Source organism: Aquarana catesbeiana, unplaced genomic scaffold (genome assembly GCF_042186555.1).
Source record: "Aquarana catesbeiana isolate 2022-GZ unplaced genomic scaffold, ASM4218655v1 unanchor238, whole genome shotgun sequence".
Lineage (NCBI taxonomy): Eukaryota > Metazoa > Chordata > Amphibia > Anura > Ranidae > Aquarana > Aquarana catesbeiana.
In genome coordinates, this window is record NW_027362666.1 from 219,878 (window position 1) to 291,966 (window position 72,089).

General features: G+C 43.1%; 3 protein-coding genes across 3 annotated transcripts; all 3 read left to right on the forward strand.

Moving 5' to 3' along the window:
• The first annotated feature begins 6,937 nt into the window (after window positions 1-6,937).
• Window positions 6,938-18,113, forward strand: LOC141122081 (gastrula zinc finger protein XlCGF66.1-like). Its single transcript, XM_073611886.1, has 7 exons — window positions 6,938-7,046; window positions 8,726-8,854; window positions 9,055-9,189; window positions 9,278-9,401; window positions 9,518-9,615; window positions 9,739-9,880; window positions 14,943-18,113. Exons 2-7 carry the CDS (start codon window positions 8,759-8,761, stop codon window positions 15,785-15,787), a joined length of 1,440 nt encoding a protein of 479 aa, XP_073467987.1. The 5' UTR covers window positions 6,938-7,046; window positions 8,726-8,758; the 3' UTR covers window positions 15,788-18,113.
• A 118-nt stretch (window positions 18,114-18,231) lies between these two features.
• On the forward strand, window positions 18,232-26,322 carry LOC141122080 (uncharacterized). The gene has a single exon (XM_073611884.1). It carries the CDS (start codon window positions 18,415-18,417, stop codon window positions 19,912-19,914), a length of 1,500 nt encoding a protein of 499 aa, XP_073467985.1. The 5' UTR covers window positions 18,232-18,414; the 3' UTR covers window positions 19,915-26,322.
• Window positions 26,323-40,131: 13,809 nt separating this feature from the next.
• On the forward strand, window positions 40,132-43,888 carry LOC141122082 (uncharacterized). The gene is made up of 3 exons (XM_073611887.1): window positions 40,132-40,440; window positions 42,954-43,113; window positions 43,202-43,888. Exons 1-3 carry the CDS (start codon window positions 40,236-40,238, stop codon window positions 43,869-43,871), a joined length of 1,035 nt encoding a protein of 344 aa, XP_073467988.1. The 5' UTR covers window positions 40,132-40,235; the 3' UTR covers window positions 43,872-43,888.
• The last annotated feature ends 28,201 nt before the right edge of the window (window positions 43,889-72,089 follow it).

Below are 72,089 nucleotides of genomic sequence, written 5' to 3' on the forward strand. Positions count from 1 at the left end.
AGTCATGGAGTTGTGCACAGAACTCCACGCCTGAGGTGTAAGAAGTGGCACTTGTCAGGCAGGCATCATTGAAGGCCATCTGCATGACTGGCCAAAAGACATATCCTGCTTTGATTTGGCATAGGCTGATCAAGTCTCTCCAGGCAGCTGAGTAAGTTTCTTGTATTTGCACTATCCTGTGGTAGAAGGGAATTGGCTGCTTCTCTGGGTCAGGCAGACTTGTCACTAAGGCCGCTGCTTGTGATAGAGTAAAAGCGACATACATCACTGGTGCCCCTTCTGGTAACCGAGACTGTTGTTGGGGCGGGGGCTGACAAGAGGCACTGTTCTTTACGGTTGCCAGCATGTGTTTGAGATCCTCTCGGAACTGAGAGTCTGGAGCCGGATTGGGGGTTAAATCAGTGGGTGGCCTTGCTGCCTGCTGTCGGGCTTCCCACTCAGATGCTTCTTCATCATTAACATATCCAGCCTGGGAATGTGATGCTCCCGTATTGGGGAAGACAGGTGTGTGGTATGAACCATCTTGGTCTAAAACAGGGAGGGCTGGGTACAGGCTGTTTAAGCTTACTGGGTGTACCAAGATGGCCGCCGGCAGGAAGTGCACTGGACTGGGTAGAAAGTGAAGGCATGGGTGCACTAAGATGGCCGCCGGGCTGAGTTGTCACAGTGGGTTGTGCTTGGGTGGTGAGAAAGGAGTGGTTGTTAGACGGAGGGCAGTGCTGTCCCTCCCCTCCTTTGTTTAAAGTTCCAACATATCATCAGCTCTGTGATAAACATACATAATACAATCGCCATCTTTCTTAACTTCCTTTATCCAATTTTCTTTATCACACAGGATTTTTCTCCCTGTTTCTTCTGCAACATAACTTTCGTCACTTCTTTCAACTTTGTTAACTATTTCAACATCTTCTTCTCTCCTTCTTTACAATATCACTTTCATTACAATATCACTTTCTGTTTCTCGGCTAACGGCTTGAGAGGGGAATACATACAACCAAGGAGTTAATATTTTTCTCAGCGTTCTTATCAGCAAATTCCTTCGGTGTGGGCACATAAGACTAATGTACAGTTAATCTCAGAACAAGAACAAACACATCAGGGGTAGTGAGGAGCTACGGCCCGCGACCCAACAAATCCTTCGGGTAGCCTCCTTCTCTGACTTTCACCAGTCCCCACCCCCTCTCATGTATATCAAACAATAAACCACAAATACAATCACGACAGGACATTACACCTGCCACTCTCTGAACCGTAAAGCCTCAGCAGGCTAAGATAAACGCAAGGGCAGACCACCCTGCAAAAATAAACCCGTTTATAGACGTTTTTCTACAGCTCTACACCAAGAGGCCGACAACTCTTCTTGGGGTGAGTCCTCTGTAACGCTTTCAGACTGCAAAGCCAGCAGCTGAGATAACCCTCAAAGGTTCCTTGAACCTAGAGTACACCTGTCTATAAACGACTGCTACAAGGAAACTATCTCATCCCAGAGGCCGACAGCTCGTCTGGAGATGAGACCACACATTCACTCATGTAGCACTTTTAGACTGCTGAGTTTCGTAGCCCAAAGAATGGCAGACAGTGAACAAATACAGTCAGCAGAAACCCATCGGCAGGTTCGTTAAAACAACCTCAGGCGAGGAAATACCTGCCTCTAAAACAGTCTCAGCATACCGACAGAATCCAGCCGTCAACCGAAAGATAAGAGAGTCGTACAGTGGTAAGAATATCAATCAACTCACCGGTACTGTTAGGGCTGCGCAAACCCCACTCTCATTAATCAGTTAACGCCCGAATGCTTGTCGCGGTATAACTTCGACCGTAGCCTGAGATCCCGGGTTTCGGCACCATCTGTTATGGCAATGATTAAGAGCTCCAATCGAGCTCAAGGTTATCTGCTGCTGTCTCTAATTTGAAAAGTGTTGATATGCATGCATATAAAAGTAAACACTCTGAGACACGCTCAGTTTCGTTACTGTTACACTTCTAATTTATTCAAGGCGGTGTTAATGTTTTATACACACAAATACGTCATTGCTATGTCAGTCTAATAGGTACATCTCATTGGTCAAGATAGAAAAGAAGATGGATAATTTTCATAACGAGGTTTGGCTCTCTTTGTTCTTATCTCCAGTTCCGCGTTCTTCTGTGTGTGGGAGGTAGGGGGTACACGCCATTTTGAGAAAATATAGGAACAGAGCAAATCTGTATACTTATATAATGAGTAAGGAGAAAAATATGTATGCACATAAGAAAATAGACATTTTCAGATTACTATTATTATTATCTACATCACATTCCTTCACATAAGAACAAAAGTCTATTAATCATGGAGAGATATAGAGAGCTCCACCATAGGATCAGATAGGGGAAATGACATGTGACATGTGGTTTTGTTGATGTCCCAATTTCCTCAGAGACTGCCCAGCTCACAGTAGTGTACACCACCCATAAATACCAGGCCAGGTAGTAAAGATGACACCCAGAGAGAGGGAGAATACCAAACAGTATTCCTGCCCCTTTTCCCTGAATAACGGGGTATTCCATTGTTTAATTCAGTCCCTCCCACTGGGAAAAGCCAGCCAAAGGCACATCAGTAGTGCTACGTCATTATGTTCATGAGTTGGAAGCCCCACAACACAAAAAAAATGATGATATACAAAATCATCATGACGCATCATGCGTAGGTGATGTCACGATGGGCAGAGTATGACACCACCTCACACACTACCCCAAGTGGCTAAAAGGGAGAGTTACCAGTCCATAAGGCAGACCAAACATGGGGGGGACCCAAAGTGACAAACAAACTGGAACATGGGAGCCAACAAATACCAGACACTAGCACCCAAAGAACGTACCTTACATTAAATATAAAGACATGCCAAAACCACCCAATATTAACACAAATACAGAAATACCATTCTCCATATTCTGGATAGTCAAATCCAAAAGTGTAATGGTCCTAGAATTGTAGGTATACGAGAATTTCAAACCAACCCATGATGTTGGTCAGGTACCCTGACAAGGCCTCATCCCCAAACACTGGGTTCTCCCATTCTTCAACATAAATGTGATCGTGGACCAGAGCACAATTTTTACCAATTGCAGTACCTTGTGCTTGGCAATAACATTTGTCACCAAACATGAATTTATTATTTTCCAACAAAAACTTAAGTAAACCAACTACAAAACTTGTATGTGCAGACAGGGTTCTAGGTCTGTAGTTGAGAGCTTATCTATAACCTATAAATCCTTCTTATGGGGGATGGAGGAATATAATTCCTCTACATCTAATGTAACCAATATGACATCATCAGGTACTGACAGATAATGTGAAACATTCAGGAAGTGCAACGAGTCCCTCACATAGGAGGGCAAAGCCACCACAAAAGGTTGTAGCAATTTAACAATATACTCATTGACTTTATCAGTGGGGGACCCCCTCCCTGAGATAAGAGGTCTCCCAAGGGGGGTTATCTACTAGCCTATAAGAAATTGGTAGCAGCATTTTTATGGCTTTAACCACTTGCTTACTGAGCACCCCCTTCCTGCCCAGGCCAATTTTCAGCTTTCAGCGATATCACTCTTTCAATGACAATTGTGCGGTCATGCAACACTGTACCCAAATGACATTTTATCATTTTTCCACACAAATAGAGCTTTTTTTTGTTGGTATTTAATCACAGTCCGAAAATTTGGAAAAAAAAACTGATGAAGCTGCACTGATGGGCACTGATAGGCTCAACTAATAGGCACTGATAAGGCAGCACTGATGGACACTGATAGTTGGCACTGATTGGCACTGATGAGTGGCAATGATGGGCACTGATGGGTGGCACTGAAGGGCACTGATAGGTGGCACTGATGGGTACTGATAGCTGGCACTGGTGGGCACTGGCAGGTGGCACTGGTCTCATTAGACCAAAGGAGGCCTGGGACCTTGCTACACACAATTTTATGGAAAATTAAGAATACATTTTTTGTTTTTACATCACCAGAGCAGTACAGCACCATCATATGACTGGTGTGGTGGTGACTAGGGATGCTGACTGGTGGCAGTATGTAAAAAGAATAATAATAATAATAACTTATTTTCAAATTGTATCTTTTTTTTTACATATTAACTCTTTACTACTCTGGGGAGGTGAACAGGATTTTATTTTTTATTTATTTATTGATGATCACTTTTATAAGCAATCATTTTTATGAATAACACAGGGTGTATTACAGTGATAGCAGTGATTGGTCACAGCTTTCACATAGTACACATGTGATAGGCTCTGTCTGTACCATGTGATCACTGAGTAATCACAGAGATCATCACAATAGTACACAATGAATGACTATGAATGATAGTCATTTGTTGTGTAGAACTGTCATGTGATCACTGTGATTGGTGACAGAGATCACACAGTAGTGGGACCAGCCCGGTACAATGATTTGTCTTCTGGTGGAGCTGCAGTGTGACCACTAGACTTGGAGGACTTCATATGATGTTCACCCAGGATGGGAGAGCTCCCACTTGGCCGTCATTCTGCTATAGGCCTGACAGGAAGCAGTTAATTACAGTCTAAATCCAGCTGGAGACCTGGGGACACTGTACACGTTATATATATAGTCTCGGTGGTCCCTATGGAAATGCATGTGTGGACATTTCTACCTATGATAAATGACAGGCTAAGTCCTCCTTGAGACTTTCCCCACACCTGGAGTGTGCTGAGTTCTTGGATAACGTCTACACAGTGTTTACGGATTGGCTTTATCACCCCAACGAGCTCCAGTTCATGGATGTAATGATTATGTTTGGATGATCTCACCAGTCAGGAGACTTTCCTGTCATCCTACATGATCCCTTCTGAGGATTCTTCTATCCTTCCAAACAAATGTATGAAATCCTCGATGAGTCCTCCTTCTATGTGATCTAGAAGATCTGGAATCACAATGTCTTTATGGATGAAGTGGATGACCCAGTTTATATATTATTTATTGTTTTTCACCCCAGGTTTATTTATTTTATTTATATAAACATTGAAGGAAGTGTTCTTACTTGTAGAGATCTCCACCACCATTCCTAGGTGAACATTACATAATTGCAATTTATGTTTAATATTATGGGTAGATATATATATATATATATATATATATATATATATATATATATATATATATATATATCTACTCATAATATTAAACATAAATTGCAATTATGTAATGTTCACATAGGAATGGTGGTGGATATCTCTCAAAAGTAAGAACACTTCCTTCAATGTTTATATAAATAAAATAATTAATCCCGGGGTGAAAAAAGCTGTAAAACAATAAATAATATATAAACTGGGTCATCCACTTCATCCATAAAGACATTGTGATTCCAGATCTTCTAGATCTAGATCTATATATATCTATATCTATATCGATATAGATCTAGATATATATCTATATATATCTAGATATATATCTATATATATGTAACGCTGGTAGATTTTTAATCTACCGCTGATAGGTAAATCTTGTGGGTTACTTGTTAGGTGAAGTTAGATTTGCCTCTGTTCTAGCTTGGCTGAGTTGCGTGTGGTTCCACACTGTGCCGGTGGGTGTCGTTGTCACCATGGGCTAGTGTTGGAAAGGCAACGTGTTGAAGCGTATGAATGCTCCTCTGTCCCGGAGACAAGCTCGGTGGAGGTGGTCCTCCGAGTTGCATCCTGGGAGAGGGTATTTATGGGACAGACGCCATGTTTTAGGGTTCGTTTTCAGCCACCTGCTGGCCCTCCTGGCCGACAGGTATGCATTAAGAGTACCACCTCGTGGTCCTCTTTTCCAGGGGCCCACGTCACTGCAGCGTGTGGGTGGGCCCAGAAGCTTGTCTGGGGCCTACCACAGCAGCAGAGGAACGGTCCTGAGCTGTCTATCCTGAGTGAAGAAGCTGAACAACTGAGAAGATCCCAGGGGAGGACCCGTCATGGAAGGATCATGCAGAGTGCTGGTCTGGAGAGGGGCCTGGTGACTCGGTTGTAGGTCGTATCCTGAAGTAATCTTACTGCATAGTACTGGCGGGTTTGGAGGACGTATCCTGAAGTAATCTTACTGCATAGTACTGCCGGGTTGGCTTAAAGGTTCAAGTACTGTGTCTGACATTCATTGCAAGTCAATACATCCTGTGGCAGAGGATCGTACGGGTTCATCCCAAACAAGTCTGTAGCAGAGACTTTTGTTCGTGCTACCTGCTGGCTGCTAGGTTAGTGAGAGAGGCCTATCCAGGCGGGCAAAGATTGAATCCCACAAGGGGAGCGCATTCAGCTACAAGTGTTCAATTCCAAAGAATGTTCTAAGGAATACTAAGGAAAGGTATTTGAGCTTCCCTGCAACTTTCCTTCTGCCTCTTTCCTGCTACTTCCTTTATTACTTGTTTATTAAAGCATTGGAAAACATACTCAAGTGTTTGGTGCTTATATCATCCAGAGGTAAACTCAACGGGACCCTAGACCCGGTGCTGGTGAAACAGAGGTATCGAGAGTGAAGGTAACAGCCCGCTTAAACCAGCAGCTCCAGCATATATATATATATATGCTTTTGTATATATTTTAGCATTTTCTTCAACAAAAGGATCAGTTTTGGGGGGTATCTGTTTTATTAACTATACATTTGTTCTGACCTTGTGTTCTGTGTCTTTAAGACTTTTCTATATGTAATAAAAATATTTTTGTTAAACATTTGGTTACAACAGAAATGTATCTATTTTTTCTTACTTTTTTGTGTTATATTTGAACTTCTGTGGTAGCTCTGTAAGATATTTTACAGGAGTGGTTACTATTAGACATTTCTTGGGGCTGCAGTTCCTCTGAACTCCACAAGGTGGTGATCTCACTCATATTTAGACAGGAAGTTTCTATGGAATGCAGACAGGAAGTGATGTCAGTTACAGACAGGAAGTAATCTGGACTATAGATAGGAAGTAATGTCAGTTACAGACAGGAAGTAATCTGGAATAAAGACAAGACATTCCATGTGGCAGGAAAGAGAAGACATCACTGGAAGTAACAGCAGAGGAGGTAATAAGATCTTATTTTCTATTTACACACACCGGGATCACCTCCACCGATCACTTCCAGCAGCCCCCAGTGAGGCTCTTTGTTCTCGGTGACCCCAAACATGGCACATTGCAGACACTGAGATTCCCAAGTGATGACAAAGGCTGAGATGAGGTGTATGAATGGGGGGAGGGGTCTGTACTGGGGTGCCAGTCAGAGGGGTTATGGGCAGGGGTGGCAGAGAGATGAGATGAGGAGGATGGATAGGAATGGGTGGGACAGATGAAGGGGCAATAATATGGGCAGTCCTGGAAGGGGGACATAGGTGAGGGGGGGAGTCCACCCAGTATGGAGAACTTGGAGCTTGTGTCTGGTGGAGGAGGAGCGGGGAGAGGAGTTGGCTGATGTTGGGGGGCGCTGTGCCCGTGTTGGGAGCAGATCAGACACAGCAAGGGGGCTCTGCAAAGGCTGAATGTGCTGCACACTCTGTTCTCAGCAATCCTAATTGGCGATCACCAGGGGAGCCTCCCCTGATCCTGGGACCCTTTACTCCGGCAGAAAGACCCTTTCCTGCTGTCTTGGTGCCCCCTCCTCCCCGCGTTGGCAGAATGCCAGGGTCGCAGGTGTGACCTTTGCGACCGTAATAGTTCTGCCACTAGTTCTGTGTAAACTAGATGAGCTGAGGGGTCTCTGAGGAGGTAGTGGGATTAAAGGACTCTGGGAGCCTCTGAGAGTTGACTTCATCTGAAGGTCTCTGGGACCCCTGAGGAGGAAGTGTAGATGAAGGACTTTGGGGGCCTCCTAGGAAGTAATAGGACTGAACAACTCTGAGAGGTTAGTGGGGCTGAAGGGCTGTGGGGGCTCTGATGGGGGTAGTCAGGCTGCAAGGCTCTGAGATAAGAGGGGGCTTCAGGGCTCATAGGGGCTCTTGGTCTCTGATGGTTTTCCCACCCACCCTACTTTTCTGACCTTCTTAAAGAACTCCTGCCAACAAATGAAGGACACCTTCACCTCACCATATCACTGGTCAAGAAAAATGTTCCAGAAAAGAATGTTCCACACAATAGACCAAGACTAAGAGAACAAACCCCTCCCCCTGTTGTCCTCCTCCTACCCACACTGAGTTGCTATTGAAAAGGACAGAACAGACTCCTCCCCCGCAATTCTGTACTCCACCAGCAGCATCCTCCTGCTATCCAATCCGATCCCTTCTCTTACTGCAGAGAGTGACAGTGACATCACTCCGATCAGTCAGCAGGCTGCCGGAGATTGGAGCCTTGCAGCCGGAGTTCTGGCAATTATCCTGATTAGCCGGCAACTCCGACCAAAAGTCAGCAAGTTCCCCTTCCTGGACATCATGATGACCCGACATTGTCCTCACATCACTGCCTCAGAGCAAACAAGTCAAAGGAAGGATCGTATTTATCATTCCTTGTCTGCAGATCTAAAACCAATCAAATCCAGTTCAGAAACTAAACAAACCCAACAGAGAAAAGAGAATTTCTGATCCGGCAGGACAGGAGGGTCCCAGGAGCCAAAAAAAAAAAATCAGACGCTAAACAGTCCAAACTAAATCTGTTCCCATGGGGGGGGAGAAGTTCTTATATGTATAGAAACCCTCCTATTACCCCCCTCACATCCACATCCTATTATTGTGTGACCAACACCATCCAAATAATTCTTACTTTCATTTCCCAAAGTTATCCGTCTACAAGGAGACCTGTATAGATCAAATGATGGGACCAATGAGGATGGAGGAGGACCGGAGTCACATGATTGAGAAGATACTAAACTTCACCCTGGAGATCATCTACCTGCTGACCGGAGAGGTGAGGAGGATTCTGGGAGGTCACATGACATCACTCTTATCTCTATTAATAAAACACAGACCTGACCGGAGAGGTGAGGAGGATTCTGGGAGGTCACATGACATCACTCTTATCTCTATTAATAAAACACAGACCTGACCGGAGAGGTGAGGAGGATTCTGGGATTCTAACATGATATTCCTATTGGTTCCTCAATACAGAGATTTCCTCTTGTGAAGTCAGGTGATCATATGACCATCACAGTGCCTCCATGTGACTCCCTGAAACCTGAGAGACACAACATGCAGAAGATTCTAGAAGTCACCAAGAAGATGATGGAGCTGCTGACAGGAGAGGTGAGGAGGATTCTGGGAATTCTGGGACATTATCCAGTAACAGACAAGGGATGTGTCTGGATGGTGACTGTATCATTGTGTGTGTCAGGTTCCTATAAGGTGTCAGGATGTCACTGTCTATTTCTCCATGGAGGAGTGGGAGTATTTAGAAGGACACAAGGATCTCTACAAGGACGTCATAATGGACAATCAGCCGCCCCTCACATCACCGGGTAAGAGGAGACTTTATTGTAAAGGAGAGAGCAGTACGGAGGGTCCACCTAGATCCCCCATCATCTGATAAACACATAGAAACAATGTATTCAGTCAGTGTGTGTGTTTCCTACAGATGGATCCAGTAATGGGAACCCACCAGAGAGATGTCCCCGTCCTCTGTATTCCCGGGATTCCACACAGGAAGATCACACCATCCCTCACTGTTACAAGGTTGGTGGGATGGAGCATCTAGAACATGGACTCCTAGAGATAATGTGTGGATTTTATATGTGATGTTACAATAATAAAACTTATATCTTACAGTTGATATTCTCTCTCATTTTCTTGATTTAGAGTGGAGATCCAATCGATATAGAATTTGAGGTTAAATCAGAAGAAGAAGAGAGGTATGTGAGGGATGATCAGCAGTCTATGGAGGAGGATGGAATAACGGGGACATTTATAGAGGAGGACACTCCTACAGAGATCAGCACAGGTGGGTCATTAACACTAAATACATTCCTCCACCCATACTGCTCACTGATTGGTCCAGAGTAGGGCGGGGACTGGGTGATATCAGCCTGTAATCACCTGGTCACTTTCCTGAGCTGTGTTCCCCGTCCTGTATTCCTGTATTTCTCTCGGATAATCTTCCTTCTCTGTGCTGCAGACACAATTTATGTATCTAGACTGGATTTATGGAGATTCTGGGGTTCAGCTGGCAGCAAAATGTTGATTTTCACCATAGATGTGCTTTGGGTCTTCTACCTCATGCCCAGGTATAACATGATCTCTGACAGAACAATTCTCCCAGGGTTACTTGCTCTGTTATTTGCTGGCTGTGCCGGGTGGAGGGATATGTCTGTATAGTCTTGTTAAGGATAAAATTAAAGTGGAGCTCCGCCGAAATTTAAAAAAAAAAAAGTCATCAGCTACAAATACTGCTGCTGCTGACTTTCAAAACATGGACACTTACCTGTCCAGGGCGCCCGCGATGTCGGCACCCGAGGCCGAACCGTCTCTCCATCCTCGGGTGCTGCCGCCTCCATCTTCGGTAAGGGAATCAGGAAGTGAAGCCGTGCAGCTTCACTTCCCGGTTCCCTACTGCGCATGCGCGAGTCGCGCAGCGCAATACGGATGGTCCCTGCTGTCTCTGGGACCCGTGTGGGAGCAGGAAGTGGCGTAAATAACCGCAGATTCTGCGGCTATCTATGCCGGAAGTGGGTACAGATACCTGTAATATACAGGTATCTGTACCCCCCTCCCCCCTGAAAGGTGCCAACTGTGTCACCGGAGGGGGGGAGGAATCTGATAAGTGGAAGTTCCACTTTTGGGTGGAACTCCACTTTAAGAGCTTCAATCGAGCTCAAAGGTTATCTGCTGCTGTCTCTAATTGGAAAGTGTGGCTATGCATGCATATAAAAGTAAACACTCTGAGACACGCTCAGCACCGTTACTTTTTATACTCTGATTTATTCAGAAGATGGAGAATCTTCATGTCGAGGTCTGGCTGTCCTTGGTTTTATCTTCAGTTCTGCGTTCTTCTGATGTGTGGGATGTAGGGGGTACCCGCCATCTTGAGAAAATATAGGAACAGAGCAAACCTGTATACTTATATAATGAATAAGGAGAAAAATATGTATACACATAGGAGAAAATAGACATTTTCAGATTATTATTATTATCTACTGTACATCACTTTCCTTCACAGTCTCAGACCCAAGTCACTGAGTGCAGTCTCAGGAGATGGGAGGCAGCGGTGTGGGATCTCTGCAACTTGTCTCATGTAAACATTTAATCTTCCACTGATTACTGAATACCAATATTATGAGTCCTGACCCTTATACTCTATAATTTATATTGTACATTATATACTCCTGACCCCTGCACTATATACTCTATGTTGTACATTACATACTCCTGACCCCTGCACTATATACTCTATGTTGTACATTACATACTCCTGACCCCTGCACTATATACTCTCTGTTGTACATTATATACTTTCGTGATGCAGCACAATGGAGATTGGGAACTTACTGGATTTCACTTCCAGATGTGACTAAAAAAACTCAGAATCTTTTAACAGAGTATTGGGAAATGAATGCAGGGTCATCTACTTAACAATAACATAGTATGCATTTAAGGCCTATACAAGGGGACAGTATATATCCGCTATTGTACACAGCCCAAAATTCTGGAGACTTTCCACCAATTCTATCAGACACGGTATACATCTCAGTTGTGCCCTGATTTCCAGCCAACAGAACTGGTAGCTTGGCTGGATTCAGTTGCACTGGCTTGGTTAATGGATAATGAGAGGGAGATGTTAGTACATTTAATAACACCGGAGGAGGTCCTTTCGGTCATCGGTTCCTTTCCATTGGGGAAGTCACCAGGGCCAGCTGACCTTCCTATTGAAGGAGAGCTGCTATCCCCTGTACTGGCCTCTCTCTACTCTAAATTAGGGCTGGGAAAAAAATCGATTTAAATCTTGAATCGAGTTGAGAGGTCAAATCGATTCAAAATTTAAGCAAATCGATTTTTTTAGATTTTTTTTTTCACCGCGCCGGTCCCGAGGCGCTGCGGGCATGAGTTTTTAGGCGAGGCCGTGGCTTCGGCCTAGTTCGCGGCTATGGCCGGACGTTGCGGACTAGGCCGAAGCCGCGGCCTCGCCTAAAAACTCATGCCCGCAGCGCCTCCGGACCGGCGCGGACATCGCGCCGGGCCTGAAGAGCTGCAGACAAGGAGTTTTTAGGTGAGGCCGCGGCTTCGGCCTAGTCCGCGAGGCCGGATGCCACGGACTAGGCCGAAGCCGCGGCCTCGCCTAAAAGCTCATGCCCGCAGCGCCTCAGGACCGGCGCGGTTTCCAAAAAAAAAAAAAACTCGATTCGAATCGTGAATCGAGTTTTTTTTTAAGAGAATCGAAGATTTTTTTTTTTTAAAGAAAATCTCCCAGCCCTACTCTGAATGTTTGAGGGAAGGAGCCCTACCGGAATCAATGAGTCCTGCTCATATAGTTCTAATTCATAAGTAACCAAAAGATCCATCGGTTTGTGCTTCATATAGGCCTATCACACTTTTGAATGTAGATTTTAAGATTTTGACAAAGCTTAATTCTAGGCGACTTCAACCTCTGCTGTCTAATATTATTGATTCAGATCAGACAGGATTTATGTCTGGTAGAACTACCGATGTGAATTTCAGGAGATTATATACTCATGCCTCACATCTTAATATAGGTTCTAGGGTTATTGCCTCCCTTGATATAGAGAAGGCTTTTGATACTTTGGGATGGCCCTTTCTGTGGGAAGTACTCCGCAGAATGGGCTTTCCAATAGATTTTATAAAATGGTTGTAGGTCCTATATAGAAACCCAACAGCTGCAGTGAAGATGGGGGGAGGATTGTCAACTGGTTTTTCATTGTTTAAGGGAACTTGGCAGGGTTGCCCTCTCTCTCTGACCCTCTTTGCTATTGCTATGGAGCCTGTGGCGGAGGCTCTACACACCTCCCCTAATATTAGGGGATTGTGGATCGGTTGGTTGGAGGAGAGGGTAGCCTTGTACGTAGATGACCTCCTATTATTTTTAAATGATGCTGGACCCTCTCCAAGGGGCTTTGAAGATGTTGGACTGTTTTTCAATAGTTACAGGGCTGAAGGTAAATTGGAGCAAGTCTTTGCTGTTCCCAATAGATATGGAGGCCCGTAGTACGGCTTCTAATTATATTCCATTGCAGTGAGTGGGGAACTTTAAATACTTAGGAGTTGTTATTTCCCATCAAGCCTCTGAATTTATCTCCCTGAACTTGACTCCAATTTTGGAAGATATTGGGTTAAAACTGAAGGCATGGAAGTCTTTACCATTGTCCTTATTGGGACGTATTAATCTTTTAAAAATTTAAATTATACCAAAATGGATGTATTTATTTAGACATTCCCCTCAGTGGCTCCCTATGTCCTTCTTTTTTACAAAATTAAACCAACTGTTTTCATCTTTTTTATGGGGATCGAAGAACCCCAGGTATAAACTAACCAACCTGATGCGTCCTTGTGACCAGGGAGGACTAGCTTTTCCGGACCTGTACAAATACTTTTTAGCCACTAAGTTGGTTACAGCCACATGGTGGCTGAATACTGTTATATTAAACTATAAACAACAAAGCCAAATGGCTCCTTACATTAAAATGTGCCTACCCGGCACTGGGGCTGCTGGCTTGTCTCATACGAAAAGGCTGGATGAGCTGGACCTGTACCGCGAACCGCGTCTGCCTCTCGGAATGGCGTGCGTTCCACCATCCACAGCCGACAACCAGAGACCCGGAAGTGTGGTAGGGTGTAACGTGACCAAGTACCGCCTCGACGTATGTTTCATGATTACGTCTTCAGGAGGCGCACGTATTTGTAATCTAGGAGTGGTCTTTCACTTTTTAGGGGAGCAGCCTAATATTTCCATTTACTTTTTGAACTTCACTTTGGCGCGGAGTGTTTTTATATATCTTTAACCATAGATGTTACTAGACCTAGGCACCTGGGGTGTGTGTTTTGGGTCTTCTGCCAAATACCCGGGTATGACAAGATCTCTGACAGAACAATTCTCCCAGGATTACTTACTTTGTTGTCTGCTGGCTGTGCCGGGTGGAGGGATATGTCTGTATAGTCTCAGACCCAAGTCACTGAGTGCAGTCTCAGGAGATGGGAGGCAGTGGTGTGGGACCTCTGCAACTTGTCTCATGTAAACATTTAATCTTCCACTGATTACTGAATACCAATATTATGAGTCCTGACCCTTACACTGTATAATTTATATTGTACATTACATACTCCTGACCCCTGCACTATATACTCTATGTTGTACATTACATCATTCTGATACTATATAGTCCTATCTGTTACAATATGTTGTACATTACATAGTCCTGACTTCTGCTCTCTCCCCTCTACCCACTGCTATATATACACATAATATGTATTCTCTTTTGTTACACCCGTTTTCTACCAGCTGGACATTTTATATCTGATGATTTGATTGGAGCACAGACTTTTACATGTTGATAATAATGTGATAACATCCTCAAACTTTGGAACCTTAAACAGAAAGTGATAATGAGGGAGGAGTCAATAACCCAATGATGGTGGTCTTCAGGATCAGTCCAGTCTTCATCTTGGTTGTTCTCCCCCATCCTCACTCTCTGACCTCTGGTGGGGCTCAGCCCCGCTGTTATTCATGACTAAATCATGGACTAAATAAGGAAGTGCAGAACTTCTTGTGTTGGAAAGATGGCAATGAGTGATAGAGGGGGTGGGGACACTCGTCCTATAATCCCCTCATCACTGTCACTCCTATAAAAGACAGTTCTCGTTGTTTCCTCCCTCTCTGACTAAGATCCATGAATAAGGAAATGAACTAGTAGGAGATCAGAGGACCCATTTACTAGTTACCTTGAGGGGGGAATTGTAAGATCCTCAGAGACAAAGCTGCCTGATGTGGGCGGAGTCCTGGTTTAGGGGAACCAATCTGCTCATGTCTAGTAATAATCTTTTTATTTCTATTTTAGTAGATGGACGGGAGATGAGGAAAACCTCAGAGGATTGTCTCACTTTGTCTCCAGACTGTAAAGTAGAAGATGAGGACATCACACAGTATAGTCCAGGAGAAAACCCGACTACCTCAAATGCCCATCCGGCACCACACAGTGTAGATGGACCATCGTATTCCTCTTATCCTGAGGAACCTCAGACTGTGAGGGACGGTGCCGTCCTTCCAACAGAGAAGAGCTTTTCCTGTACTGAGTGCGGGAAGTGTTTCCCTTCTAAATCCAAACTTAATGTGCATAGAATATCTCACACAGGAGAGAAGCCGTATTCCTGTCCTGAGTGCGGGAAATGTTTTTCATTGAGGTCCAGTCTTTACAGACACCAGAGAACTCACATGGCGGAGAAGCCACTTTCCTGTTCTGAGTGCGGGAAATGTTGTTCAGAGAAGTCCAATCTTTACAATCATCACAGATTGCACACGGGGGAGAAGCCATATTTCTGTTATGAGTGTGGGAAATGTTTTGTGCAAAAATCAACTCTTGTCAAACATCAGAGATCTCACACAGGGGCAAAGCCGTACTCCTGTCCTGAGTGTGGGAAATGTTTTTCAGATAAGTCCAATTTTTATAATCATCAGAGATCTCACACTGGAGAGAAGCCGTACTCCTGTTCTGAGTGCGGGAAATATTTTTTAAAGAAGTCAACTCTTTACACACATGAGAGATCTCACACGGGGGAGAAGCCGTATTCCTGTTCTGAGTGCGGGAAATGTTTTTCACAGAAGTCCAATCTTTACAAACATCAGAGAACTCACACAGGGAGAAGCCGTATTCCTGTCCTGAGTTCAGGAAATGTTTTTCAGTGAATTCCTATCTTTACAGACGTCAGAGATCTCACACGGGGGAGAAGCCACTTTCCTGTCCTGAGTGAGGGAATTGTTCCTTACTAAAGTCCTGTCTTCCTGTACATCGGGGATCTGGGAAGTGTTTCCTTCTTAAATCTGGTCTTAATGTCCATAAATGCTCTCACACTGGAGAGAAGCCACATTGCTGTCCTGAGTGCGGGAAATGTTTTTTAGTGAAGTCCCATCTTCACACACATCAGAGATCTCAAACGGGGGAGAAGCCATATTTCTTTACTGAGTGTGGGAAATGTTTTTCACGGAAGACTGATCTTTGCACACATCAAAAATCTCACATGGGGGAGAAGCCGTATTCCTGTCCTGAGTGTGGGAAATGTTTTTCAGTGAAGTCCAGTCTTTACAAACATCAGAGATCTCACATGGGGAGAAGCCATATTCCTGTCCTAAATGCGGGAAATGTTTTTCAGTGAAGTCCTGTCTTTACACACATCAGAGATCTCACACGGGGGAGAAGCCGTATTCCTGTCCTGAGTGTGGGAAATGTTTTACACAGAAGTCCCATCTTCCAACACATCAGAGATCTCACACGGGGGAGAAGCCACTTTCCTGTCCTGAGTGAGGGAATTGTTCCTCACTGAAGTCCTGTCTTCCTGTACATCAGGGATCCCACACAACCCTCGAGGTGTATTAGTGCCTTGAGTGTGGGAAATGTCTTCTATATGAATGTTGCTGGACATCACAGCTCTCATGTGGGGAAGAAGCACACCCTGATATACACCTCAGATATACTCCATGGCTGATCTTCATCATGTAAGAAACAGTTCATAAGGAGATCACCAAAGACATGGATGAAGTGTTGGCCATTGATATCAGGAGAAAAATAAAAATGGAGTCATTAACTTTCATTGGCTGAGTACATTTTGTGGTGTAATCTTTCACAAACACTTCGAGGTCTGTTTAAAAAAAATAGTTGAGCGGTTATGACCGGAATTCGCCCAGCTGTGATGAATATTGGATGTATTTTATTTCATACACTGATTTCCTTGTCTCCATCTAGTGGCCATAATGTGGTATTGTGCTATTTTTATTGAGGTATTTCAGGAAAAATACCCCATTATGGTCACTAGATGGAGCTGATGGTCATAGGAAATCACTGAGGTAAATTCTGGCTAGTAGAGCCCTTAATTTTCATTTGTCAGGCATGGTTTGATTGTAATATCTGAGATTGGACTCATGCACTTGTGAGTTAAGTAGACACTGAAGGATAAAAGTGCAATGGATGGCATTGGGAACCAGCCTCTGATGAAGACGTCAGAGATGGGTGAAAGCGGTCAGGCCAGCGCGGCCCATCTCTGGACTACATGTCTTTGACCCATATATGGTTCTACACACTTTACAAGACTGCTGTTTTCAAAGACAAGGGAGGACCTTCCCCTGGGACCCTGGACCTGTGGACTTGATGACAAGCTGATAAGTACAGTATAAATACATTTACCATTCTTTGGAAAGGACTATTACTTTCTGGAAAGGATTACCTCTTCACATTGCTCTTTCATTTGGGGTTTGAGAGCGAGTCCTCATAGGGACTTGTTGTAATATGTTGGCCAATTTATAATGTATAATATTGGCCAATGTATAATATTGTATTGGAGTATGGGTTGAGCAGAAATTGCCCAAGCCAACTCAATTTTAAGATAACAGTTGAAGATCCTTTGATGTGCAAGTCTCATGCAAGTCTACCCAGGGGTGTGAGGTATGGGCTGTTAACCTAATTGAACATTTCAAAGGGTACATTGTTTAAAGGACCATAGAAGAAATATTTATTGATGGTAATTAGACCTGAGGGGGTAACAATGGGATCAGGGAGTGTTTTGGGTTGGCCTAGCGGAGGCTCCCTCCTGTGGGGCTAATATATCAGGGGGGCTTGTTGATATGCAGGAATGTAGGTATTCCAAGGGCTCAAAAGGGTGTTCTGTTTATCTAATTAATATATCTAAAGGGGACTTGTTGATGTTGATATGCGGGAGTGCAAATTGGGGTGGTTCACGGCTGTTCAAGTCCTAAATTGGAACGGCCAATCAAATTGCTCAGCCATTCAATATTTAGTGAATATAACACGGCATTCAGTCTATAGGTTTAGTAAGTGAGGCTTGTGTGTGGAAGTTAGGCTTGTCTGTATGGGGGAAGTGAGGCTTGTCTGTGTATGCACACTCAGACCTAAGAACATGGGACTTTGAATTATATCTCCTCTGTCGGATTTCTTTGTCATCTGTGGACTTTGGACTTTGTGCTGTGTTGGAAGTCAATAAAGTGCATCTCTCTGGAAGAATTGGGTTGCTGCGGAAGAGTACTTATATCATCATCATTATATAATAATACTTACTTATTAATTATATAATAACCCAATATAATATTAATATACTCGATCACTACACTGGTGCCGTTCAAGTGACCAGAAGAGCATTTTCGGACTTAATAGCAGAAGTCGGTGGTGACAACAATCCTGTGAGGTGACAGAAGACCGTGAGGACCCAGGAAGGAAGTTCTAGGAAACCTAACAATTGGTAAGTGTGCCTTGTTCATTATTTTTTTGTCTTAAATAGTTTTTTTTTGTCATTATATTCTTCACAATGGCTTTGGCTGTGTCTGGCGGTGACAATAGCACTAAGGGAGAGGATGTGAATATATGGCTGCTAAATTATATAAAAAGTCATGGGGGGCCTTATGAGATTCCCCAAGAATATAGACAGTCATGGGATTTAATGAAATGTTTTTTATCCGATAATGTCTTTGATAAGAAAACTAAAGAAAAGAAACGTAAGGGTATCATTATTCAGGGACTACTGTCTTGTTGTACAGAATTAATAGAGGAGATTAAGGAAAAAAAGCAGAAAATTCTAGAACAGACTCAGAGATATGAGGAAATGGAGAAAGGGTTGAATGAGAGGATATCAGATCTCAGGTTGCACGCTATCACTACTGGGGAGGCATTGATTGAAAAGGCAAAATTATGTGATGATTTAAGTCGGGTAAATGAGGAATTGTCAGTAAAAATACAAATTGTTGAGAAACAGTTGGAGGAGTGTAAACATGCTGCTAACATTGCTTTTGATAAATTGGTAGAAAAATCAAGTTACACGCATCAAAATGATACCTCTAAAATAAAGCCTGATGCCAAAGATTATAAGCCAATATATCCTTGGGATGAGTTACATGCAGCCCCATGCATACCAGCAGCTCCTACCACTACAACAACTGTATTGAACACTGACGATTCAAGTGAAATTAAATTGATTACAAAACAACTAAAGCCACAGGAGATGGAAGCTATTATAAGGGAGATAGGTCAGGTACCCCGCTATGATGTAAACAGGTTCATGAAATGGTTCTGTGATTTGCAGAGAGTCAGAGACACATACAACTTGAATGTGGAGGACCTAACTAGAATCTTGCAGAAAAGTGTAGGTAACGGATTGTGGGCACGGATTTTGCAAAATTGTGGCCAGCGTCATAAAACTAAGGATGTTTTAAAGGAACTATTGAAAGCATTGTATGGTGTGACGACAAATGTGTGCTTGTCAGGAAAAATCAGGCAAATGAAGGATGAATGCCCATATGAACTTGCAGATAGAATTAGCATTGTGATGGGATATGTGATGACTGGGAATCCCGGTTTTGAGCGTGGTGGTTTGGTTCATAGGGCAATGTTATTAGAAGCATTGGATGGTGATGTCAGGGAAGGCATTTTATCTGTTACACCTGATCCTAGCGATTATAGTGATATTTTGTTAAGAGCGGATAATGGGTGGAGGAGAAAGTGCAGAGAGGACAGTCTTGCGGTTGATGCAGCTAGAACTTTTAGAGTCGAGGGTCAGCAAAATAGAGATGATTCAGGACCCTGGAGAGGAAGATCTTATAACACTTCAGGTAGTTATAGGAGGCCAGAACCCAGAGGAAAGCCTAGTAAACAGCCTTGGGTGCCGTTTAGTGAAATAAGAAGTGAGAGAGATCGTTTGCAAGAGGAGCTATATAAGATACAGGAAGAAATGAAAAAAATAAAAGCAGGAGGGGTCAAAGTAGCAACAGTAGAAAAGGAAAGTGCTGTGTCTCCCTCTACCAGTCGTTGTTAGGGGTTCCGAGCCCCCCACGCCCCTTCCTGCCGATTCTTAACTGATTTAACATTAGACTCCTGGGGGCGGCCCACTGTTGATGTAACATTAGGGGGTACTCTTGTAAATGCGCTGTTAGATAGTGGGGCAGCTATTAGTTTTAGTAAATCAGTTGTCCCTGGAAATGAGAAAATTAAAATAACAGGTGTCACTGGACATTCCATTGAAGCTCCTTTTGTGCAGTAAAGCCCGTCGGTGTGTTACATGGAGATTGGGACCCCTGTTGGGATAGTCTAATGGGTGAATTTGAAGACATAATGGCTAAACATAAACAAGATTGTGGTAGGATGAATACAATGATTTTATTGGAAGGATTTGATCCGGCACCTCTCAAGCAATACCCAGTTCCAAAAGAGGCCATTAAACCTATAACAGAAGCTATAAAACAATTGGAGGCGCAAGGTACATTAAAAAGGGGTGCATCAATATGCAATTCGCCAGCCTGGCCAGTCATCAAACCTGATGGGTCATTCAGGCTGACGATAGATTACCGTGCCTTAAACAAATATGCTAAAAGTATGGCACCTGTAGTAGCAGCTTACCCTGAAATGATTGCCAAGTTGACGCCAGAAATGAAATGGTTTACGGTCATTGATATCAGTAACAGTTATTGGAATTTACCCCTTGACCCAACATGTCAATACAAAACAGCCTTCAGCTGGGCGGGTCTTCAATATTATTGGACAGTTCTTCCGCAAGGCTATAAAGACAGTGCAGCAATATTTCACTCACATATGAAAGAAGTGATTGATAAATTTTCAAAACCTGAAAGAGTAATTTCATATGTTGATGACATTTTGATTGGGTCAGCCTCTATGGAGGAGCATGTGAACGATGTGAGTGAAATGTTATTGCTTTTGAGAGAAGCAGGTCTGAAAGTTAATCCAAAGAAAATACAATTGGGAAAGCAAGAAGTCCAATTTTTGGGTGTTACTGTAGCACAGGCAGGGCGAAGTATCAATGAACAAAGGGTCGAGCTGATAGGTAAGCTACCCTTGCCCACTGATGAAAAAAGTCTGAGACAATTCTTAGGCATGACAGGTTTCTGCAGGGAGTTTGTGCCTCATTATGCATCATTAACAGAGTGTTTGTATGATCTGCTGAAGCAAGATGAATGGAAATGGAAATCAGAGCACACACAAGCTATTGAAGCATTAAAGGAAACTTTAGGCAATGCCCCTTCATTAGCATCACCAGACCCCAACAAAGAATACAGACTCTATCCACATGTAGGCCTTAGTACTTTGTCTGTTGCACTCACCCAAGACTATTTTGGAAAACAAAGACCTGTAGCCTATGCTTCACGTTTACTATCAACTGTAGAACAGAAGTATCCTTTGTGTACTCGTATGGTGCTGTGTTGTTATTGGGCAATCAACAAATTCAGGTACTTGACAGGTACACAAAGAGTCGTCATTGCTAGTCATCACACTCCTATAGTCATGTTAGCAAATGGAAAATGGAAAGAAGCAGATGTGAATTGTAAAAGGCTGGCGAGGTGGACTACAGCGTTATTGTCAGAGAATATTGAGGGTTTGATGTTAAAAGAACCTAGTGTCCTGATTGGTGGATTGATGATTGAAGGTGAAGCTCATGAATGTCAAGTGCAAGGAAAGAGTTTGCAGCACAGAGTTTTTACTGCCGTATCCAAACCTTTTGACCTTGAAAGTGAATGTTGGTACATTGATGGTTCCTCTTATTATAAAGATGGAAGTAGAATCTCAGGGTTTGCTGGTGTTTGTGTAAAAGATGGCGAGGTACAGAGACAATTTTCATATTCGTGTAGAGCTCGTTCTGCACAGTATGTGGAGATAGCAGCACTTCTGCAAGTTCTCATTGAGTTAAGAGATGATGGTGGAATTGTTAACATTGCTTCTGACTCAGACCAGGTATGCAAGGGTGCAGTTGTCTATCTTTCATGGTGGAATGTGATGGGCCTTAAAGGGACAGATGGCAGTGAGATAAGATATGCATCCCTATGGAAAATGATAGAGGAGGAAACGCAATTCTTTTAAAAAATTAATATCCGGAAGGTACAGGCCCACAGAAAACAAACAACCGAGCACTACTGGAACAATACTGTAGATAGATTAGCAAAGGAGGCTGCAGTAACATCCCCCGAATGGCCTCATATAGAGCATACTTTGTCATTTCCAGTGTCTGCCCTTACACGTGCTCAAGCAAAAGGAATTGAAGAAAGGACATGTGAGTTGGGTAATTTACAAGATCAGGATGAGGAATTAGCTCAACTAAAAGAAATGTGTAGGACTGGGCCCATGCAGTTTGAGGGTCAAGAAATGCAGGTGAAGGATGGCCTTCTAATAACTTACAAAAACAATTTATCTTTATGGGTTGCCCCAAAAGGTGTGAGGAAAGACATTCTTACATGGATTCATGGATCCCCTGTTGGTGGACACCCCAAACTTCCTTTAGCTTTAGAGAGATTAGATCATGTAGCATGGTGGCCTCAAAATAAACAACACATGCAGGACCATATCTTATCGTGTTTGATGTGTGCCAGGCATGATCCCGCAAATAGGAAGAGGAGAGGGGCACATGGGAGCGAATACAAATTGATTACACAGGTGAATTGCCTAACACTGCACACCAGAACAAATATTTACTGGTTGTGGTGGATTCCTTCAGTCACTGGGTTGAAGCTTTCGCTACCAAAAATTGTACTGCCACTACTACTGCAAGGATCTTGGTCAAAGAAATATTTAGTCGGTGGGGGATACCAAAAGTTTTAGACAGTGACAATGGGCCAGGATTTGTAGGTAATGTGATACAAGAGACATGCAAGCTCCTTGGGGTCATCCAAAAATTTCACATCTTCTATCACCCTGAGTCTGCGGGACAGGTTGAACGAATGAACAGGACAATTAAAAATGCTCTTAGAAAGGTTGTCAATGAGCAAGGTACCGATTGGGATGAAAAATTACCCTTTGTTCTGGCAACTATTCGTTCCAGAGTTTGCAGGTCCATAGGCTTTGCCCCTTATGAAGCTCTGCTCGGCAGAACAATGAGAACGTGGGAACATCTGATAAATCCGGTCCCAGCCGCATTAGAAACTGTGTCATTATCTGAATCATGGGTAGAGACCTTAAAGGATCATGTGATTACAGTACATAAGGCTGTATGTGCCACTGATGAATGTACCCATAAAAGCTCACAACAGTGGTTTAATGCGATGGGTGATACCAGCGAATACCAAATTGGGGCTAGAGTAATGTTACAGGATTTTTCTGGGTTTCACCCATTTCCTAGGGCAAAGTGGAAGGGCCCTTATGCAATCATAGACAAAATTGGACCCTCTGTTTACTTATTAGACTTGGGAGAGGATAGGTCAAGATGGAGTCATGCATGTCAGATCAAAGCATTTAAAGGAAAAGTGGATTTGATGGAGGAAAGCATTGTCTAACTTTCTTCCTGAGATTGTCTTTCAGGTCCCAGGAGTAATGCAAATACCAGAGGACTACATCAACATGAAGACATTCCCCCTGGACAAATACAAGCCTTCTCTATTAGCATGTGTGTTGATAACAGTGTCAATCACTCTACTACTTTGCATTACAAACATCAGAGTGGAAACGTGTCAAGTTAAAGTGGAGAAATCTGATCGAAGTAAAAGAAGTGTAGTGGATCATACTACAGAACTTACTGTTTTACGGGAATCAGAAGGCATCCAGATACATGGGGATATGGTAAAGGGCATAGCCGGGGGGTGGATAGTCGTTAGATGTGAGATCATGATGCCAAAATCTGATTACTTTGTGGAATCTGCTGTTTGGACTTACCCAGAAGGAAGCGATCGTCACAGGAGTACAGATATAATATTAGTGGAGACAGAGAATGGACCACAAATGCAAATGACTTTAGAAAGGAATTTTACAGTATTTAAGGAGGGTATTATATCCTGTAGTCCTCATGACATGGAGGATGGAGTCTATACAAAAATCTTACATATAATGGTCACAAATTCTAGAGACTGTCCTACAATTTTACAGTGGCCAGAACATGGACTTTTCCTTGAACGGACTCAAAATTTAGTATATAGCGATGTTTCATATTTATCATTACCATTATTGTTGAATTTTACATCATTTAACATTCCAGAGAGTTGCCCAAAATCAATGGGATTATGGTTTAAAACGGTTTTTCAAACACATGTAAACTTATTTTGGGATGCTACACAAGGGCTTAATTTTAAGAAAGTTTCAAAGAGGGATCTGGGTACTGATATCATATCAGGCCTCAGTTTGGGTAGTTCGATTTGGAATAGGGTTGATATAGAGAGTTTAAATATAAGAGAACAGAATTTTGTGGGTGGATTACAGCAGATACTGCTTAAAGGGGGAAGAGTGGATTTAAACACTCTAGCTGAAATGAAAATAGATATTCAGAACATTCACACCATTGCTGCAGATTTGCAGAACATTCAAATGTCGGTGAGTGCACTGAATAAAACTCTTCAAACCAATAATGTATCCAAGTCTATAGTCTGTGGTATTATAGGAAACTTGCTGAGTGAACACCTGAGCCTAGGGCTTCAGGAAATCAAACAAGGAGAATGGCCAAGGATAATGAACTCAACTTTATTATTCAATCTTATCAAAGACAGTGGTGTTACTTGTAGGAACTTTGCCCTTGCTAATGTAAGGAGCCTAGATACTCTTTGTAATAGAGATCGCATCGGAAAGCAGGAAATACCTCTGACTGTCGACATCCCTACATGGTCAACAATACCCTTACCCGTTTACAAGATGATCGTTCTTGGTGAGGTGGAGGTGAGAAATGGCACTAATATACTGAAACAACTGCTACCAGAAAGCAAACTCGTCGTCAAGGACAACCAAGTGTGGAAAACCATGGACCCCAACTGCTGTACCAGGCGTGCCCAGACTTGACTTTGTTCCTGTTCTTTTGAGCGATTGGAGCACATAGAGGGCTGTGCTGCTGCACACTCTGGAAACTGCCTGGTTCGATTGCAGAAATTTGAACCAGCCTGGAAGAGAATAATTCATGGAGAAGGCCCAAGGGTCTGTGCATTGGGGGTTCCCTCATTCACTTGGCAGAAACAAGTTCAGTGCCGGACCCCTATCACAGGATGGTGTGTGAATCTCACCGATGGACTGCTAACAATTGGAGAGGAAGACATTCGAGCCAATATCCAGATGAATCAAGTATCTATGGACATTGAGCAAACTGATCTTGGCAATTGGGACTCTATGATTTCTCCTTTATTTAAGAAAATACCACCACTTACAGTTGAATTGGATACATTATTTAAGAGGGATAGTAGGAAAATTATAGAATTACAAGAACTGGTAAAGGAAAACCTCATTAGTTCTAATAAAATTGCTAAAGAATTTCAGGAGCCTTGGTGGAGCATATCCAATAACACTTTTACTCACCCGCTATTGAGAACTCTGTCCATAATTTTTGTGTTTATTCAATTTATATTAATATGTTTTTTGTTTGGTTTATATTGTTGTGGTAGAAGACAACTAAGAACAATCCAGAGGAAGAAGGAAAGCATAGAGATGGCTTCAATCTTAAGAGCCAGGGATGTCTGAGCAGTTTGGTTGTGAATCGATTCTGATTCGAACCGATCCAAGTGGGGGTATATGTTGTAATATGTTGGCCAATTTATAATGTATAATATTGGCCAATGTATAATATTGTATTGGAGTATGGGTTGAGCAGAAATTGCCCAAGCCAACTCAATTTTAAGATAACAGTTGAAGATCCTTTGATGTGCAAGTCTCATGCAAGTCTACCCAGGGGTGTGAGGTATGGGCTGTTAACCTAATTGAACATTTCAAAGGGTACATTGTTTAAAGGACCATAGAAGAAATATTTATTGATGGTAATTAGACCTGAGGGGGTAACAATGGGATCAGGGAGTGCTTTGGGTTGGCCTAGCGGAGGCTCCCTCCTGTGGGGCTAATATATCAGGGGGGCTTGTTGATATGCAGGAATGTAGGTATTCCAAGGGCTCAAAAGGGTGTTCTGTTTATCTAATTAATATATCTAAAGGGGACTTGTTGATGTTGATATGCGGGAGTGTAAATTGGGGTGGTTCACGGCTGTTCAAGTCCTAAATTGGAACGGCCAATCAAATTGCTCAGCCATTCAATATTTAGTGAATATAACACGGCATTCAGTCTATAGGTTTAGTAAGTGAGGCTTGTGTGTGGAAGTTAGGCTTGTCTGTATGGGGGAAGTGAGGCTTGTCTGTGTATGCACACTCAGACCTAAGAACATGGGACTTTGAATTATATCTCCTCTGTCGGATTTCTTTGTCATCTGTGGACTTTGGACTTTGTGCTGTGTTGGAAGTCAATAAAGTGCATCTCTCTGGAAGAATTGGGTTGCTGCGGAAGAGTACTTATATCATCATCATTATATAATAATACTTACTTATTAATTATATAATAACCCAATATAATATTAATATACTCGATCACTACAGGACTCTGATTGGTACAGTGAGAGGGAGGCCAAGGAGGACCATGTTCTTCTGGTTTTAGTGAGCCACAAATCACTTTATTGGACCCCCAATTCATTACTATTCTACTGGTACATCTCCTCCTGACCACTATTACCCAGCAACGCTCCCCTATTTCTTTACACCTACCTTCCAGATCAATACAATCATCTACTTGTCCACCTTTTTCCAATGCAGATCGGAGAACCATTCATATCATCTCATAGCTTCCACTTTGTGCTTTGACTTTATCCATCCTCCCTTTTTCAATATCAGTTCAACACTTGGGTCACTCTTCAGAGGTCGCTTAGACCTGGGGATATTATCCCAGCTGTATTACAGCATTTTTACAACTCCTGCAACTTGGGTGGAATTGCACCTCCTGACCAGAGATGTCCTTTTGTTTTTATAGCTTTAATGCTAATGTATGCATGATGTTTTTTAATGTCTTATTTTATTTTTATTTTTATACGAGATTTATATAGCGCCAACAGTTTACTCAGCGCTTTACAATGTATAAGGGGGACAACACAATTACAGTACAGTTCAATACAAAAGGTACAGGAGGGCCCGGCTCGTAGAGCTTACATTCTAAAGGGAGGGGGTGGTGGTACAAAAGGTAATAGCTGCAAAGAATGATTTGATGGGGGTGTCTTTCTTATCTTTGACACCAATGTCATTTTTACTCTAACGTCTTTGAGGTTATTCAATCCCCATATATTAGTATTGTTTCGCCTTTTTTGACATACTAATTAGGTAGGCGTCATGCTGAGGGTCCGACTTATATTTTTAATGTATCATAAAAAGTTATTTAAACAAACACTAATAAACCAGCCATTGATTTAAAATGGGAAATACTGCATTTGGCCTTTAGATGGCGCTAAGTATCAAAGAAATTAGCACCATCTAATAGTAAATATGATATTTTCCATTTTAAATCAATGGAAACCAAACAGCTCGGCAAAAAGTCTATCAACGTTTGTTCTCCCCATCCCATTCACACAGAAGGAATGTACATGCACTTTCCATGGATGAATTGCTATGCGAATGTTTTCTGAAAAGACTGTTGTAAAGAGAATATTAGCTATTGCCACTCTCCGATCATGTTTTTGATGGCTATTGTTGGATTTTAATTCATGAACTAAAGATGTCGGTTTCCAGAGTGCAGCAGTCCAGGATTTTCTTGCTTCCCTAAATCAGTTGTGTCACTAGGGGTGGTGTCACCCGGTGAGGAAAAAATTGGTTTGCCCCCCCTCCCCACCAACTATAGTCCCACCTCAGTACAGCCCCCCCTCTCTCAGTATAGACCCCCCCACTAAGTACAGACCCCCCTTCCTCAGTAGGGATGAGCTCGATGTTTGCCAAAGAATGAACATTATGGGGCGTTTGCGGGAAATTCGAGCGCCCATGGAATTCCCCATAATGCACTGCGAGATCGCAGTGCATTGCTGTATGATGATTGGCCACAGCATGCACCTGACCTGCATTCTTTGGCCAATCGCAGTGCCCTCTGCTAAGAGAGCCATATATGGCCAAAGGCAGCGTGCCTTTGGCCAATTATGGCTCAGGGGACTAAGTCCACGCCCCACACTATATAAGGCTGCCTAAACGGCGGCCCTGTGTAGTGTTGTTGGTGTGGACGGAGACATAGCTTGATTTAGATTAAGCAGCAGGTTATTCAGTTAGTGGCAGTGTATTTGATATATATACAGTATCTCACACAAGTGAATACACCCCTCACATTTCTTCTATCTTTTCATGTGACAACACTGAAGAAATGACACTTGGCTACAATGTAAAGTAGTGAGTGTACAGCTTGTATAACAGTGTAAATTTGCTGTCCCCTCAAAATAACTCAACACACAGCCATTAATGTTTAAACCACTGGCAACAAAAGTGAGTACACCCCTAAGTGAAAATGTCCAAATTGGGCCCAATTAGTGTTAGTGACTTGTTAGTGCTAGAAGGTCTCAGGTGTGAAAGGGGAGCAGGTGTGTTAAATTTGGTTTTATCGCTCTCACTCTCTCATACTGGAAGTTCAACATGGCGCCTCATGGCAAAGAACTCTGTGAGGATCTGAAAAAAAAATGGCTGCTCTACATAAAGATGGCCTAGGCTATAAGAAGATTGCCAAGACCCTGAAACTTAGCTGCAGCACGGTGGCCAAGACCATACAGTGGTTTATTAGGACAGGTTCCACTCAGAACGGGCCCCGCCATGGTCGACTAAAGAAGTTGAGTGCACGTGCTCAGCGTCAGATCCAGAGGTTGTCTTTGGAAAATAGACGTATGAGTGCTGCCAGCATTGCTGCAGAGGTTGAAGGGGTGGGGGGCCAGCCTGTCAGTGCTCAGACCATACGCCGCACACTGCATCAAATTGGTCTGCATGGCTGTTGCCCGAGAATCAATCCTCTTCTAAAGATGATGCACAAAAAAGTCCGCGAACAGTTTGCTGAAGACAAGCAGATTAAGGACATGCATTACTAAAACCATGTCCTGTGGTCTGATGAGACCAAGATAAACGTATTTGGTTCAAATGGTATCAAGCATGTTTGGCGGCAACCAGGTGAGGAGGACAAAGACAAGTGTGTTTTGCCTACAGTCAAGCATGGTGGTGGGAGTGTCATGGTCTGGGGCTGCATGAGTGCTGCCGGAACTGGGGAGCTACAGTTCATTAAGGGAACCATGAATGCCAACATGTACTGTGACATACTGAAGCAGAGCATGATCTCCTCCCTTCAGAGACTGGACCGCAGGGCAGTATTCCAACATGATAACCACCCCAAACACAGCTCCAAGACCACCACTGCCTTGCTAAAGAAGCTGAGGGTAAAGGTGATGGACTGGCCAATCATGTCTCCAGACCTAAACCCTATTGAGCATCTGTGGAACATCCTCAAAAGGAAGGTGGAGGAGCGCAAGGTCTCTAACATCCACCAGCTCCATTATGTCGTCATGGAGGAGGGGAAGAGGACTCCAGTGGCAACCTGTGAAGCTCTGGTGAACTCCATGCCCAAGAGGGTTAAGGCAGTGCTGGAAAATAATGGTGGCGACACAAAATATTTGACATTTTGGGCCCAATTTGGACATTTTCACTTAGGGGTATACTGACTTTTGTTGCCAGCGGTTTAGACATTAATGGCTGTGTGTTGAGTTATTTTGAGGGGACAGCAAATTTACACTGTTATACAAGCTGTACACTCACTACTTTACATTGTAAGTGTCATTTCTTCAGTGTTGTCACATAAAAAGATATAATAAAATATTTACAAACATGTGAGGGGTGTACTCATTTGTGTGAGATACTGTTTATATAGTCAGTCTAGTATATATATATATATATATATATATATATATATATATATACACACTCTGCATCCAGTCAGTGTACCCTAGAGATGTGCATTCCGTAGTATTCCTAATCTACTTCAGGCAGTGTATTTGATATATATACAGTCAGTCTAGTATATATATATTTATATATACTCTGCATCCAGTCCTTGTAGCCTAGAGATCTACATTCTACAGTGTACTTGATATACATATACAGACAGTCTAATATATATATATATATATATATATATATATATATATATCTATATTCTGCAGCTTCCTGTGTAGCCTATATCTACAGTGCATTCCATGGTGTACTATTTCTAATAGGAAGTAGGACAGAACCCTAATATGCCCTCCCTAGCATGTGGTTCACATCACTTCCTGTCTGTACCTGAAATCACTTCCTGTCTGTATTCCATAGAGACTTCCTGTTTGTATTCCATAGAGACCTCCTGTCTGGGTAGAAGTGAGATCACCATCTTGTGGAGGAACTGCAGCCCTGAGAAACATCTCATATTGTGAACATGGCCTTGCCATTGTTGCCAAGTGTTCCGGGATGATGATGGACAGTCCCGGGATTTAGTCTATTGTCCTATCATGTCCTCATCTAACAGGTTCCAGGACTCAGAGTGCAGAGTGTCAGTGAGGTGATGACGGCTGGAACAGTCTCTGGGTTCCATCTCCCTACACTGCAATTATAGCCGACTGTGGGGAGCAGTGATCTCCTTTCTGACAGTGATAGTAGAACTCCGGCATCAGCAGAGAGGCAGCGGGAGTGTGTGATCAGGTAAGTACCACCACTGACCACCAATGCTGGGCTGGAGTTATACTTTATTCTCACTGACATCAACAATGGGACTTATTTTATCTCCCTGACACCAACAATGGGACTTATTTTATCTCCCTGACACCAACAATGGGACTTATTTTATCTCCCTGACACCAACAATGGGACTTATTTTATCTCCCTGACACCAACAATGGGACTTATTTTATCTCCCTGACACCAACAATGGGACTTATTTTATCTCCCTGACACCAACAATGGGACTTATTTTATCTCTCTGACACCAACAATGGGACTTATTTTATCTCACTGACACCAACAAGGGGACTTATTTGATCTCACTGACACTAATGTCGCGTACACACGGTCGGACTTTTCAGCTACAAAAGTCTGACAGCCTGTCTGACAGACTTTTGACAGACTTTCGATGGACTTTCTAACGACCGGACCTGCCTACACACGATCACACCAAAGTCTGACGGATTCGTACGTGATGACGTACACCGGACTAAAATAAGGAAGTTCATAGCCAGTAGCCAATAGCTGCCCTAGCGTCGGTTTTTGTCCATCGGACTAGCATACAGACGAGCGGATTTCTGGGTCTGGCGGAGTTAAGACGTAAAGATTTGAAGCCTGTTCCAAATCTAAAGTCCGTCAGATTTGCGACTGAAAAGGTCCGCTGAAGGTCCGGTGAAGCCCACACACGATCGGATTGTTCGCCGAATTTGGTCCGTCGGCATCCGTCAGACCAGTCCGGTTGAAAAGTCCAAACGTGTGTACGCGGCATAACAATGGTTCTTATTTTATATCACTGACACCAATGATGGGACTTACTTTATCTCATGGCACCAACAATGGGACTTATTTTATCTCATTAACACCAACAATGGGTTTTATTTTCCTACTGACACCAATGATGGAGATTATTTTATCTCACTGAAATCAATGACGGGGCTTATTTTATTTTACTGAAGCCAAAGATTGGCTTTTATCTCACCGACACCAATGATGAGACTTTTTTTCCTATCTCATGGATGTGCCGGACAGTGATACACACACACACACATACAGATCCCTGTCTGCCAGATACAATCACTTCCACACACTGACAATAATCTGCATTAGGGAGGAGCTCCATGTCTGAACAGAAAGTTGGATGAACACTTTCTCCTCCCACATTTGTCTGAACATTGAACGTTTACGACATTTGGTGCAGAAGAATGTGACGGCTCCTGGTTGTCACTGGTTTCTAGGGAAGCAACGGCTGCCTGCAACAGCTGTGTCCTTAGCAACCGCTGACTTCACCCCGCCCATTCCCTTACATGGCCACGTAGGCAAATGGGTGGGGTCTAGATCATGACATCATTGTCTGAATATGACCATATTTGGGCAATGATGTCACCACTATCCCCGCCCCTTAATTTATATAGCTGATGACAGCTCAGGACGCTATCAGTCAGCGAGTGTTACTGTCGGAGATCGCTCCTGTGTGGTGGGTCATTGGGGGGTATTGGGGAGTCAGTGGGGGGGTTGGCATCATTATTGACGATGGATTTACAATAACTTTTGGGAGATTTACAATAACTTTTTGGGAGATTTAAAAAAAATAAAAGACCTTGAGTGTTTTTATTGTTTTTTCTTTCTTTTTTTTAAATGAATGTACCCCAAATGTATTCATATGGGGGGGACTGGGCACTTCCAGATTCTGATAAGCCCCCCAGACGCCCACAACCACTAGGCCAGAGTTGTGAGGATGAGGCCCTTGTCCTTGTCAACATGGGGACAAGGTGCTTTACTATAAGGAGTCCCCCGAGGGAAGGCCCCCCATGTTGAGGGCACATGGCCTGGTATGGTTCAGGAGGAGGGGGGTGGAGCCGAACACTTATCCCTCCCCCTTTCCTGGGCAGCCAGGCTACATGCTTGGATTATGGATCTGGTATGGATTTTCTGGGGGGGCACCTACATTTTTTTTTGTGTGAGGTCCCCCCTTAAATTCAATCTTACACTCAGAGGGTTTTGTATGTATTTGGGGGTCTCTATACATTTTTTTTATTCTTGCTGTAAGATGGGCTACAGAAAAAGTGACATTTACATAGAAAAATTAATCAGTTTAAATTACCAAAAAATGACATTTCATTGCCAGCTTCTTTTTTTTTTTTTCAACAGCACACAGACCCTCCAAAGGTCCCCCAAATGCATAGAAGAACCTCGGGGGGGGGGGTCTGTTTTGGTAATGTGCTGTTTTGGTAATTTTTCCTTAGTAAAAGTCAGCACAGGTGCAGCACTTTCTGCACATCATAGAGATGCCCCTTCACAGACAGCATTATGACCCCCAGGATTAGGACTCTCCCAGGATTAGGACCCCCCCCAGGATTATGAGCACCCAGAATTAGGGCCCCCCAGGATTAGGACCCCCCAGACATGATATGTAACCGGTTAAGCTCTTTGGAGGTACATAGTACACCCAGAGAGTGAAGGGTTAATCACAAGCTGATGGCGGCAGTAGCAGTGCTTGTTTTCTTCAGCCGCCTCCCAGCTGCTCAGTAAGAGTGATCCGGGGGGGCTGTATAGCTGCCTGATCCCATTTACACTGCAGCTTCAGGAGGCCAAGAAAAAGGAGACTGGTGACCGTCCATCCCCGATCTCCTCTGCACTGAATGAAGCCGGCAGTCCTCAGCTCTGAGTGTTTGAGCCGTCATTCCCCGGATGATACCACCAAGGAAGCATCTAACCGAGCGCCATCTGTGCATTGGAGGGTAGAGGAGACATTGGAGGTCTAATACACCCCCATGCCTCATAAAGAGGACCTGTCACCTGCCCAATAATATCACATGGGGGGTTGTTATATCCTTGTAATATAGCAATACAGCTAAATAAGAAAAAATAAAACAAGTTAAAAAATATGAATTATAAAAAAGTATTAAAAAAATGAAACAAGTTAAAAAAAAGATGATAAAATTTATATAAAAAAATGAAAAGTAACTCGCATTGCCCCGCACATACCTGTAAACGCTTCCATACTGTGTATATGTGTATGTAAAGCGTGATTGCACCACACATGTGAGGGATCACCACGAATGTCGGAGTGAGAGGAATAATTCTACCACCAGAGATCACACTTATCTCTAAACTGATGAGCAGGAAAGCGATTTTTAGGTACTGTAGTATTTTGCCATGTCACCGGCACACACAATTTTCAGACTTGACATGTTTGGTATCTTTCTTACTCATCACAACCCCATCTTTTATATTTTACCTTAAAAATAATGTGGGTGTTCCCACCCATGAAAGTGGGGCAGTTCCGGTGAGTGACACCCAGAGGAGGGAGGGGTGACACGAGCACTAAGTGGTGTATATATAAGGGAGTGGAGCGATTTATTGTTCACACTTATTAATGGACTTTGTGGAATGTTTGGAATGTGATGTTTGCACATCTTTTCACTTTTTTTTTTACTGTTTGTATATTTTCATCATGGCACCAATGTGAATGGAGAGGTGTTGTGGTTATTACACTCATTTTTCCACTATTTTATGTATAACAAAGTATTGTAGAAAAGATCACACCATAGAAAATGGGGGAAAGTAGAAAATAAACCCGGATATGAAGGTGACATTTGTGTACGAGGAACACCTTAACAATTACCACCATTTTATTCTCCAGGGCCTCTGCTTTCATAAAATATATGTTTGGGGGTTTTATCTAATCTTCAGGCCCAAAATCTCCATATTACCATGTGTGCAAAAATAATGTAAAACCAGCTCTGGCAGTGAAAGGGTTAATGTGAGCTAGATGGGATTACTCTGCTGTGGTCACTCTCTAAACATTAGAGCTCCCCCTAGCTGCAGCCTGGTAATAACATTGCTAGGAGGTCTATTCATTTATCTGCTACATACTTCCCATCTTTATATAAACGTCTCCTGACATTTAGGGGTCTATTCATAAATAATTTACATAGCAATCTGCCCGGTGACAATGTATGTACATCCCTTCTGTGTGAATGGGGGGATTGAAGGAATGAAGCGATCTACTGAGTTGGTTGAAAGTTTTCCATCAAATGAAAATAAACATTACATGTTTACATTTGTTCATTAGATGGCAATAACTTCTATGATACTTAGCGCCATCTAATGGACAAATACAAATTTTCAGTTTTAAATCAATGGTTGGTTTAATATTGTTGCTTTGATTAATTTATATCCTTCAGTGTGTACTGTACTCACCAATGTATGAGGATTACCTCAGTTATCTGTATGAAGACATGTCTGATGAAGGAAACTATTGGGGTCTACTTATAGAAAATGTATTGGAGGAATATGACAAGCAATTCTGTCCATAATGTAGCAAAGCGATTTCCTATGATTGTCAGCTCCATCTAGTGACCATAATGGGGTATTTTTCCTGACATAAAAAAAAAATCACAATACCGCATTATGACCACTAGATGGAGGCAAGGAAATCAGTGTATGAAATAAAATACATCCAATATTCATCACAGCTGGGTGAATGCTGGTCACATTCAAATTATTTATTTTTTTTAATAGAAAAAAAAATGAGGAAGATTTGGCTACTATTAATGTACCACATCCAATATATTGTATATATAATTTCAAAAAGAACCTTGTATATCGGAATTTATTGACACAAAAAAGGGCAAACACAAAAATAACATGAAATATAAATCTTTATTACAAATAGTAAAATGATGTGTTAAAACCACACGAGAACAAATCCATCAAACATTAGGCCACATAGATTCATAATGACTCATTTAGCTTTGCCAAATTGTTCAAGAGGTTGACGCGTTTCACATCAATAAGCTTCTTCAGGACCTTTTATGCCTTGGTAGCAAAGAAAATCAGCCTAACTAAAAAAACCATACAGAATATAAATATATAACAATCTCATAATTTTATAACATTGTAAATTATCATCTGTGCCACTTACACAACGCTTGGGAGGCATAGCAAGGAGACGGTGATAAATGGCGGGGCAAAGTAGCTTGCACAGTCAGCTGGTTATGAGTTATGAAGATTAGCGGGATAATAGAAATGTGCTGAAAAAAACATTTTTTTTACTTGTTCAAAATAAAAGTTACACCCAAGCACATAAAATGAAGTTTGTCACCATTTCACAGGCGCACGCAAATTTAAAGTTTCACATGTTGGGTATCTATTTACTCAGTGCAACCTCGGCTTTTATATTGTATAAAAATTGGTTAATTCATTGTATTTTTCTGCCCCCTAAGATTACGATAAGTGTGTTATTTACAAAAAAATAGTGTTTCCTAGACTTTTGCAGTAATATCATGCGACATAAAAATATGGAACTACTGCCATTATTCTCCAGGGTGTCTGCTTTCAAAAAATATATAATGTTTTGGGGGTTTTATATAATCTTCAGGCCTAAATTTTTTTTCATATGTGGGCAAAAAATACAAAAACGGCTCTGGTAGTGAAAGGGTTAAAGGAAACCTTCACCTTCGGGAAGATGTTACATGTTCCTGTTCCTGCAGCGGCTCAGCGATCCGAGTCCTCTGTGTGACAGCAGTGCTGGGAGAAGTTCCCCGTACCGGCTGTGTCAGGGGATGTTATACACAACATCCAATGCAGGTGATCAGATCGCTGGGCTGCACCAAGGAATCAGGGACAAACGAGTAAATAAAGAAAGTATGTTTATTATAATGATAACGATACACGTGAAAACAAGACAGCAAACCAAAAACAAGAAAATGGTGAAAACACAGCAAACCCCCAAACCAACCTAACTATCTATCTAACTAATATAATACACAAGCAAGGAAACCAACATGCAAAATATAAGGCATGGGCCAAAGCGACAAGGGAACAGAAACCAGGAATAATGAAGCAGACCAAGGAGCAGGTAACAGGGAACAGGAAACAGGGTTCAAGGACAGGATACACAAACGGGGTTCAGGAACAAACAGGAACAGGCTGGAACAAGAGCAGGTACTGGCAGGGACAAGGGCTAGCAGAGGAATACTGAAGCACTGGAGGTTAGTTCAGGGCGGGTTTATATAGTCCAGCAAAACCATGACAGGTGTGCTTGATGGCAAGTCTGCAGACCAGGCAGGGAGACCCCCGCTGGTGGCCACTGGAATTACACCCTTTTGGTGCTGAATGTAATAGTGCCACCAGCAGGAGAAACCGGAGATGACACCGTTCCTGACAGTTCCCCCTCCTAAAGGAGTGGCCTCCGGACACTCCATTCAGCCCTGGGTACGGCAGTCCGAGTGGGTGCAGAAACACCTTAAAATGTTTCCCTACAGAGTCTGCGGACTTCTTCGCACTTCCAAGGTCAGAGTCTTTTAGTTCAATGGGGGACGTGCCATCAGAGTCTGAAAATAGGACACGTACCCCACCACCCGGGTCAGGAAGTTTGGATCTGGAGATGAAAATTAGCAGGGTAACGGGAAAGAAACCATCGGAGGCAGACCACACAGGAGTATTACATTTAAGCCAGGCGACAGACAGGATTGACCCAGCGGCAAGATGGCCATCAGTCAGGAACAGTTTTAGCAGGCACCATGTCATCAGGCTGAGCAGAAAGCAGAGGTACATCACGCTGGGCAGTAGCACATCCGCATCGAGCTGGGCAGCAGGCAAAAGCACATCGAGCTGGGCAGCAGGCAAAAGCACATCGAGCTGGGCAGCAGGCAAAAGCACATCGAGCTGGGCAGCAGGCAAAAGCACATCGAGCTGGGCAGCAGGCAAAAGCACATCGAGCTGGGCAGCAGGCAAAAGCACATCGAGCTGGGCAGCAGGCAAAAGCACATCGAGCTGGGCAGCAGGCAAAAGCACATCGAGCTGGGCAGCAGGCAAAAGCACATCGAGCTGGGCAGCAGGCAAAAGCACATCGAGCTGGGCAGCAGGCAAAAGCACATCGAGCTGGGCAGCGGACTCATCAAGCTGGAGAGCAGGCACTGGTACTTCCGGCTGGAACACTGGCACCTCAGACTGGAATACTGGCATCGAGACATCAGGCTGGAGGGCTGGCACAGAGACATCAGGCTGGAGGGTTGGCACCGAGACATCAGACCAGGCGGGAGGTACTGGAACTTCAGACTGGGCAGTAGGCCCATCAGGCAGAACAGCAGGTGCTGGCACAACAAGCTGAACAGAAGGCACATCGGACTGGATAGCAGGTACTGGAACTTCAAACCGGGCAGCCGGTACTGGAACTTTAGACTGGGCAGCAAGCACAGACACTGGCACATCAGGCAGAACAGCAGGTGCTGGAACAACAGGCAGAACAGCAGGTGAATCGGACTGGATAGTCAGTACTGGAACTTCAGACTGGGCCGTGGGCACAGGCGCTGGCACGTCAGGCAGAACAGCAGGTACTGGCACAACAGGCAGAACAGCAGGTACATCAGACTGGATAGCAGGTACTGGAACTGCAAACCGGGCAGCTGGTACTGGAACTTCAGACTGGGCCGTGGGCACAGGCGCTGGCACATCAGGCAGAACAGCAGGTACTGGAACTTCAAACCGGGCAGCTGGTACTGGAACTGCAGACTGGACAGTGGGCACAGGTGCTGGCACATCAGGCAGAACAGCAGGTACATCGGACCGGATAGCAGGTACTGGAACTGCAAACCGGGCAGCTGGTACTGGAACTTCAGACTGGACAATGGGCACAGGTGCTGGCACATCAGGCAGAACAGCAGGTACTGGCACAACAGGCTGAACAGCAGGTACATCGGACTGGATAGCAGGTACTGGAACTTCAAACTGGGCAGCTGGTACTGGAACTTCAGACTGGACAGTGGGCACAGGTGCTGGCACATCAGGCAGAACAGCAGGTACTGGCACAACAGGCTGAACAGCAGGTACAGCGGACTGGATAGCAGGTACTGGAACTCCAAACCGGACAGCTGGTACTGGAACTTCAGACTGGACAGTGGGCACAGGTGCTGGCACATCAGGCAGAACAGCAGGTACTGGCACAACAGTCTGAACAGCAGGTGCATCGGATTGGATAGCAGGTACTGGAACTTCAAACCGGGCAGCTGGTACTGGAACTTCAGATTGGACAGTGGGCACAGGTGCTGGCACATCAGGCAGAACAGCAGGTACTGGCACAACAGGCTGAACAGCAGGTACATCGGACTGGATAGCAGGTACTGGAACTTCAAACCGGGCAGCTGGTACTGGAACTTCAGACTGGACAGTGGGCACAGGTGCTGGCACAGCAGGCTGAACAGCAGGTACATCGGACTGGATAGCAGGTACTGGAACTCCAAACCGGGCAGCTGGTACTGGAACTGCAGACTGGACAGTGGGCACAGGTGCTGGCACATCAGGCAGAACAGCAGGTACATCGGACCGGATAGCAGGTACTGGAACTGCAAACCGGGCAGCTGGTACTGGAACTTCAGACTGGACAATGGGCACAGGTGCTGGCACATCAGGCAGAACAGCAGGTACTGGCACAACAGGCTGAACAGCAGGTACAGCGGACTGGATAGCAGGTACTGGAACTCCAAACCGGACAGCTGGTACTGGAACTTCAGACTGGACAGTGGGCACAGGTGCTGGCACATCAGGCAGAACAGCAGGTACTGGCACAACAGGCTGAACAGCAGGTACATCGGACTGGATAGCAGGTACTGGAACTTCAAACCGGGCAGCTGGTACTGGAACTTCAGACTGGACAGTGGGCACAGGTGCTGGCACATCAGGCAGAACAGCAGGTACTGGCACAACAGGCACAGCGGACTGGATAGCAGGTACTGGAACTCCAAACCGGACAGCTGGTACTGGAACTTCAGACTGGACAGTGGGCACAGGTGCTGGCACATCAGGCTGGAACAGATCAGCTGGTGGGGAGGCAGGATTGGATACTGGCATGATGGTATGGGTTGGAAAAAACTTCCGCTTCTTTTTGCTTTTAGCCACTAGGGATCTATAAGTGGGTACAGGGCTGTAGGTAGGGAATGCAGCTGGTAGAAGCGAAGAGTGAAAGGATGGCAAGACAGAGGGAGTAGGTTTTGAAGGGAGATTTAGTGGAGCTGATGGAGGCAGTTGAGAAGCATCAGGGGAGTTAAAGGCAGGGTAGGTGCAACAGGAGGAAACAGGGTACAGGTATTTCATTGGTAGAGAAGTATATTTGGAGCTAACAGAAGCTGAATGCAACAGACTTGACCAGGCCTGTATTAATGATTGCACTGCATCAGGTTTGCACTTGGCTTGTCTGACCAGAGACTGCACTGATTCAATGCATTTCGCAAGCACCTGCTGGGGACAAGCTGAATATTGTTCAAAAAAGAATGCTGAGTCATCCTCCAACAGCCAAACTAAGGGTTGGTTCACACTGGGGCGACTTGGGATCCGACTTGTACGCCCTCAAGTCACCCCAAGTCGCCCCAAGTCGCTTTGCATTTAGGTTAGCATGGTAGGCAATGGGAGCGTCTTAATTGACACTACTGAAGTCGCTCCGACTTCAGAAAAGACTCCTGTACTACTTCTATCCGACTTGTAGGCGACTTGTACCCATTCAACTCAATGTAAGTCGCCTGCAAGTCGGATCCCCATCCCCATACAAGCGACTTGACAGGAAATAGAAAAAAAAAAAGCTCATGCTCCCTTCATCCCTCCCTTCCTCCATCACTGTCACCATTTTGTCTTGCCGACAGTGGTATAGAGCAGAATGTCAGGCAGAAGGGAGGTGGTTCACCGCGAGCCAATCGACAACGAATGCCTAATAAGGCTTGTGAGACAGCGCCCATGTCTCTATGACAAGGACGATCCCACGTATAGGGATCAAATCAAGAAGGACAATGCGTGGCTGGAGATCTGCCGTGGGTCCTTTGAAGATTGGGACATCATGACCAACAGCCAACATAGTGAAAAACGTAAGTTAAAAATTTTCTAATGCCTGTTTATTATGCGGGTGTTGAGCCCTTGCACACTGGGGCGGTTTGCAGGCGCTATTGCGCTAATAATAGCGCCTGCAAAGCGCCCCGAAAGTGCCGCTACTGTCATTCCAGTGTGAAAGCCCCGAGGGCTTGCACACTGGAGCGATGCGCTGGCAGGACAGCAAAAAAAGTCCTGCCAGCAGCATCTTCGGAGCGATGTGTATACCATTCCTGCCCATTGAAATCAATGGGACGGTGCGGCTATACCGCCGGCAAAGCGCCTCTGCAGAGGCGCTTTGCGGTGGTATTTAACCCTTTCTTGGCCGCTAGCTGGGGGTAAAATCGCATGAAAAGTCGCACAAGTGGAAACATAGCCAAATCATGGTGTATGCCTTGTCGTGTGACTATACTCATTGGGTACCACATGACATACGACTTTTCAGGCCCAAATCGCATGAAAAGTCGCACAAGTGGAAACATAGCCAAATCATGGTGTATGCCTTGTCGTGTGACTATACTCATTGGGTACCACATGACATACGACTTTTCAGGCCCAAATCGCATGAAAAGTCGCACAAGTGGAAACATAGCCAAATCATGGTGTATGCCTTGTCGTGTGACTATACTCATTGGGTACCACATGACATACGACTTTTCAGGCCCAAATCGCATGAAAAGTCGCACAAGTGGAAACATAGCCAAATCATGGTGTATGCCTTGTCGTGTGACTTTACTCATTGGGTACCACATGACATACGACTTTTCAGGCCCAAATCGCATGAAAAGTCGCACAAGTGGAAACATAGCCAAATCATGGTGTATGCCTTGTCGTGTGACTATACTCATTGGGTACCACATGACATACGACTTTTCAGGCCCAAATCGCATGAAAAGTCGCACAAGTGGAAACATAGCCAAATCATGGTGTATGCCTTGTCGTGTGACTATACTCATTGGGTACCACATGACATACGACTTTTCAGGCCCAAATCGCATGAAAAGTCGCACAAGTGGAAACATAGCCAAATCATGGTGTATGCCTTGTCGTGTGACTATACTCATTGGGTACCACATGACATACGACTTTTCAGGCCCAAATCGCATGAAAAGTCGCACAAGTGGAAACATAGCCAAATCATGGTGTATGCCTTGTCGTGTGACTATACTCATTGGGTACCACATGACATACGACTTTTCAGGCCCAAATCGCATGAAAAGTCGCACAAGTGGAAACATAGCCAAATCATGGTGTATGCCTTGTCGTGTGACTATACTCATTGGGTACCACATGACATACGACTTTTCAGGCCCAAATCGCATGAAAAGTCGCACAAGTGGAAACATAGCCAAATCATGGTGTATGCCTTGTCGTGAATGAATGATCAATATCAATACAGCCCAAAACAAAGTATGATTTTTTTTATTATAACAGTTTATTTCTATAAAACAAACTAATAGTATGTAATACATTATAGTTAAGTATTACACATTTATTACAAAACTTAAATCATTACCTATACAGGCTTTCAGAAAACAGACAGATCAGAAAAAAATATATTTAAATAACTGAAATTGGTTTATTAAATAGCATCCAACTGCCATGCTACTTCACCAGCCGGTGAAACAAAGTATGAGGTAAATGCCTCTCGAACACTGCTGCCATCGATAGTTCCCCTAGAAGCACTGAGGTGTGCACTCTCCAGGTCGTGCATTAGGGAATCTTCAAAACAGTACCCATCACGTACCCTAACAAAGTTATGGAGCACACATGCTGCTTTGACAGCAAGAATTGCGTTCTCGATGTCTAAGGCTATAGACGTGTGTAACACACGCCATTTATTAGCCAGAATGCCAAAGGTGCACTCAACCACCCTTCTTGCCCTTGTGAGACGGTAATTGAAGACCTTCTTGGGTGTACTCAAATTTCGGTTCGAGTAAGGCCTCATTAGGTGTTGCCCCAATGCAAAAGCCTCATCAGCTATAAAGACATAGGGTAGTGGGGGTTCACTAGTGCCAGGAAGTGGATAGTCGTCAGGAATCTGTAGCTGGTTATTTCTTAGCATTTGACCAAGAGAAGAATTTATGAAAATACGGGAATCGCAGGTACTTCCATATGATCCAATATCAATATAGCTGAAGCAGTAGTTTGCATCTGCCACGCCAAGTAGTACAAAAGAGCAGTATTTTTTATAATTAAAATACATACTGCCACTACCAACAGGCTTAACGACACGTATGTGTTTGCCATCGATGGCTCCAATACAATTTGGGAAGTTGCAACGACTCCAAAATGCTCTTGCAATATCCTGCCACTTCTCCTGTGTCGGTCTCTTCATCACGATTGGGTTCAGCACGTCCCATATGACTTGGCATGTTTCTCTGATAATATAACTAATAGTCGACCTGCCCACCATGAACTGATAGTGAAGGCTAATTAGTGAATGACCGGTTGCAAGGTACCTGAAAGACAAAATACATAATTGGTTATTTTTCAATTTCTTTTTTTGCAGTTACAGCAATACAAGTAAGATGGAAGGGCCTGAGAGACTGCTACAAGCGTTATCTACGCAAACTCTTGGAGGCCAGAAGTGGATCAGGCAGCAAAAGGGTGGTACCCTATGTCCATGCAGAGGAGCTGGAATTTTTGAGACCAAGCATGGAGCTGAGAGAGTGAGATAACATATTTCATATTATCAAAGTGCTACTATACAGTTATATAAACAAGGTTGTGCCTGACAGTATTATATTTTTATTACAGAACACAATCCAGTTGGAAAGTGTCTCAGGAACGTCAGGAGGCACCTCCGGAACCTCAAGGGCCGCAGGAACATCAATCGGAGGATGAAACGATGATCCAGGAGAACCCCGAAATAGTGGATACACCGGAGACAGCTGGCCCTAGTCACGTACAAAGGCCTGAGCCTGAGCCTGAGCCAATGCAAGCAAGGTCAACACGTACTGCTAGACCACGTAGCAGTCGTGTTGACAACATGCAAAGATTTGCTGACCTTATGGATCGCCTAAATCAGAAGTTAGACGATTTGGATAAGGAAGAGCATGCTTTCGGGCTCATGGTGGCTGGAATGCTCAAAAAAATTCCAGAGGACAGACGACATAACGCCAAGAAAGCGGTGATGGATTTGTTACATGAGCAATATATTGGTTCCTCCCCAAATTTTGGACCACCGCCACCATCCGGTGCTCATCATTACTCCAACCCCCCACCGCCCAGAAGCCACCAATATTATCAATCTCGCTTTAGGCCATACTCGGATGAGTATGGCACAATGCAGAATTTTTCCCGTCCACCAATCCCGTATCCATCTCCTTCCCCGATTCCCTCCACCTTTGCTGCACCATCCCAAAGCCCTTCCACCAGCAGTGTCACCTCCTATTCAGAATATGTCCCTTCCTATCAGCAATTGTAAATAAACATAAAATTTAAAAAAGAAGATCGCATGTTTGGTAGATCTAATGTTTTGGGTTTAATTAGATTAAAATGTTTTACTAAATTTATGGATGTTTGTGTGTTACATTTGTTCATTTTTGTGCATCCAATTAAATATAGATTACCTTAGCGTGATTATCAGTCTTTCAGTCGGTGAGATACTCCTCCTCCATGTTGTGTTCTGTCGCTCCAGATGGATGGAAAGCAGACCAAGCAATTCGTCAAAACTGTTAAAAAAAATGGTAATTTAATATGTCCTAATCTCTAGGGTCAATGATAAAAAAACAGATATCTAAAAGGGGGCTCAGAAATTCTTTATCTAGGAGTATAAATCAAATATATAAATCAAAGTGTAGTTAACCACTGCCCAACAGCGCCACATACCAGTGACCACAGTGCTACCCATCCGTGCCTACAGTGTCACCTCACAGTGCTGCCTATCATTGAACGTCTGTGATAGCCACCTATCATTGCCCTTATTTTTTACGTTATAAATGAAAAAAGAGCTAAAATTTTGAAAAAAACTCATTTTTCTTAGTTTCATATAAAAATAATTATTTGGTCTCTGTGAAAGTTATAGAGTTTACAAGTTATGGTGCAAATCCAAAAAAAATGATCACATCTGAAGTACTGACGGCCTTTCTCATTTATTGCAACCCGAACAAGTCAGGAAAGTACAAATACCCCCCAAATGACCCCTTTTTTGAAAATAGACATTCCAAGGTATTCATTAAGATGCATGGTGAGCTTTTTGATGTGGTCATTTTTTCACACAATTCTTTTTAAAATGAATATTTTTTTTTTCTCCCACAAAATTGTCATTGTAATTGGTTATTTCTCTCACATGGCATGTGTATACCACAAATAACACCCCAAAATACATTCTGCTACTTCTTCTGAGTATTACGATACCACATGTGTGGGACTTTTTCACTGCCTGGCCACATAGAAAGGCCCAACATGCAGGGAGCACCATCAGGTGTTCTAGGAACATAAATTACATATCTAACTACCTATTACATTTTTGAAGGCCCTGGAGTACCAGGGCAATGACACGTGACACTAACGTGGCACTGATGACACGTGACACTGATGACAGATGGCACTAATACGTGGCACTGATGACACTGATGACAGATGGCACTAATACGTGGCACTGATGACACGTGACACTGATGACAGATGGCACTAATACGTGGCACTGATGACACATGGCACTAATACGTGGCACTGATGACACGTGACACTGATGACAGATGGCACTAATACGTGGCACTGATGACACTGATGACACATGGCACTAATACGTGGCACTGATGACACGTGACACTGATGACAGATGGCACTAATACGTGGCACTGATGACAGATGGCACTAATACGTGGCACTGATGACACGTGACACTGATGACAGATGGCACTAATACGTGGCACTAAGGTCTTGCAACCTTTCCTCATAACACTGATGACAGGTGGTACTGATGACACGTGGCACTCATAACAGGTGGCACAAATACGTGGCACAGATGGCACTGATGACAGATGGCACTGATGACGGCCGCCCGGAAGATAGCGTCCGCGCTGCAGCCATCTTTTGGCTGTAGCGCGGTCGCGAAGTGGTTAAGTAAAGAACTATGAAACATTTTTCTTTTTTTTTGCATATCCACATATCACATTTTACTTACCTTGCAATAGACATCCTGGTGTAATTAAAGAATTTGTCATCGTAACCACGCAAATTTTGGAACATGGCCCAGAACTGGCCTCTGGTATCTCGGTTGATGATTATTGGATGTATCCAATATCTACGTCTCCTTCTCATCCTCATTCTCTGCTTCCTTTCTTTCTCCTCCTCTTCCACCAACACTGCTACACCAGCAGTTATGACAGCTGTCATTAAGGAACGCAGAGCCAACATTCTCCTCAGTTTACTAGGGGACTAGGAAACAGGAAGAGAACAGGAACAGGAATTATGTCACAAAAGCTGATTAGCTATGATTGGCCACAGGCAAAGTCGCCTATAGTGGGGGCGACTTGAAGTCGTGTTGTAATCTTCACAAGTCGCGTTGAGGTCGCGTTGAAGTCGCGTTGAAGTCGCGCTGAAGTCGCGTTGCAAAGTCGCGTTGAAGTCGTGTTGCCCCAGTGTGAATCGAGCCTTAAGATTCTACCTGAGCTGCACTAAAAGGGGGTGTATAGTCATCACCTCCCTCAGCGACATTAGACAGGGCCAACTCAGTACAGATCCAAATTAATGGTTGCACATCTTCAAACAAAAAACTGCCTTGCTCAATAAAAACATGAGCTAGGCGGATGCCTTCTAACAACTGTTCCCTAGTGTATGCAGCCAATGTCTGATAACAAAAGTCTCTGTCATCAGTTGCCAGGAGCGATAAATACAAAATACTTTCAAAATCCATATTTCAACAATAGCTGGGACTCAGGCCCCAATTCCCAGGTGCAACCGATCTGATTGTATGGCTTCAGTATTCTGTCAGGGGATGTTATACACAACATCCAATGCAGGGGATCAGATCGCTGGGCTGCACCAAGGAATCAGGGACAAACAAGTAAATAAAGAAAGTATGTTTATTATAATGATAACGATACACGTGAAAACAAGACAGCAATCCAAAAACAAGAAAATGGTGAAAACACAGCAAACCCCCAAACCAACCTAACTATCTATCTAACTAATATAATACACAAGCAAGGAAACCAACATGCAAAATATAAGGCATGGGCCAAAGCGACAAGGGAACAGAAACCAGGAATAATGAAGCAGACCAAGGAGCAGGTAACAGGGAACAGGAAACAGGGTTCAAGGACAGGATACACAAACGGGGTTCAGGAACAAACAGGAACAGGCTGGAACAAGAGCAGGTACTGGCAGGGACAAGGGCTAGCAGAGGAATACTGAAGCACTGGAGGTTAGTTCAGGGCGGGTTTATATAGTCCAGCAAAACCATGACAGGTGTGCTTGATGGCAAGTCTGCAGACCAGGCAGGGAGACCCCCGCTGGTGGCCACTGGAATTACACCCTTTTGGTGCTGAATGTAATAGTGCCACCAGCAGGAGAAACCGGAGATGACACCGTTCCTGACAGGCTGTCACTTTATAAAAAAAGAGCGCGGCCGTGCCATTCATTCACAGAGTTCTGTCCTTTACTGATGTCGGCTTGTGAGCTCTCTGGTAGATGATTGGTTCTTCCTGTAATTGCCTTTCCGTATAATGTACAGACAGACAGATTACACGAACAGTCTGCAGGAGTCTGGCATAGCACCAGCCATCAGCACATCATGGGTGCAATGCTTTCCAGGCTCCTAAAACAAAAAAAATAGTAAATTAACATTACATTTTAAAAAAAATTAAAATTTAAAATTAAATATAAAAGGTGAACTTTTCCTTTAACAGAGCGGACACCGGAGCGTGATTTGTCTGCTCAGCATGAGCTTGTACTGAGCACCCAAGTTATAAAAGCCCCCAACATTCCTAAAAGTATCTCAGATTTATATACGTTTTTGGTTAAAGTATCTTTAATTTTATCAAGACAAGGAGATTTTAAAAAAATGTCCACACCCCTGAAACCGTTTCTTACATGATGAAGATCAGCCATGGAGTATATCTGAGGTGTATATCAGGGTGTGCTTCTTCCCCACATGAGAGCTGTGATGACCAGCAACATTCATATAGAAGACATTTCCCACACTCAAGTCACTAATACACCTCGAGGGTTGTGTGGGATCCCTGATGTACAGGAAGACAGGACTTCCGTGAGGAACAATTCCCTCACTCAGGACATGAATACGGCTTCTTCCCTGTGTGAGATCTCTGATGTGTGTTGAGATTGAACTTCTGTGAAAAACATTTCCCGCACTCAGGACAGGAATATGGCTTCTCCCCTGTGTGAGATCTCTGATGTCTGTAAAGATAGGACTTCTGTGAAAAACATTTCCCGCACTCAGGACAGGAATACGGCTTCTCCCCCGTGTGAGATCTCTGATGTTTGTAAAGATAGGACTTCTGTGAAAAACATTTCCCGCACTCAGGACAGGAATATGGCTTCTCTCCTGTGTGAGATCTTATATGCACAATAAGTTTAGATTTAAAACGGAAACACTTCCCGCACTCAGTACAGGAAAATCTCTTCTCTGTTGGAAGGACGGCACCGTCCCTCACAGTCTGAGGTTCCTCAGGATAAGAGGAATACGATGGTCCATCTACACTGTGTGGTGCCGGATGGACATTTGAGGTAGTCGGGTTTTCTCCTGGACTATACTGTGTGATGTCCTCATCTTCTACTTTACAGTCTGGAGACAAAGTGAGACAATCCTCTGAGGTTTTCCTCATCTCCCGTCCATCTACTAAAATAGAAATAAAAAGATTATTACTAGACATGAGCAGATTGGTTCCCCTAAACCAGGACTCTGCCCACATCAGGCAGCTTTGTCTCTGAGGATCTTACATTTCCCCCCTCAAGGTAACTAGTAAATGGGTCCTCTGATCTCCTACCAGTTCATTTCTTTATTCATGGACCTTAGTCAGAGAGGGAGTAAGCAATGAGTCGAGGATCCGATGCACCAAGGAGCCAATGTGCGCGCCCAGCAGCCGCAATGTCCGCTGGGCATACGCGATCGCTAGTGACAGCAGGAACGTGGATCTGTGTGTGTAAACACACAGATCCACATCCTGTCAGGGGAGAGGAGACAGATCGTGTGTTCCTAGTATATAGGAACACCAATCGGTCTCCCCCCCTAGTCAGTCCCTCCCCCCACAGTTATTACACATTTAACCCCTTGATCACCCCCTAGTGTTAACCCCTTCCCTGCCAGTGTCATTTATACTGTAATCAGTGGCTATTCATGTATAAATGTCAATGGTCCCAAAATAGTGTCATAAGTGTCCGATCTGTCCGTCACAATCCCGATAAAAAGTTAAAAAATAACACAGATCACCATTACGAGTAAAAAAAATTAAAAATAAATAAATAATAAAAATGCCATAAATCAATAACCTATTTTTTAGGCGCTATAATTTTTGCACAAACCTTCCCTGCCCGTGACATTTACACAGTAATCAATGCATTTTTATAGCACTGATCGCTGTATAAATGTGAATGGTTTCAAAAAAGTGTCAAAAGTGTTCGATCTGTCCACCGCAATGTCACAGTCATGAAAAAAATTGCAGATCACCGCCATTACTATTAAAAAAAATAATAATAAAAAAAATTCTATAAATCAATAACCTAATTTTGTAGGCGCTATAACTTTTGCACAAACCAATCAATATGCTTATTGCGATTTTTTTACCAAAAATATGTAGAAGAATACATATCGGCCTAAACTGAGGAAAAAATTTGTTTTTTTAAAAATACATTTGGGATATTTACTATAGCAAAAAGTAAAATTGTGTTTTTTTCAAAACTGTCGCTTTTTTTGTTTATAGCACAAAAAAAAAGCGCAGAGGTGATCAAATACCGCCAAAAGAAAGCTCTATTTGTGTGGAAAAAAATAATCAAAATTTCATTTGTGTACAGTGTTCAGAGGCGGCTCTCTAATTAGGAAAATTAGGCAGTCGCCTTAGGTCTCGCCCCCACAGGGGCCTCGTGGCCGCCTAATTTGCCCATTTCGCACTGCCTTCTGTGAACCGCTGTGGGTGTCAATACATTGTTTATGACATTCTAATATATGAGGTAACTCTGTGCTGGCTGGGTTATATTAACTTGAACTTCATGTAAATGGAGAAATATGCGTGTAATATATATATATTTGATTAAAGAAGAATTGGTTAGAGAGAATTCTATAGATGGTGAATTCATAGTTCATAAAATTTAAAACTCTTAATATATGAAATTTATATAGTTAATTTTTATCGCTTTAATTATTTTTCCAATTATGGATGTGAGTGGGGCCTCATGTCTCAGATTTGCCTAAGGCCTCACAAAGCCTAGAGCCGCCTCTGACAGTGTTGCATGACTGCGCAATTGTCATTCAAAATGTTACAGCACTGAGAGCTGAAAATTGGCCTGGGCAGGAAGGGGGTGAAAGTGCCCGGTATTGAAGTGGTTAATCCATAAATTGTGAGGATCTTACAACAATGAACATCGGATAGGTCAAAAGATCATAACGTGATCCACTCCATGAGATTTGAGGCTGAGATGCATTACTGGGAAATGAACAAAGGGTGGAGCTAACTATACAGGAAGAGGAGGAACCAGGGACAGAATAATGCATATAACAATTAAAGGCATTTCGCAAAGCATGTGAAACATGAAACCCCCCATCAAAATCTGTCCAGGCTGTGACAAGGAAAAATCTATCTTCAGAGGGGAAGGCAACAACATCCACCAATCCTTCTTACCTCCCTTTGAATCAAGTTGATGACTTGTGAGACTTGTCTTCCTCTTTGGGTAAAAGAAGTACTAGTTCCTTTATAAGCCTGAAGTAAAGGTGTGCAGAACCTTCTTTCATTACTTGAACCACATGCCGACTGCCCATCGTCAGAATGGCTCCCCTGCACAAATCACTGTAGCTGTACGACGGACACTTTAAGGGGTATAGGGGGACAGGCGCATGCCGCCACGTCACAGAGGAGCCGATGCACGTGCCTTGCGGCCGCGATGTCCTCCGGTCGCCGCGATTGCTCATGACAGAGCAGGAACGTGTGTGTAAACACACATATCCACGTCCTGTGAGGGGAGAGGAGACTGATTGTTTGTTCCTAGTATATAGGAACACAGATTGGTCTCCTCCCCCAGTTAGTCCCATCCCCCCACAGTTAGAACACACAGTGAGGGAACACATTTAACCCCTTGATCGCCCCCTAGTGTTAACTCATTCCCTGCCAGTGTCATTTATACTGTAATCAGTGGCTATTCATAGCTCTGATCGCTGTATAAATGTCAATGGTCCCAAAATAGTGTCAAAAGTGTCCAATCTGTCTGTCACAATCCTGATAAAAAAAAAAAAATCGCAGATCACCATTACTAGTAAAAAAATAATTAAAAAAAAAAAAATAATAATAATAATAAGTTAAAAAAATGCCATAAATCTATCCCCTATTTTGTAGACGCTATAACAACTTTTGCGCAAACCAAACAATTTACGCTTCTACCAAAAATATGTAGAAGATTACATATCGGCCTAAACTAAGGGAAAAAATTGTTTTTTTTAAAAAAAATTGGGATATTTACTATAGCAAAAAGTAAAAAATATTGTGTTTTTTTCAAAATTGTTGCTCTTTTTTTGCTTATAGCGCAAAAAATAAAAACCGCAGAGGTGATCAAATACCACCAAAAGAACGCTCTATTTGTGGGGAAAAAAGGACATCAATTATGTTTGAGTTCATCGGTGTCAGATAAAGCGACACAGTGCCGTATCACAAAAAAATGGCCCGGTCAGGAAGGGGGTAAATTCTTCCGTTGCTGAATTGGTTAACTTCTACTTTTCCGTCGTTACTTGGCATAGTCATAGTCATTGTCATAGTCATAGTCATTGTCTCCCACTTGTAGGTTGACCCATAGGCCAATAGTTGCTATGAAAATCTGTGTCTTTCAAGGGAATTATGTCTCCCACTTGTAGGTTGGGCTTGCTAGTTTGCCATTTAATGCGACTTTAAAGGTTAGAAAGCAGTTCCAAAACACAATAGCTAGATGTTGAACCTGTTTCCATTGATGCTTGTAAATGTTATGGTAATCAACTTCCTCTGTGGGAATAGTGGCTATCCCAATATTTTGGGTAATAAGAGTGGCTGGAGTGAGCAATACTGGAGACACTGGATCTGAGGACACAGGGACCAGTGGTCTTGCATTGATTATAGCAGACACCTCTGCAAGAAGAGTGACTAAGATTTCATGGGTAAGCTGGGAAGTTTTCTGGTTCAGTAGCATAGAGTTCTGGATTTTTCTTACAACTCCAATCATGCCTTCCCAAGAGCCTCCCACGTGAGGGGAATGAGGTAGGTTGAATTCCCATTTACACTTGTTGTCATTTAAGAAGTTCACTATCTTTTCTGCTCCTGTAAAATTAGTCCCACAGTCAGATCTAAGTAACTTTACAGGTCCTCGCACAGAAACAAATCTTCTGAAGGCATTAATGAAACAGGAAGAGTCCATTGTTTCTATCAAAAAAAGGAGGAGATATTGTTGCACTACTAGGAAAAATTGCTATTTAAAGTGTAAGTCAGCAGCCAGCATCACCAGTATTATAACCGTATAAAAATGTGATAAATAAATAAATGCAGCGCTAAGTGACATTAAACATGCGTTTTCAGTGAATATACAGGATATAACACCTTTCATGAATAATGTGTGTACTCATCAGTAAAAGTGTAGTGATGATACAAAAAACAAGGTGAAATTAAACACCATCTATAACCCAACCTATGTAAACATGTGTTTGGTGCATAAAGAAATATATATGTCACCTTTCATGTGTAATATGTATCACCCTTCAAAGGATGATGTCTAGGTCCGTCAACCACATGTATGGTGATATGTGAACCCAGAGTAAACTCATACAACCAAAATATAGTCCATAGGTTAAAAGAAAACTATAACAACAACACTGTGTAATCTGTGGCCCAGAGGGAATCCCGTATCTGTTGTTACATCTGGTGGACAATCTTCATGCATGCAGATTTCATATAGAGGTAGTAAGGCAGATGCGCTTACCAGAAGAGATGGACACTCTCACCGTACGGCGGGGTGTCATAAGAGCTTACGGATCCAACTGATCCTAAGGGTGTTCACTGGAGACTCACTGGGACATGCCAATGGAGGATACCAGAAAATGCATCCAAAATGACTTCAGGAACGAGATGAACCGTGAGTCAACAGATAGATGAATGGATGGATTCGCCTCTCCCAGTGCGTTGGTGGTCGAAGAGATATAATTCTCACTACATCCAATTATATCCACATAAGGAAAAAAAGGGGAATCTCCACATGGTGCATGAACCAATGACGGCAGGTTTATTTAAAATCATCAGCAGTACAGCAGACGTTTCACAGGCATCAGATAAAAAAGTTGAACAAGTGATCACAAGTCAGATAAAAAAGTAGTAGTTAGCGTGGTAACAGGGTAACAGCAGTCAGCAACCCGACATGTTTTGGACAAATGTCCATCTACAGGGGCATATGGCTGGATACCCGAGACCACGCTGTACATATAGCTATAATAATACATCTAATAGTAATCAGTTGTATGTCCCCCGTCCCTTGGCCATTAACCAGCCAATCAGGGACAAGCAGCAATATCTAACATAACATAGGCCAGCTCTGTGTAACACTCCCCAAGTCTCCAACCGGCCAATCCGAGACCGGCACCAAGCGTCTGTCGTCCTGTGGGACACATACCAGCCGCGGGACACGTGACAACTCCGGCCAATCCCAGCTTCCACGGGCCAAATCATATGACCTTCCCAGAGAGGATTCTGGTCAATGGAGGCTACGGAGGTTAGGTCACCTAGTGCACTGGATGAGGATGACGTCATCCCGCGGCCGCGGCTGCGCTCCAAACATCTCTCTCAGTTAACCAGACCGAGGGAGAGAAAATAGGACAGGAGGAGGGCTGGTTTCACCTCACTGTCTGCAATCACTGTCATTGCACAACACGGTCAGACGCTCCTCTCCTGGTTACTTCCTGTATCAACAGAAGTACCAATGGAGTGCTAATAGGCAGGGGGGACACCAATAACAATCAAAATAATAATAATAATAAAATAAAAATAAAGATTAAAATAGAGAATATCTAAAAAATGTGAGGCTATGCACCCAAAACATTTAAATAGCCCTTTTCTACAGACAAATGAATCGTCTAATTCTGTAAGCATGTATCCCATCTTTACAATACGTTCACATGCTAAACTAGCTTTTTGTTTACAAACCCTATTTTGGCATAGAAACAATAACCTAACCTTGGATATTTCATAAGCAATGCTTCATAAACCAGGATGTCCATAGTCTATGGTTATAAAAATGAGGAAGAAAAGGAAAAAAGGAAAAGCAAAAAACCCTCGAAAGTAGATCCTGTAACCAAGCCACCAGACTTTCATATCCATAAAAGCCTGTGGGGGACTTGTCGGATGACCCTGGGGGTAAAAATACAACCCAGGAACGTGCTAACAAGAACGTACATACCACTAAAGACATCAATGGAATCTCGGAGTTAGGATTTATTGATAAATGCATTCACATCCCATTAGGGATGAGCTCCGGCGTGTTCGCATGGCGCACGTGCCGAGCCCGCCAGGAAGTCGGCACGGCGCAGCGCTAATCACAAGCAGTGAGACATTTCCCGATGTGCGGCTGCAGAGATCGGGAAATGTCTCCCTGCCTGTGATTAGCGCTGCGCCGTGCCGACTTCCTGGCGGGCTCGGCACGTGCGCCATGCGAACACGCCGGAGCTCATCCTTACATCCCATTCAACATTTAACCCATAAGGGGAATAGCTCTTTAACTGGAAAATCCAGAAAGCTTCCAGCTTCGACACCCCCCCTTATGCGTGGGCCGCCTCTCCAGTGTGGAACAAACCTATCTATAATCTGAAATTTCGTACCTCTCTGGTCTCTATCATGGAACTGGAGAAAGTGGCGAGGTACACTATGGTTAGTACGACCCAGTTTGATGGCAGTGATGTGTTCGTTCACCTTAGTACTAAATGTTCTAATTGTCCGTCCTACATATTGTTTATTACATGAACATGTAATAAGATATACTACAGTACCTGACCGCGAGATTGTGTTTCCAGCACGATACCATCGCACTGGTTCTCGGCGACAGGGTACTGTGCATGTCGCACTGGCTCACTCATCGGGAAAGGAAAACTTTGTTTTCCATCCGCGATGAGTGACAGGCAGTGCTGACAGCTGTCTGGTATGAATCCTGAGGCGGGAACACCGCGCCAAATTTTAAATGAAAAAACCGGCGTGGGTTCCCCTCCGGGGCATACCAGGCCCTTAGGTCTGGCATGGATTGTAAGGGGAACCCCCTACGCCGAAAAATTGGCGTGGGGGTCCCCCCAATCCATACCAGACCCTTATCCGAGCACGCAGCCCGGCCGGCCAGGAAAGGGGGTGGGGACGAGCGAGCGCCCCCCCTCCTGAGCCGTACCAGGCCGCATGCCCTCAACATGGGGGGGTGGGTGCCTTGGGGGAGGGGGGCCCCCTGCGGGGGCCCCCCCACCCCAAAGCACCTTGTCCCCATGTTGATGAGGACAAGGGCCTCTTCCCGACAACCCTGGCCGTTGGTTGTCGGGGTCTGTGGGCGGGGGGCTTATCAGAATCCAGGAGCCCCCTTTAATAAGGGGACCCCCAGATCCCGGCCCCCCACCCTGTGTGAATGAGTTTGGGGTACATGGTACCCCTACCCATTCACCTAGGGAAAAGTGTCAATATAAAAAAAACACAGTACACAGGTTTTAAGAGTAATTTATTAGTCAGCTCCGGGATCTTCTTCCAACTTCGGGGGGTCTCCTTCCGACTTCTCCCAGTGTTCGGCCTCTTCTCCCGGGCCCCGCCGCTATCTTCTTCCAGCTCTATTGCCAGTGAGGGGCCCGGTCTGCTGCCGCTGTCTCGCCGCCGCTGTCTTGTTGCCGCTGTCTCGCCGCTTCTTCTCTTCTTCCCCGATGTTGACACGACGCTCTCTCCGGCTCGAATGCTGTGTGCGAGCTGCGGAGCCATTTATTTTGGTGGTGACCCCGCCCCCTTACGACGTCATGGTCCCAGCATGCGCAGGGACTCTGGGGTCACGCCCCCTTATGACGTCCCCCAATCCCCCCCAATCCATACCAGACCCTTATCCGAGCACGCAGCCTGGCCGGCCAGGAAAGGGGGTGGGGACGAGCGAGCGCCCCCCCTCCTGAGCCGTACCAGGCCGCATGCCCTCAACATGGGGGGGTGGGTGCCTTGGGGGAGGGGGGCACCCTGCGGGGGCCCCCCACCCCAAAGCACCTTGTCCCCATGTTGATGAGGACAAGGGCCTCTTCCCGACAACCCTGGCCGTTGGTTGTCGGGGTCTGCGGGCGGGGGGCTTATCGGAATCCGGGAGCCCCTCACCCTGTGTGAATGAGTTTGGGGTAGGGTTGTCCCGATACCGATACTAGATCCACCCATTTGCCACTGTAAGGAAATTTCTGCTTCTAAGACCACCCAGATAGGTTCAGGTAATGCAGGAAGACCTCCGTAGACTCCCAGGCCTGGAGATATCAATAAAGTGACACAGGAGACAGGTTTGCTTAGCCACTTAAAGACATCTAATTAGAAATGGTCAATAGTACAGTATTTATGCCGTTTGAGATGATGGGAGGAGTTTTACTAAACTTATACATGTCATTGAAATGAAAATAGGTTCAGTTAATATTTACCTATTAGCTGGTGTTATAAGACAAAATCTTGCATCATTTTCACTATAAAAGTATGTATGTATTCTTAAACAGATGTTGAGGGAAACATTTATCTTATCAAGAACAAACATGAGCTAGGACAAACTCCACATTCTAGCTATATTTAAATTTATATGTAACCCTGAGTTAGACATGTTCTATAGATTACAGCTTAAAGATTATGTGGGTTTCAGTTGAAACTCATATTTGAGTTTTCTCAATTTTCCTGTAAAACATAAGATGGTGTCTTAGAATTAAAATGGAGTCCCTCATGATATGTGCTATGTTCTTTACAATCCCCTCTTTGAGACATTATTATATGGCTCACTACCTTTCACAGTTATGTAATTTTTCTTCTATCATAATACATACTCAGATAAATTCTATTCGCAGCAGGAGGTTCAGGGGTTCTGGATGCCTTAACAATTATGCACATTATAAGCTTATAACAGGCATATAGGAACAAAACAAAAAGAATAATCATAATTATAGTTATGGCAGCACTTTTTATCCATGCCAAAATTCCTATCCCAGAACTTAGGTTTGCAAAAGGATCCCATGTCTTAGCAATGTTTCTAGCTTCATCTTGTAATTTGTTTACTTCTTTCCGGTGTTGTGCAATTATATCATAATAATCTGGTACCTCAATACTTGTGTTATGAAACCAGGTACAACACTCATAATCTTCTGTGTTTTCACATAACCCAGTTAAAGCAGCACTCATGCTTTCTATGGCTAACTCGTGTAGTTCTAATTGTTTTCTAATTGCCCTAGTTTCTATATTTAATTTAGTAATATCATCAGAATTCTTTTCCATTATTTCATCAATGATTCCAGTGTAATTATTCAACCTTTTCATTAAGTCTATTCCCCACCCAGTCCATGAGGGGAACCAAGCCCATGCCATATCTTTTGTAAGATATAACTCCCTTTTATTGCGGTGTTTGAGGGGGTACCTAGGATGCATGCTAGCTTCAAGGAGGTGTCTTCCCTTGCTATCTCCTACTACGCCCATGATGGGGACTAGGGATGCAAGATAACACCATCCTTGGGGTTCGGTGGGGATCCAAGGGTGACAGATTTTTCCACAACAAATATAAATACTGTTTCCTAGAGCTAAGGATCGTTTATTGAATATTGTCATCATTTCATCAGAAAAACTGGAAAAAGTTAAACTCGACAATAATTGCCCTACTGTGGAAGTGGAACTGGAGTTAAGAAAGTTTATTAGAGTGGTGTTAAGGGCAGGTTCTGAAGTATGAAAGAAAGGGCTTTCAATTGAAGTCATTGAAAAGTTAATATTAGCTTGTTGGCAAACTTCAGCTCCGTTTGTGGAGTTTCCCAACCTAAAACACCAGTCTGGGGAATGACTTCTACCAGTAATTTGGAAAGTAAGGGTATTATTTGAAAGTGTTCTTATGACTTCTGTAAGGATGACAGGAGATGTGCCATTAAGGAGTGGGGTGAAGTTTAGAGGTACTGCCATTAAGGGGATTCTAGCAGTGCTAGGATGGAGTTTACTACATATCCAACATTTTTCAGCCACATAATCGATTATCAACTTAAGGATGACATACTAAGAAAAGCGCGCAATAAAACTCAAATTTCATATAATGGCACAGAATTACATTTATTCCAAGACCTTTCTACTATTACACTCCAAAGGCGTAGGGAACTTAAACCCCTTCTTGAAGTTCTTCGCTCAAAAGGGATTGTATACAGGTGGAAATTTCCCTTTTGTCTGTCAGCATCATCACTGGGCCGCACAGCCCTCCTCGGAGTTCCAGAAGATTTGCGTCACTTTTGTGAAACACTGGACATTCCTTTAACAGAAGTACCAGATTGGTATGCTGAATTTCGCCCGAAGACCACAAAATGCTCACAACTCAACAGTGAACCTATGGAAACCAGTTCGTTACCGGAGACAACGATCACCAGTGGAAACGCGTCCCTCACAATCAGTTTCTATTACAGGCAGAGGATCAAGTGCCATGAGAGCTCCTCAAACCCGTAGAGCTCGTAGGGGTCGTTAAATATCTGAATTGTTATCATTCTCCTGACTCCATCTGCATTTGTTTAATATAGTAAATGTTTTTATTCTTTATTCATGTTCTAACTATCACACTCTAGATAACTTTCCTTATATCCTAACTGGCTGTCTAGATTTTTTATTTTCATTCTATATGAACCACATACCCTAATAAAAAGGGAGAACCTTTTTTTTTTTTTTTTTTTTTTTTTATTATATATAACATATATAGAGATGATGAGTCATCTTACTTATGCTGCAATGCTTTATTCACCCTCAGAATTGATTTAATTCTCAGGATGAATTAATCTTTTACTCTGATTTGCCTAAAACTTCACAGACTTCCATACCCTCTGTATAATGGCACCTGATAACATATCTGAGTTCATATTTACCTTTTAATTATAGACTATGTTATTATTTCCACTAATTTTCTTTTTCTCTGAACTCACTCCCTATTATCTCTTACTGATGTCCTCTCCTCTTCAGCTTTGTTATGAATACTGTATCTTTCTCTTGTTTGATTGTTTGAAAGTTATAAAATGGTAATTTTATAATTTATTGCTCATTTAAATTAGTCTTGGGATATGTTCTGCTGTAGTTTAATTCTTTTTTTTTTTTTAGCCTTGCTATTAACATCTGAGCTACTCTATAGCTTATTACTGCAGACGGCTTTGTTCTTTGTTAATGGGTTTATACACATATTACTCATAAAAACCACAAAGCCCCCCCCTTTTTTTTCTTTTTTTGTTTAGCTGATCTCTGTACACCTTTTTTTGACACTTATTATATCTTTGATTTCTAACTTTCTCAAAGATTACTTTTCTTATTGGGATAGTTATTCTTACAGCTTATCCCTTCTGTTTATTCTTTCTTTATATTTTCAGCCAATTGACTTACATCACTAAGTATGATAAACGCTAGTCCTATATTGTATAATATATTGTATAATTTTACATTATTTGTTTATCCCATCTTTCTTTACCATAATATTCATTGTAGATTTAACTACATATCCCTTGACTAAACCTATCTAAGCCTCTTTCTTTATTTTACCCATAATATACCTCTAATTTTCTATTACATAGACCTCCTGGTCAATACCGGAAATAATCAATTTTACCGTACAGATTCATCATTAAAGGTTATGATGGGACTATAAATTTTTTTTTTTGTCCTATCTTCTATAAGCATCTTAAATGAATATATATTATTTCCTCATCTATTAATTTCATATAATATTTTTTTCTATTCTTATCTTCCTCTTTTTTTTGACATACTTATCTCCATGACCTAATGGATGATCCTATTGTAGCTACGCTAGAATTGGATCCTTTATGCAATGATCTATAGATTATTTTATTTTTCTTACCTTGATGTGGTTTCTTATTTATTTGTCTCCTTTATTAATATACAGTTAGGCTCAATATATTTCTTTTTACCTTCATAATTATATTTGAAAGTTATTATATATTGAACTTTATTGATTTTCATAGACTCTTTCACTGTATTGATGGCGAAATGCTAAATGTGAAATGATGGCTCTGGTATAAGATGTTATTTCTCATTCCACGCATGTTAATTCTGGTTTATTAGATACAATTTATACTTGTCTAGGGAAACTTTCTTCTTATCCCTTTTCTATGATTACTGGATGTTATACTCCTAAAGATGCGTTCTTAGAACATATATTCCTGTTCTTACACTCTTAACCTCCTTCATTCCAAATTACCTTTGACTCTGTTTGCGGGTTGCTCCTCATTGATTGAGAGAACCCATCAATTCCGTGTTTGACATCGTCCTCCCACAGTGGTACCCGATATATCTCAGATTTAAAATTTTTTGATTGACATAACCTGTACCACTGAAAATTTCCGGCATATTGGTAGACTGATTTTCTACTATTGACGGATTAACAAGCAGGTTCTTGTTACTCACCGGTTTCACCCCTTCCTCATTCCATTATTTTTTTTTAATTTTTTTTTTCTTTAAACTCGCAGTGTACCACTTTATTACAAGTAATTCTTTTTAAATAGAATATATCTTTTCACATGTTATGGCATCTTCATGCCCCAAGACATTATTACCCACTATTAAACTCATCTCCTTAAACATCCGAGGTCTCAATATCCCGGAGATACGTACACAATTACTTTCATCCATGCATAAAAACAAAGCGGACATAATTTTTTTACAGGAAACACATTTTAAGACGAATTCCATTCCTAAACTTTCTAATTCCCGATACCCAACTTCCTTTCATGCAACTAACCCAAGTTTAAAGTCCAAAGGCGTTTCTATCCCATTTTCAAACAATTGCCCATTTCAAATTTCAGACACATGTTGAGACCCGGAAGGTCGATACCTTTTTTAAAAGGGTCACTTCATGGAAAACCAATAACTCTAGCAAATATTTATGTTCCCAACTCCAAACAAGCTCCATTCTTTAAATCGACCCTACAAACACTATCCAATTTTCAAGAAAGCATTTTGATTTTGGGAGGCGATTTTAATGTCCCCCTCAATCCCCTCCAAGATACTTCCACTGGTACCTCATCACTCCCATACATGGTTTTACGCTCGATTAAAACTGAACTCCAAAATCTATCACTCCATGATACGTGACGTACGTTATATCCTACAATGAAAGATTATACATTCTACTCTGCCCCACACAAACGTTAATCTAGACTTGATTATGTTTTTATTTCTCAAAGAGACCTAACATTTCTCACTTCAGCCACGATTGATCTCATGTTCTTATCTGATCGCCACCCTGTCTCTGTGTCCATTACATTTCCTGATGTACTGCCACATTCCTCAATTTGGCGCTTAGATCCCTCCCTTCTTACAGATAAAATGATAGTACCCGAAATCCACAAACGGTTAATGCAATATTTTCAAGATAATTCTTCACCTGACGTATCGCCTATGATGCGTTGGGAAGCACACATATGTGTAATAAGAGGTTACTTGATCGCGATCTCCATAAAACGTAAAAAAGAAAGAATCTTATATTAATAAGCTGACATCTCATATCCAGAAGTTGGAAAAGGCCCATAAATCTATGCAAGCAGTAGCCTCACTACATGATCTCGTTGGGGCCTGACAGGAACTATTAGATGAACTTCACAAACGATCTACACGACACTACATTTTAACTCAAAAACTTTTTTATGAATATGGGAATAAGGCTGGAAAACTATTGGCTAATGCTTTATGAATTAAGAAAACACGTTCCACTATACACTCCCTCAATGGTTCCACGGGACGTAAATTGGTTACCAATAATGATATAGCTAACAAATTTGTTAGCTATTATACCCATCTCTACAATCTAATGCCTTCTAATTCACAATCTGAGAAAAACGTCTGTATACAATTGATTAAAGACCTTCTGTCTAATCATACCCCTAACAAAATTTCTGATCAAGAAGCAAGAGCTTTAGCACACCCAATCTCTCCTGAGGAGGTTGATAATGCTCTCAAGCAATTAAAACCCGGAAAAAGTCCTGGCCCTGATGGCTTTACATCAGGTTATTACAAGTCCTTTCAAGAAATACTTCGTCCACATTTTCTGACAGCTTTTAATTCCATCTCACTAGACCAATCTCCGCCCCGTGATTTACTCACAGCTCATATAACGGTTATTCCTAGACCTAATAAAGATCCTTCCCTAGTTACTAATTATCGACCAATTTCTTTACTAAATGTGGACCTGAAACTTTATGCGAAGATTTTAGCCAATTGTCTTTTACCATTATTATCCAAACTTATTTCATTAGACCAAGTAGGTTTTATACCTGGTAGAAAAGCAAAAGATAATACCATGAAAGCTATTAATTTGCATAGATGGTTGACTTCTTCCCAACAACGTGGTTTTTTCTTATCACTGGATGCGGAAAAGGCATTCGATAGAGTGGCCTGGGATTGTATGCTTGAAGCCCTTAAAATGTTTGGCTTTCCAGACCGTATGTTGCAATTTATATTAGCATTATACTCTTCCCCAACTGCAAGAGTTAGAGTTAATGGCCACCTATCGAACGCCTTTCCAATTTCAAATGGTACCCGTCAGGGTTGTCCCTTATCTCCTTTAATTTTTGTACTTACTCTTGAACCTTTAATACAACGTCTTAGATCTAACCCTGACATTAGGGGAATAACCAAGTACAAGATGGCAGCCTTTGCGATGACATTCTTTTATTTCTTACAGATCCTCACATTACCATTCCATCCATACTCAAAGACTTTGCTACGTTTAAAACTATGACCAATCTCCAAATAAATTTTAACAAATCTGAAGCCCTCAATGTTTCCCTAAATAACGATGAGATTTCTCGTTGCCAATCAAATTTGCCCTTCAAATGGAATGGGGTTTCGATCACTTATCTTGGTATCCAATTACCCACTCATTTGACCAATCTTTATTCCAAAAATTACCTCACCATCCTTCAACACATACAAAAAGACTTGAAATCTTGGTCCACTGGTATCTTTTCATGGTTTGGAAGAGCTTCCATAATAAAAATGAACATCCTTCCAAGACTTCTTTACCTCTTTCAAACTATACCCATAAAGTTACCACAGGCTTTTTTTGCCTCGGTTCGCAATATTTGTTCTACATTTATATGGGGTAAAGCAAAACCAAGAATCAGTTTTGACAGACTAACCATCCCAAAATTGAGAGGTGGTATTGGACTTCCAGATATATCTAAATATTATTGGGCATGTCAGTTGACCAGAATTATTGATTGGAATGTTCACTCTTCTACCAAAGATTGGGTAAACATTGAACATTCATTCTCTCTCATTCCTCTTCGCCAACTACCCTGGACTATTCACACTCACGTACCACAAAACTGCAAACAACACCCTCTAATTGGTACTACTTTACAAGTACTGTATTTAAAACATATCCTCTTCTCCAGGCCCTCTCACTCGTATCCGCAACAAGCCCGATTTCCCTCCAGGCCTTTCAAACTCCTTCCTAGCTAAAATGTGGCCTCACAATACCATAAGAGCTACACAATTTTTTAGGGGTGGCTCTTTTCTAGATTTAACGGATTTGTCTTCACTGTCATCAGATTGCTCCTTTCCATTTTGATTGTATTTTCAAATTAGACATTTTTTGAACAACCCTCTTACACGAGAAGCTTATGCTAGACATTTAACCTCTTTTGAACTATTGTGTTCTAAAACGGAACCTCAGAGACATCTTATCTCCGAACTGTATTCCCTTTTCTTCTATAATCATAGCCCTAAATCCAACATTGCTTGCCAACACTGGGAAAGAGATCTCTCTATTAATCCTACAGAGGAAGAATGGAGTAGAATTTATTCTTACATACATAAAGGTTCCATTAATGTCTCTACACAAGAGAATGGATTCAAGATTTTTTCTAGGTGGTACAAAACTCCACTCAGATTACATAAAATCTCCCCTTCATTACCACCTAACTGTTGGAGATGTGCAGATACAGACGGTTCCTTACTTCATATATTTTGGACCTGCCCATGCATTCAACCCTTTTGGAAGGAGGTTCACCGTCTTGCTACACATATTTCCACACTTCCATCGGACTTCTCCTCGGCACAAATGCTTTTACACCACTCCAACATTCCTAAAAAAAACTCACTACAAATCTCTTGCTTTACACTTAATCAACGCAGCGAAAATGTGTATCCCGGCTCTTTGGAAGGACACTAACCCCCCAACTATTCTTGATTGGTTCAAACAAATAAAGTAGCAGCCATAGAAGAATTGATCCAACAAGCTAATGACACTCCTAATTCCTTTCAAAAAACTTGGGCTTGTTGGAACCACTTTCAAAACTCAACTGAATTCAAACAATTGATATCCCAGTGACATTTAAGTTGTTTTTTTTTATTATCAGGTACCATATCTATACTTTTCCATTATACTGGTTAAAACAATATTGCAAGTATTAATCTAGGTGTTTCCTGTCTGTTTCTTTTGCCCTACTCATTTACTTCAGCCTACATTTTTCCGATCCTGGATACTCGGATGAACCTCATATACTTTTTGTTGGAACTATTTATACAATGTGTTTGGATTACACTGCTTAATATATGTAGGTATGGGTGTTCAATACACCTCATACTTTCATTTAATGTCCACTAGCTTAAGTTTTATTTATTCTTATCTCTTATACGCTTTTTATATACATTATATGATTGTTATTGAACATCTTTGCAACAATTATACTTTCATGTTATTCCATGTAACTTTGTATTATTGTATACTTCCTGTTTCATACAATAAACTTTATTGCAACGAAAACTACTCGCGGCTATTAATGAATTGTCGGTCCGACAATAGACATAAAAGTTCATTGATAAATACAGCATGGGATTGCCCCAGAGGGGAACCCTGAACCCCCCCCCAAAAAAATGCGTGGGGGTCCCCCTAAATTCCATACCAGGCTCTTCAGGTCTGGTATGGATATTAAGGGGAACCCCGCGCCAAAATCTTTTTAAAAAATGGCGTGGGGGACCCCCTCAAAATCCATACCAGACCCTTCAGGACACACCCGAATCAAGAGTGCACCCTGAACACCCTAAGCTCCTTCAGGTGATGAGTACATAAATGAATAGTGAAATTAACAAAACAGCAACAGTTGAAATAAATCATTTGCAAATCAATTAATAAATAAAGGAATAAATAATATCCATATAAAAATTAAATATAATGAACAGCGTCTTACTTAAATGTGATAGAAAGGTGAAAAATATGTGAGTTATAATCCACAACAGGTATCAGGGTCCAAATAATCAGTCTTATTCTTGATGTCCACAAATGAGAGACAACTTGATGTAAAACTCTGTATATGATAACCCTTACTGGAACCGGTGGACCCCCTACAGAGCGGGGTCATACGAGAAGACAGATTAAGCCCTCTGCGGGGACACTTGAATCCTCTGGTATCTTGATTCCTTTGGTTGCCTTGAGCGGTCAGCCAAGTAGCAGTGAATGCTTATCAGCTGAATGTCCCCAATCTGAAAAGAAAAGTACACTCAGGCTCCCAGCCACGAGTGAGCAAACAGAGAGGGACTCCAGTCATGTAGTAGGTTAAAACTAAAAATCTTTAATGCTAAGGCTTCCGCCCCAGGAAGACGCAAGGTATTTCGAAACATGTAGGGCGGTGCATTGTGCTGACGCAATCACGCCACATGTGACCCGCTACACGGGTGCTTTTTATTGTTTGTTTTAGCATAGCCGGCTTTTTATATATTCATGCACCTCTATGCAATATCTCTGTACAATATCTATGTACATGTTGTCTTATGAGCTTTGCCTATGTAGTTAGCCATATTAACTTACAGGAAAGAATTTCCCTTCCTAGGAGTAGATTTCATCTCACTTCCTGTTGTCTTCTTCCATTTGCAAGTAGGAGTCGTTTGTAAGTTGCATGTTTGAAAGTAGGGGCCTGCCTTATATACTCTGCAGAAATTGGGGCCTTAGATGTTGGTATTGCCACAACACTGTAAGCCCTCACAGTTACTCTTGATGGGCACAGAAATGGGCTCTGCTGTGAAATATTAGATCAAGAATTGTAATTACATGCCCCTGTTGAACAGGGTCAGAAAAATTGGGCCTTTGGTGGTGGTGCTGGTGCCACAACACTGTAAGTCCTCACAGTTACTGTTGGTGGGAGCTGGAACGGGCCCTGCTGTGAAATATTAGATCATTGTAATTACATGCACCTGTTGAACAGGGGCAGAAAAATTGGTCCTTAGGCACTGGTGCTGGTGCCACAACACTGCAACCCCTCACAGATACTCTAGTTGGAGGGCAGGAATGAGCCCTCCTGCAAAATATTGCATCAAAAATTGTAATTACATGCCCCTGTTAAACAGGGGCTGAAAAATTGGGCCTTAGGCACTGGTGCCACAACACTGCAACCCCTCACAGATACTCTAGTTGGAGTGCAGGAACGAGCCCTGCTGCAAAGTATTGCATGAAAAATTGTAATTACACACCCCTGTTAAACAGGGGCTGAAAAATTGGGCCTTAGCCACTGGTGGCGGCGACCAGAACCAAAAATATTCTTACAAGCTATCAGAATGATCATTGAGGAGGAAGAGGATAGTCACTCAGCATAACAGAATAGTCACTCAGCATCAGCATAGGCAGTCTTGAAGGGATCTGACATTTCAAAAAAAAATATTTGGTTACATCAGCATCAGGTGCTTGGTAGCTGGTGATGATCCAAGACTGATTCTTTTTTATGAAGGTCAGTCGATCGACCCAGTCGGTGGACAGGCGCACCCTGTGATCAGTTACAAAGCCTCCAGCCGCACTGAATGTGCGTTCCGAAAGAACGCTGGATGCAGGACAGGCCAGTAGCTCAATTGCATACTGTGCAAGCTTTAGCCAGTGATCCATCCTCAAGACCCAGTAACCCAGAGGATTTTCGGTGGGAAAGGTGTCCAAGTCAGTTCTTGCCCCTAGGTATTCCTGCACCATGTAAAACAGACGCTGGCGATGGTTGCTGGAACCGATCATACCATGGGGCTGTGGACTAAAAAATTGAACGTATCAGTCAGATGGCCACCTTCTCCACCACTCCTTCTTTGACTGACCGAAGCCTCAGCAACATGTTGTCCAGGAACAGGAGTTTGTAACCTCCCAGTCTCTGGGAATGCGTTGCACAGACCTTTCTGCAAAGCCTCCCGAACATGTTTCATCCTCTGCTCCCTCTGCGATGGCAAGATAAGGTCCGCAACCTTACCCTTGTAACGTGGATCAAGGAAGGTTGCCAGCCAGTATTGATCCCTCTCCTTGATACCACGAATATGAGGATCCTTCTGCAGGCTTTGCAGGATCAGGGAGGCCATGCAGCTTAGGTTTGCTGAGGCATTTGGTCCGGAGTCCTCTGGGTCACTAAGGATGACATGATCCGCAGCCACCTCCTCCCAGCCACGTACAAGTCCATGGGTTTCTTGGGACTGTAACTGATCCCTTAAAGACTGCTGCTGATGCTGAGTGCCAGGCTCCATCTCCATGCTGACACAATCCGCCTCTTCCTCCTCCTCCTTGTCCTCTTCCTGTGTAATCGGCGGGCATGCAGGAACACTGTCTGGATAAAGGGGGCCTTGAGAGCTAAGGAAGTTCTCCTCTTCCTGCCTCAAGTGCCCTGTCCATTATTCCATGCAGCATGTGCTCCAACAGGTGGACAAGGGAGACAGTGTCACTGATGCATGCACTGTTACTGCTCACCATCCTCGTGGCCTTCTCAAATGGTGACAGGACAGTGCATGCATCCCTGATCATGGCCCACCAGCGTGGGGAAAAAAACCAAGCTCCCTGACCCTGTCCTGGTGCCATAGTCGCACAGGTACTCATTGATGGCCCTCTGCTGTGTGTGCAGCCGCTGCAGCATGGCCAACGTTGAGTAGCACCTGGTGGGCATGTCACAGATTAGGCAGTTCTTGGGCAGGTTAAATTCCTTTTGGAGGTCAGGCAGCCGAGCACTGGCATTATATGACCTGCGGAAATGCACACAGACTTTCCTGGGCTGCCTCAGGACATCCTGTAAGCCCGGGTACCTGCACCTACAAGTTAAGGACGTGAGCCAAACAGGGCACAGAGGAGGTTGGTGCCATTGTCGCAAACCACCATACCTGCCTTAAGCTGGCGTGGCGTCCACCACCTCTGAACCTGCCCCTGCAGAGATGACAGAATCTCTGCCCCAGTGTGGCTCCTGTCCCCCAAGCACACCAGCTCAAGCACCGCATGGCATCTTTTTGCCTGCGTGCTTGCGTAGCCCCTTGAATGCCTATGGAGCACCGCTGGTTCCAAAGACAAATCAGCACAGGAAGAGGCCATGGAGGAAGAAGAAGAGGAGGGGTGGAGGAGAGAGGTGTGGCAGAATCACCACTAGTAGTATTTTGTAGGCGCGGTGGCAGAACAACCAACACTACTGCACCCTGTCCTGCATCCTTCCCAGCTGCCAGAAGAGTCACCGAGTGCGCGGTGAAAGATAGGCAACATCCCTGTCCATGCCTTCTGGACCATGAGTCAGCGGTAATATGCACCTTACCGCTGACCGCCCTGTCCAGCGAGGCCAAGACATTGCCTTCCACATGCAGGTAGAGAGCCGGAATTGCCTTCCGTGAGAAAAAGTGGCATTTGGGAACCTGCCACTGAGGAACCGCACAATCCACAAACTCACGGAAGGGGGCAGAGTCTACCAACTGAAAAGGCAGCAGTTGAAGTTCTAGCAATTTAGCCAAGCTAGCATTCAACCGCTGGGCATGCGGATGGCTGGGAGTGAACTTCTTTCTGCGGTGCAGCAGCTGAGGCAGGGAAATTTGCCTGGTACAATCTGACGTCGGTGTACCGATAGCAGATTGCCCCCAAGTACTTGGCTGTGACACACCTAATTCTACACCTTCATTCCTCTCAGTGCAGGTCTCAGAGAGGACTGAAGGTATAGTGGGGTTGGAGATCCCAGCTGATGAGGAGCAAGGAGAGGTCCTCTTTGTTCTTTGGTGTGGGTCTTTTAGATACGCTTGCCAACGAACTGCATGGCAGGTCAACATATGTCTGGTCAAGCATGTGGTGCCCAAGCGGGAGATGTTTTGGCCACGCGAGATACGCTTGAGACATATGTTGCAAATAGCAGCATTGGGATCTGATGCACTCGTCTCAAAAAAGGCCCACACCAAAGAACTTTTGGAATAACGCACAGAGACAGCAGTGCCCTGCACATGCGGAGCTCAGTGGTGTGATGCAGTTGGTGTGCTGCCCTTAAGCTGGCCCCTGGAGGGCATCCTGCCTCGTTGGTGATGTACCTCCTCCTCTTCCTCCCTCCTATCAGGCACCCACATGGAGTCAGTGACCTCATCATCCCCTCCCTCCTCATCACTGGAGCAAAGCTGGCAGTATGCTGCAGCTGGGGAAACATGACTGCCAGATTGCTGTCCTTCTTGAGCACCCCCTCTCTCTGGGCTCACGTTACTGCCTTCCTCTAGCTGGGTACCATCATCGGAGCCTTCAAAACGCTGGGCATCCTCCTGGAGCATGTACCCAACACTGTGGTCAAACAGTTCGGGGGACTCCTCAGGAGGACATGGTGGGGCTAGGGAAGGAGTGACTGATGCCATTGAGCCGAGGGAAGAGGCCTCGTTGGCAGCTGCTTTGCCAGACAAAGTACCCTGAGCCTGGGTGAGAGAGGGTGAGGAGGATGAGGACGGCTTGGTCATCCACTCTACCAAGTCTTCCACATGTTGTGGCTCAACACGGCCAGCTGCCGAAAAAAAGGACAAACGTGTCCCACGGCCACGTGCTGATGAGGATGCACCATCTCCACGACCAGCACTGTTGCCCTCTTTTATTGGCTTGTGACTGTCTGCCTCTCCTTGTTGGCCTTTCAGACATACTAATGGCCTGCAGTGAGATGTAACTGCACAAAGCTGGGATGTATATATATATATATATATATATATATATATATATATATATATATATATATATATATATATATATATATACATATATACTGATACTGCAGCTATCAAAATAGTGTTAAAAATAATTCTGCGCTGCCTAAAACAAAACAAAGAAAGCAGCTAACATGGCAAATGTGGTATATGCATTAAAGATGTAAGACAAAAAGTGTAGTGCTAATAAAATAAATACATGTATAAACAAATATATAAAATTTTTTTTTATATACCCAGTGGATAAACAACAACATATGAATGAAAAAACAAAGTGAATAAATCAATATAAAATAAAGTGAAAAGTCCCAAACTAAACTTAGTGTAAAAATCTTGATAGGTGCAAACTTGAAATGAAGAGACACCACCACCAATAATATGGAGGCTTACCAGAACGTTTGAACCCAAAAGAACCTACGTTCAAGCTTGTGTGGTGGAAACAACCACTAACAGTATGGAATCCTCTAGAAGCTGTACCGAAAAACACGACCATCCATGGACTGGTGTATCTCATAAAGAAGATGGCCCATATTGCATGCATACCAAATGGATAAGGGAAAAAGAACAAAAGGGCCACATAGCGTAATTCCATAAAGTATACGAAATTTATTAAAAAATTGGAAAAACTCACATTTGAGTGGGTAAAACAGCGCTTCGGTACATAAAATGGTGGCAATGGAATCCTACCCGACACGTTTCATCTCCTTAGACATCGTCTGGGGGCCAGCTAGCTAGCCTGCCTGCCTGTAGTATTATTAGTATGAGAACACCAGCAATTGTCTTCAGGTAGTTTTAGGTGCACACTGTGCAGAGGACACAGTACACTAACTGTAAATACTGTAGCTGCCTGCCTGTGGTATTAATATAGGATCAGAAGAACACCACCAATTTTATTCAGGTAGCTTTAGGTGCAAACTGTGCAGAGGACACAGTACACTAACTGTAAATACTGTAGCTGCCTGTCTGTGGTATTAATATAGGATCAGAAGAACACCACCAATTTTATTCAGGTAGCTTTAGGTGCACACTGTGCAGAGGACACAGTACGCTAACTGTAAATACTGTAGCTGCCTGCGGTATTAACAGGAGCAGAACAACAGCAATTGTCTTCAGGTAGCTTTAGGTGCACACTGTGCAGAGGACACAGTACACTAACTGTAAATACTGTAGCTGCCTGTCTGTGGTATTAATATAGGATCAGAAGAACACCACCAATTTTATTCAGGTACCTTTAGGTGCACACTGTGCAGAGGACACAGTACACTAACTGTAAATACTGTAGCTGCCTGTCTGTGGTATTAATATAGGATCAGAAGAACACCACCAATTTTATTCAGGTAGCTTTAGGTGCACACTGTGCAGAGGACACAGTACACTAACTGTAAATACTGTAGCTGCCTGCCTGTGGTATTAATAGGAGCAGAACAACAGCAATTGTCTTCAGGTATTAAAGGTAAAAATTATGTGGCGCTAATCAAAATTTACCACTTGATATAAATCTCAAACTAAAGAAATCTCAATGCTTCCTTACTGCTCAATACTCAAAAACTCTCTTGATGGACAATACTTACTTCTCCCATTAGGGGGCACCCAAATCAACAAAAATATTGGTAAATGAACAAAATAAAATAAAATAAAATATATATATCATCCAATAACTAAAGTGTTCCTCAATCAGACTGTGTAAAACTGTGACCAAAAGTGCTTTTAAACACCGACACAATTGATGAAAATAAACAGTTCCTCAAAGTGTGTCATACATTGTGCATAATTTTCTCCAGCTTAATAAATAAAAATAAAATTTACTACACAAAATAAATATTGCTGATGGATAGATGATACCAGAGCAACTGTGATGCAATAATAAATATAAAAGTGCAACTCTATATCACATATATACATACAAAGTGATCAAGTGCAAAAAAGTGACATTAGTGCAGAGCCGTGCATATATACAGATCTGACTCTGAAATAGACTCCCAAAAATCCAACTTCTCTATCTCCCTAAAATTATAATAATAATGAAGATACAAAAAAAACTGTGACAGTAGACTGTGATCAAGTCCAAAACTAATGCTTCATGCAATGTAATTCATAATGTCCATACAGATGGTTAATATTAACATGCCAGTAGCGTGACTTTGTGCTGGATTCATTCACTTGAAAAGCAGGTGCAGCACACAGGTGTTTCCCCCAGCCTCTCACCTCTATCAGCGGCCCCCAATGGGCCAAGTCAGGCAGATAGTTAATATTCCTCTGTCAGGGATGATGCTCCAACAGCCGTCCCCCTCTTCCAAATGGTATGCGTGGGTCAGACTCTCTAACTA

Bases quoted from the DNA above. Each gene is read 5' to 3' on its own strand.
- LOC141122081 (XM_073611886.1), top strand. From the start codon at position 8,759: ATGATGGGACCAATGAGGATGGAGGAGGACCGGAGTCACATGATTGAG. The intron at 9,190-9,277 runs GTGAGGAGGATT...TGTGTGTGTCAG, and splicing joins TGGAGCTGCTGACAGGAGAG to GTTCCTATAAGGTGTCAGGA. The intron at 9,402-9,517 runs GTAAGAGGAGAC...TGTTTCCTACAG, and splicing joins GCCGCCCCTCACATCACCGG to ATGGATCCAGTAATGGGAAC.
- LOC141122080 (XM_073611884.1), top strand. From the start codon at position 18,415: ATGGCTTTGGCTGTGTCTGGCGGTGACAATAGCACTAAGGGAGAGGAT.
- LOC141122082 (XM_073611887.1), top strand. From the start codon at position 40,236: ATGTCAGGCAGAAGGGAGGTGGTTCACCGCGAGCCAATCGACAACGAA. The intron at 40,441-42,953 runs GTAAGTTAAAAA...CTTTTTTTGCAG, and splicing joins CAGCCAACATAGTGAAAAAC to TTACAGCAATACAAGTAAGA. The intron at 43,114-43,201 runs GTGAGATAACAT...TTTTTATTACAG, and splicing joins CCAAGCATGGAGCTGAGAGA to AACACAATCCAGTTGGAAAG.